General features: G+C 39.8%; 4 protein-coding genes across 8 annotated transcripts in view; 3 read left to right on the top strand and 1 right to left on the bottom strand.

Annotated features, from left to right (window-relative positions):
• The first annotated feature begins 14,039 nt into the window (after window positions 1–14,039).
• pnp5a (purine nucleoside phosphorylase 5a) lies at window positions 14,040–16,684 on the top strand. Its single transcript, XM_031304444.2, has 6 exons — window positions 14,040–14,297; window positions 15,127–15,296; window positions 15,383–15,486; window positions 15,678–15,853; window positions 16,059–16,249; window positions 16,467–16,684. The coding sequence occupies exons 1-6, from the start codon at window positions 14,275–14,277 to the stop codon at window positions 16,676–16,678; spliced, it is 876 nt and encodes a 291-aa protein (XP_031160304.1). The 5' UTR covers window positions 14,040–14,274; the 3' UTR covers window positions 16,679–16,684.
• A 1,186-nt stretch (window positions 16,685–17,870) lies between these two features.
• capn1 (calpain 1) lies at window positions 17,871–48,107 on the bottom strand. Of its 2 annotated transcripts, XM_031304245.2 has the most exons (23): window positions 47,939–48,107; window positions 44,799–44,909; window positions 44,167–44,481; window positions 42,210–42,279; window positions 38,866–38,984; window positions 31,453–31,586; window positions 30,144–30,312; window positions 28,286–28,369; window positions 27,925–28,010; window positions 26,351–26,425; window positions 25,822–25,982; window positions 25,094–25,251; window positions 23,579–23,590; window positions 23,231–23,442; window positions 22,706–22,745; window positions 22,549–22,614; window positions 22,377–22,434; window positions 22,176–22,240; window positions 20,817–20,885; window positions 20,388–20,466; window positions 20,090–20,206; window positions 19,827–19,885; window positions 17,871–19,671 (listed from the first exon to the last, which is right to left on the bottom strand). In XM_031304245.2, the coding sequence occupies exons 3-23, from the start codon at window positions 44,419–44,421 to the stop codon at window positions 19,645–19,647; spliced, it is 2,115 nt and encodes a 704-aa protein (XP_031160105.1). In that variant the 5' UTR covers window positions 44,422–44,481; window positions 44,799–44,909; window positions 47,939–48,107; the 3' UTR covers window positions 17,871–19,644. The 2 variants fall into 2 exon arrangements, with proteins under 2 accessions (XP_031160105.1, XP_031160106.1); XM_031304246.2 differs by lacking the exon at window positions 47,939–48,107 and adding an exon at window positions 46,208–46,310 and having other exon boundaries at window positions 44,167–44,909.
• Window positions 48,108–48,828: 721 nt separating this feature from the next.
• On the top strand, window positions 48,829–61,535 carry sf3b2 (splicing factor 3b, subunit 2). Of its 3 annotated transcripts, none has more exons than XM_031304433.2 (22): window positions 48,829–49,058; window positions 49,543–49,589; window positions 49,981–50,031; window positions 50,378–50,608; window positions 50,894–50,944; window positions 51,207–51,303; window positions 51,486–51,580; window positions 52,407–52,515; window positions 52,605–52,705; window positions 53,128–53,388; window positions 53,521–53,643; window positions 54,215–54,295; window positions 54,466–54,693; window positions 55,888–56,037; window positions 56,318–56,407; window positions 57,452–57,559; window positions 57,792–57,899; window positions 58,342–58,484; window positions 58,949–59,050; window positions 59,655–59,754; window positions 59,876–60,067; window positions 61,138–61,535. In XM_031304433.2, exons 1-22 carry the CDS (start codon window positions 48,929–48,931, stop codon window positions 61,207–61,209), a joined length of 2,670 nt encoding a protein of 889 aa, XP_031160293.1. In that variant the 5' UTR covers window positions 48,829–48,928; the 3' UTR covers window positions 61,210–61,535. The 3 variants fall into 3 exon arrangements, with proteins under 3 accessions (XP_031160293.1, XP_031160294.1, XP_031160295.1); XM_031304434.2 differs by having other exon boundaries at window positions 52,608–52,705; window positions 61,138–61,209; XM_031304435.2 differs by lacking the exon at window positions 50,894–50,944 and having other exon boundaries at window positions 61,138–61,209.
• A 4,915-nt stretch (window positions 61,536–66,450) lies between these two features.
• The window catches only part of LOC116053137 (phosphofurin acidic cluster sorting protein 1), a 67,639-nt gene continuing 66,335 nt past the window's right edge, over window positions 66,451–67,754 (top strand). For both annotated transcript variants that reach the window (XM_031304084.2, XM_031304083.2), the window contains exon 1: window positions 66,451–67,051. In XM_031304084.2, the coding sequence (XP_031159944.1) occupies window positions 66,897–67,051 (155 nt within the window). In that variant the 5' untranslated portion in view covers window positions 66,451–66,896. The remainder of the gene's footprint in view (window positions 67,052–67,754) is intronic.

Here is a 67,754-nt window from a genome sequence, read left to right as displayed (position 1 = left end):
GCCTGCAAGGAAGGGGACACGGCTGTGTATAGGCGAGTACACACGGACCTGCTGTGAATGGACAGCACGGGATGACCAGGACGAATTAATTCACCAAAGTAACAAGCATCATAGTGAAACACTGGCCCTGTGGCAATGTGTTACCTTCACATCTGATGGGGGGAAAAAGTCAAAATTTTTCAAGTGCTGTAGCTAAATTCTTGTACATTACTTAAGAATTTCCAGTCTATACTACTCTATAATATTGCAATATTGTACGTTTTACTCCATTTGTTTTACAGCTTAATTACTTTGCAGATTATTGTGCAAAACATTTGATCACCAAATAAAATATGATGCATTTTTATAGATTAAACGACCCAACAGTATACATACCATCACCTCCATCAATAATATCAATCCAACAGTGTGATATTTAGAAGTATTAATCTGAAAGGTGCTTCTGCTTCTGATTAATAATTTTTTGATACTTGGAATACATTTTGCTGATAATACTGCTGTTCTTTTATTACACAGTACTACTTTTAATAAGGTTAATATAGACATCTTAAAGGAGTTTCCGTGGGATTACTGTAGTGTTACGATTGGAATCACCCCAATTTTAAAAAGAACGAACTAAAATGTGTGTTTGAGTTAAATGTTTTTAAGTCACGTTGTCTCAAAATATGGAAAAGAAGGCTAGATTGACTATTTGATTACAGGCTACAGTTACGTACTTTAAGTATAGTATAATAAATACACACCAGTACAAAGTATATGGTCTTCCTCCCTATAGAGTTATTGTATGTCACTATAGGAGCTGCCTAACAGAGTTTCTTATTCTAAAGAAAGTGAAAAGGGCAACTTGTCAGCCCCCCTTTTAAAGCTTGCCTTTTAACTTTGTTTTGATGGGAGTTAAATTTACCGAATGTTGAGATGAGAGTCCCAAGGCGGGCGCAGATTCATGAATCTGAAGCACAATAAACCCGGCTCTGCGCAATATTCAACTCGGCTGGTTTCACATGCACATCAATCTGCGGGGGCCCCTCCAACCTGCCAGAGGGTGTTGTTCCTCCTCAGCACCCTCTCCTGTCCTGCAGAGTTTGGGGCTCCCCTTATCCGGACCAATGGGGCCCCGCATCCATAGGGGCCCAGATTATATGAGTGTCTTTACCTTCTGGGTGAAGATTTCATGAGGATTTGGCTCCTTATAGGTCGGGGTCATCCTTGGCTTCCTGGGTGGGGAGCTTCACCTGAAGGTGTCATGAAGCAGCTGATGAATAGAGGGATGAAAGAAAACAAATGTATCAAGATGATTGCGACTGTTACAAAAAGAGATGCTAAAGAACATTTCTTGCAGTTGGCAAATTGCTGTACAAACTGTTTGAGAAATGTACTGTGCTTATTGTGTCTATATAATGACCTGAAATAACCTACTCTGTCAAACAACATACAACCTTTGCAACTAACCGTATTCAACCTTTTGCATCTTTCTCAAGAAACATGTTACAAGAACAGCACTGACCTGCTGTATCATGGCTGTGTTGTTGCACTGTTGTCCTCATCATTGTCCTCTCTTAATTTCTCGAAACAAAGTTCAGTTTTGTTTCTGGTTCTTCAACACAAATGTTTTTTTGTGGCAGAGTTGCTTTGAAGGCAGAAATAATCTCATTGGTTGAGTAAAAATGTTGCAGGTGGAGTCAAACAGAGTCTAGAAGTGTATACGGGGGCTGTATGTTTCCCATTTGCATTACCTTTAGCAATTTCAGCTTCAGGTCTCAATTTTAATTCACCAAATACTTTGGTGTACGACTAAATGCTTGCAAAACTGATGACAATCCCATCAGCCTCAGCTGCACTTTGTGTTCAATCATCGATAACATATGTTAGCATGCTAACACATTAAATTAGGATGGTGACAATGCTAAACATCAGCATGTTAGCATTGTTATTGTGCGCATGTTAGCATGCTGACGTTGGCACAGCCTCACAAAAACGCTAGCATGGCTGAAGACACTTTTTAGGTAAATGTTACCAAAAGAAAATGTGCGCATGTAAGTGAAGGAAAGCAGGACCCTTAAAAAGTATATTAAACATAGTTGTTTCATTTTATTAACCATATATGGCATTTGTGACCTTTTTTGTTCAATTATACCAAAGAAAAGGGTTCTGTTTTGTTTCCTTGTGTCAACCAGAACTTCTGACTCGCTGGAGTTGGAGTAGGTCGATGTAGTCACCGATCATTACCATGGACAAGACTATTTCTACTCCTATTGCTTTAACAAAATTGTTACAATCAAGTTACACGCAAGTTACACACAGTAACACATTGCCAAATACGCATTACCTCCAATACAAAGGACCTCAGTGACTTTAACCCAAGTTTAACCCAATCAACCACATCATTGATCGGGCAACAACTAAACCATATTTTGTCTTCTAAAGAAGCTTCAAATATCTGATAAAATAGGCCAGCCTCATGTATTCCAAAAGAAATATGGCAACAATAAATAGTGTACAGTATAAATCAAGGCTCAATATTGCTCTGCATCATATTTAACCCACATCGCGTATGAAAGAATGTGACCTCGCAAAGCCAACACAAACCAACACATTGCTCGTCTGTTTTCAGACCGGCGAGTTTTAGGAAAACTATGTCACAGAGGTCAGCGGTCACTGAGAGGGAGTCAAGAGAGGAGGGAGAACAAGAAAAGAGAGGAGGAGGAGGAGGGGAAAGGAAAGAGAGCATGAGATATACTGTAAGAGGACACAAAGAAAAAGAGGAAGAAAGAGAAGAAGCAGACAGGAGATGTTGTGGAGCAGAGAGACATTGTAAGAGGAGGTATGGAGGAAGGAAAGAAAGTAGCACATGATGCCGTAATGTGGACCGGTCGGAAGGCTTTTTTCACCTCCATCTTCCTTTTTTCCACCCCTTTCTTTGTTCATGTGCCTCCTTGGCCCAGGATAAGGTTTGTGTTTCCATCACATGTTGCCCTCGCCCTTTGTTTCTTCTTTTATTCTGTCACTTTCACTTCACTACCCCCCCCCCCCCCCTATCTACTTTCTGGTGTAAGACGTATTCAGATCCTTTAAGTAAAAGTACTAATACCACACTGTACAAATACTCTGTTACAAGTAAAAGTTCTGCATTAAAAATGTTACTTAAGTAAAATGATGTAAGTATCATCAAAAAAATTTACTTAAAGTATTAAAAGTAAATGTACTCAATGCAGTAAAATCCTCACATTTTAGAAACTGGAAACGATCCAAACAGTTCTGTGTTCAATTGGCTAATCATTTCAGCTGTACTTATATATCATAAGTTATATTGTTGGGTAGTTTAATTTATAATAAAACATTGTATTTCATAATGTGTTGTGTGTGCAACAATCTAAATTTGTAAAGTAACTAGTAACTAAAGCAGTCAGATTAAAGTAGTGGAGTAAAAAGTACAACATTTCTCTCTAAAATGTAGTGCAGTAGAAGTAGAAAGTGACATGAAAAGAAAAGACTCAAGTAAATAAAAGTACCTCAAATTTGTACAGTACTTGAGTAAATGTACTTAGTTACATTCCACCACTGACGCCAACACCCAAAAAACCACACTAAACAGATAGAGAGAGGTAAACACGAAATGAAAAAAAGAAAGAAAGAGACAAACAAGAATATTATTGCGACCTGTAACTGTTCTTGTCATTCGGGGTTGGGCAGCCGCTGAAGAAGAAGCAGGTCTGGCGTGAGCACTTTGGCCAGCGTAGAAGAAGGGGAGTTTACCGAGCCCTCTTCAATCAATAACAGCAACCTGTGCCTTTAAAAGCTCTCTGAGAATAAAAATCAGTGAGGCAAACATGAACTTCATGCATGACTGTTTATGCATTGAGACATACTATATCCAATACATTGTGTTTTTATGCTGTTAGTGTTAAAGATGTTTCAGTGAAGACCAAAATAGTTATGTTGACAAAGGCATGGTAGACATGGTCAACATTAATCTCTGACTCCATCTGGTGGTTATCAGTCACATACAGACTCATCAGAGGCACAGTATAAGCCAAAGAATGTGCTGATGAAAAATACAGCAGATATAGGCCTATATAAGTATTTAGATTTCACAGGAATACAAGGGAAAAGGGTCGACAAAATGTAGTAGTAGTTTTGTACTTTGTAAATCATGTAACCCATATTTTACTGTGAAATTAGAATAAGAGTCAAGAGTGAATATGAAAATCGAAATTAATAAACTGTTTTCTGCGTGTTACTAAGTGAAAGGCCAATTCTCTGTATCCACTTTCATTATCATATTTTTAATCCTGAGGTTGAAGAACAGTAAACAGATATTTTGATGAGTCAAATTTGGCATATTTAGGGACTAAAAACAGACAAAACAACCTGTGAGACTGTAAAGAATTTTCAGACTCATTTTCTTTGATTGATGTTTTGACTCGAGGATAGATCTCATGTCAAATTATAGATTTTTCTTTAGATAACAAAAAACTAAATTCTTTAAGAGACTTTAAGTTGTCTATCAAATCCACAAAAAAGGTCTGAGCTAGATGCTGTCAACAGCAGCCACAAGTGGTCATTGCTGCTCTTACACAGAGCAATAATAGTCCGAGTCTCTCTCGTTGGCAATGACTTAGACAGTTTATTTTGGTTTCAGGTATGTAACAAATTGTGTTTTCTTATTTTCAGATGACTCAAATGTATTCTTGTGAGTAAAACAAGATCACTGGTGTAGGAAATGATGACAACAATTCATGAGCCTGAATTACTGACTCCTGCCTCAGACTATGCAACTTTAGTCTTTTTAATCATGGGAAGATGGTACTTCATTATAGATCAGGTGTTTTTTTTTTATTGAATTAAAAGCAGTTTCAACAGTTTGCTGTATAAAGAAAAGAAAACTTGTAGCCTTCAAACCTAATTTTGACTCATGTGACATGCACACGGGTCACAAATTAAAGGAAAACCTGAATATACAAAATAAGTAAAGAAACATAATGAATCACTACTACTCATATAGCTTAATAATAATAATTATGATTTAAAAAAAACTTTATTTATAGAGAACCTTTCACACAGGGGGTGTAGCTAAATGTGCTTTACAATAAAGTAAAGTAACAAGAGAATAAATAAAAAAGGCAAATTAAAACAAGTGGAAATACTTGTGTGATAATCCAAGCAATCAAATGAATAACAAACAACAGAGGCAGGAAATAGCAAGAACATGTACTGTATGAAGAACAAAACGCGTAAAAAAAAATAGGAATATAACAAAGGGAGATTGATAGTTAGTTAAAAGCTAAAAAAAAAAATATGTTTTCAGTTACTGTTCAATAATCAATCAATCAATCAATAATGTTCACAGAGCTTTCATGTCTTATAGCTTTGGGTATGTAGAGAAGGGCACACTGAATGGTATGTTTGTAAAAAAAATCATGCAGATCATTTGGCATGGCCTTCACAGTCACCAAATCTCAACCTAACTGAATACCAATGGGAGATTTTGGAATGTTAACATATACATGCCTCTCAGAATTTCAAACAACAAGGTCGGGTTTTCTTTTACTTTTTTATTTATCTGTAATGACATGACAGGACACCACCAAAAAGTGGAGGGAAAAATGGAGGAAAATCATGCTATTACATTTAGTCTCAATATTTTCTAATGACTGTCGACTTGTTTTAAGAATTTTCTCCAATCTAATTATCATGAAATGAATCACATCCCACAAAGCATAAAGAGATAATGACATTATGTTTGAGAAAGTAGCTCAACATATGATTTGCTGAATCCACTTCTGTTCACTTGTTTTACTCTAAAACCAAAACAGGAAACAGAAAAATTACAAGTCAAAAAAGTTGAGGTGCAAAACAAGATGTCAAGAATATCAAATTACGGTTGGTCAGGTAACACTTTTTTCAAAACCCCAGCATTCAAGCTGACTACTCGTTTCTCTTAACCTTATAAACCAGTGGCGCTAAAGAGCCTGCCGAAAAGAGTCATCTCAATCCAAAGTGAACACACATACAACTAAATACACACTCCTTCTCCATTCGTTTTAACTAATGCGCTGCAGCATGGCAGCCTGCAAATAGCTCATCTAATCTCTGCCTTCACGAGGTTGAGTCAAGTTCTCACAATGAAGAAAATCTGATCTAATCTTTCCATGTCAGCACATGATTGCTGAAGATCTAAAGGTCCTCACAAAGTAATTTTATTTAAATTTAAATTTGTGTTTATTTTTTGACTGGTATCTTATATCCTATCTCTGTGATTTCCTTTCCTTTCTTAGCTCTGATCATCATTTGCATCGCTTACCATCAGTTGCATAACTGAGAAAATGTGTTTTCACTGCTGCTTAGACCTAATGTGACAATGAAAGGATGCCATATCAGCCACAAAACAGCTGTTATTCCTGTGATACTGCTTTTTAAAGTATACCAGTTTAAAAACGAAGTAACAAAGTACAAATACTTTGTTACTGTACTCAAGTAGATTTTTCATATATTTTTACTTTACTATTTATTTTTGTGCCGACTTTTTACTTTTACTCCTTACATTTTTAACACGAATATTGGTACTTTCTACTCCTTACATTTTACAAAATTGGCTCGTTACTTTAGTTTTAAATAACTAAAATGGTTTCTAACTGGTTTTCCTAATGAAATCTTGAAAAATAGTTTCAGATGTTCCTGGTGATGTTCCATGTTAATCTTAGCGTTCCATAAAGTTTTTGACCATCTATTAAAGCAGAAGTCACTTACACAAATTCCCTCCAAAATTTGTTAAAATCTTTGTTTTTAATAATGTACATATACATTCTGGATCTCCATGATGTTGCTTCCCATCTCTGGCTCCCTCTCTCACCAACATTGCTTCATCTGATCAATGCTGGAAGCAACACAGCTGATCCAGAGCCAACTGGCAACAGAGACCTGAATAGACAAACAGGTCATGATGGCCATCTGTTACATAACTATGAGCACACAAATAACCTGATATATCACTACACAGCCACATTATTAGAGTGTCATCAGTCATTTTGGCACTCTGTGAAACCTTTTATTTTATCAATATGTTTTGACCTTATGGGAATCATGTAACAGTACACATAGCCCCAGATTAGCTAAATCATGCTTCATCTCATGAATGGTACCTACAGTTAGTAACGTCCCTGCTAAATACAAGCCGTTGTAGTTGTCCTGAAACCCAGTTTTGCTTTGGAAAGTTCCAGGTAATACTCTTCCTGATATAGTTTCTCACCCTAACCTCTACTGAATAAGGTCAGTGTGTAGCGTTTCAAGAGTCCTTGAAAATGAGACCACATGGTTCAGTTTTCACATGTTGCCACAATGTTCCACTGATGCCAACCTTTACAGCTGCATTCAAGCATGTGGAATGTGTCTGTTATATCCTGAGCTCTTATGCATTTACTGTATATGCATTGCAACTTTAAAGGTGTGAAAAAGTATATTTAGAGTCACTTACTGTGAGAACAAAATTACTTTTGGCAGGGATCTGAACCAGTGACTTGTCAGATGTTGAGATTTCCGGATTTTAGAAATAAATTGTTTACCACAAACAGTGACTTAAAACTAATTTATGTAGTTCCCTGTTACACAAATTCTGACTTTGACTAACTACTGGGGAACCGCAGCTTTGTAAGAGCATAGTTGAAAGAGCCACCTGCCATGCAGGGCAGGGAAAAACAAATACTGTTAAACCCACACTGATGTGTATGATTGTGCAAGATGATGTGCGCAAATATCCATGTAGAGATTTTGATTTACAGTAGGCTATACTTGTGAGTACCTGGCGATTAAGAGGTTGAAATCCTGAAATGACAAAGATTTTGACACTTGTGTGCAGCATAAACTTATCTACCTGTCATAAAACCTAGACAGCAGTTGTCAGGGCGTGACTAACATGTACATTTTGCATAATGCTGTTCATGTAATAGTGGGAGCATAAGAGGAATGTGTACTCTTCAAAAGGACTGTCATACACTGATGGTATTTGGCACTCAGCATAAATGTACAAGTACTTGTTACGACCTATAATGTTCATACACAGGTCAGTGTTTCAGTTTTATGTAACATGTTTTATGGCAATGACACCAGGGGAGAGGGATTTGTACTTCTATGTAAAGTCATATTTCTGTTTTATTGCTCAGGAAGTTACAGTGTCAAGGCTGCAAAGCAAAGTCTGACATGTAAGCACTGTATCTATGCCTCCATGTATAGACACATTATATACATGTATTTTATCTCTTTTTGTGTCCTATCGCCAGTGGATTAAAGTCACTGTAGAATTCAGTTAGAGACTTAATTGATACTTTAAAAAGGAAGTTATGCTTTGTATTTGCTGCAGAGCCTACTAGTGTTTTCTGTATTGGTATTTTCGGCCACATTTCACAACTTGTTTTGATGCGTTTAGTGCTGCTATAAGAAAACCTTTATACTCCATGATATGTTTTACTTTCCACGCTACTCTACTGCATGAGCTGCGAGATCCAAGCAGGTACAAAAATGTAAAAGTTGATTGGTGTCATTCCATCTCAATGACCAATCATTGCTTCACAAAGAGCTCTGTCGATGTACTAACAGCAGCCGACTGTAATCAATGCAAGGAATCCAATTAAATTGTACCGATGTAATCAGCGTGCAGTCGAAAATAACCAGAATCATGCACCAGAATCATGTGAGCAAAGTTTTTACGGATTTTGGCTGAGTTCATACTTTCACACAGGTGTGCAGCTTGGAGCTTTGATTGCAGTCCATTGCTCACAGGGTTCAGTGCTTTGATCAGCAGAATTTTAGCAGCTGTTGATTTTTCAATTTTCGTTTTAGCTCAGTTGGTTAAGAAGTTGAACAAGTATCATTTGGTACAATACTGAAGGTAAAACGGAATGTGGATTCTAGTCTAAATATTCCACATATAACTGGAGTTATTTATCTATTTCTGTAGTTAAAATCATCCTCACAATCACACATTCAGGTGCTGAATTCAGTCCATGATGCTGGAAATCAGGCGACTGGGCATGTTTGCTTGTAGGACACTGGGAGCAGAACAACCAATTCTGTATAGCTCTAGAAAAGTGTCAAGGCCATGCAAAAATATAATTTAGGTTCTTTTTTGTGTCATCTAAAAATATACTTGCACAGCCTCAAATGTACATTGTGGTTTATATAATTTTTTATCAGCACATAAAAAAGCAAACATGAAGAACAATATAATGAGCCCAGTATAAGATAAGAAAATCTGCTACAGAGTAAAAGAAAATAGATCATTGGCTTACGGAAACTGTACTTTGCTCTGTGTTGGCATGTTTCTCTCATGCTTTTCTCATGCACCCAAAAGACCAGGTAAACAGTTTAGTAATCACTACCTCTAACGTGCTAATACCTGCTAATACAATAGAGGTTAGCTCAATTCAGGACTTTTCTAGCAAAAGGTTAGAGGGAGGCATATAAAATAAAGTCAGTACAACAGCACAAAAGGACAGATTTACAATATTTACCGTATAGACACGAAAGAGAAAACCTACAAATAAGAGATCTGCATTATTTTAACTGGGAGTCTTGGCCTTTTGTCACCAAACTTGTTCGACCATCATGACAAAGGTGTAATTTATCCCACTTTACAGGTGCTATAAATCTAACCAGACATTGACGGAGATGTTAATTAACTACACTCTGTAGGCTACACAACACCCACGCAGTCCTTAGAGAACAAGCTTAGAGAACGTACAGTCCAAATAAATCGTGTGTGGGTGGGCAGGGCCTTTAATGGAGAACTTTCCACATCAAAGTCTGTTTACAGTGTACAGCTCAATTATGAAGGCAGATGAGAAGATATGTAGCGGTGCGACCTGATAGCCAAGAGGTTAGGGCGCATACTGCATGTGCGCAGATCCCCTGAGTATCAAATAAAGGCATAAAATGCCAAAAATGGGATGCAGACCATTAACTGCAACGTTCCTGGCTCAAGTCTCGCCGTGGACCTCTAATATATCTACTGTATCTCCCACCTTAAAACAAGATGTGTGCAATGGTGGTGCAGTTATTGGTTTGACCAGAAGATGTAACTGTGTATCACAACAGTGGAAGGAAATGAGTAAGTGCGGCGTGCGCAGTGAGAACATAAGTGGTTCAAGTATTGATCCTTGACTTCTGCAGCTGACGAGATAACAACTGGGGAGGAAAAAATCCTATTTTAACAACAGGAGGAGAAACAATCCAGAGTCACTCCAAGAACAATTGAGTGTGGACTGATCAATGGTGTCAACAGCTACATTAAGGTCAAGGACGAGTCAGCTGTTAAGAGTTTCAGTTTCACTGCAGCTTCTAAAAACCCATCTGGCACTTTACAAAATATTATTGCCAAAGAAAAATTAAAAGCTGTCTTGTGATGTTACAGTAGCTTGCGGTAACTTCACTTGCACACTACACAAACACAGAAGATGATTGGTGTGGAATGCATATCAAGATGCATGAAATTACAAACTGGCATGTTTCTGCAGGGTCTGCTGACATTGTATCCCATGCATGACTGAGTCTGTATTCAGCAAGGGCAATTGCATGACAAAATGTCTAGAAAAGGAGAAGAAAAGCTGACAGATGACAGGTTTCTGAGGGAGTTCAACCATGTGACTGTCCTGCTACCATCAGTGTCTACATTTTAGAATCATCCTTGTTATCAACCAACAGTTTTTGACAGTACAGTCTGGATGTAAAAACTAAGGGAACAGGTAAACAAGTACTGTAAGTGTAGGCCATCAGATGGCGACCACTCATTGGCTGAGCCAAAGGGGTGTTAGCTATGACAGAGGGGAATGGGGTAGATGTCAACGGGTCAATGACTTCCACCACGTTATCAGACAACATTAACAACTGCCCTTAAAAAGAACAGGAGACATGAAGATGTCAGAACCCAAACAGAGAGGCAGTTGACCTGGAAGGAAATCGTGACACGCACTGTCCTCTTATGTGTCAAACAACAACTCAAGGTCCAACGACGTCAGGCCATATTTTGTGGTGTAGGTTCTCCATGTTTTGAAAAACCTTTGGTAGTCTTGGGTCTGTATTTACCTGTAATCCTAAAGAAGTAAACCAAGGCAAAGGTCAATAACTGTCAATAAATGTTAACATGGGTAAGGATTACAGGTTGTCCTTCACTAGTGTTTTACTGTAGTTAATTTGCGAATATACCAGTTTAAAAAAAAAAAGATAATTTATTGGGTCAGTTCACTCCAGCATTTGAAAAAATGCGTTATAATATGAACATAACATGAAAAGTTTATTTGGATAACAGTTTTTGTCTATTTTGTTATTTTATTGTTTATTAGATTAGATTTATTAGAATTGGCTTTTGTTTCTTAACTTTTCTATAGGGAGGTGGTGATGGCGAGTGTGTGTGTGTGTGTGTGTGTGTGTGTGTGTGTGTGTGTGTGTGTGGGTGTGTGTGTGGGGGGGGGCGGTTCAGACGGGAAGGTGATGTGTTCATGTCGTGAGTTTTATGTTTTGTTTTGGAATTTTTTTTTAAATTATAATTTATATAATTCTTGTACCAATAAATACCCCCAAAAAGGGGGAGGGGTGTTGTGTAATCTGTGTCAGTGACCAGTGGGATTGGCAGCAACATTGAGTTTCTTCTTGTGTAAGTCTCCCTGCAAGCTTTTTACAACAATCTGGGGGCAGGGTCCAGGTGAGCAGCCAGACGGGAACCAGACACACACACACACACACACACACACACACACACACACACACACACACACACACACACACACACACACACACACACACACAGAGCGAGAGGCAAACTGGGAACAAGGAAGAGTGGGAAACAAAGGGAAACACATGGGAGAGACAGGTGCACGGCCATAACAGTGACTTTGTGTCCTTAAATGCATGAGTTGTAACAGCTGCGTAGCCAAGGTAGAACCAGGCCTCAGTCTGGTTCTACCTCAGCTTAGCGTACCTACTCTATGTTAACAACCGACACACAAAAACAAGTTATCTAGCCTTTCTCACAGTGACTTTTGGGTTCAGCTGCTCCGATTTAGCTGTCTTCATTTATTTGATGGATTGAAGCAAGTTGTAGACTGTCGACTGGGAGATTTTCTTTTTTACATATGTTAAGGAAGAAACACAACATGATCATCATATAACATAGTTATTATAGTAAAGTTAGTATAGTAAAATCAGCTTACATTAAAGTGCTACTTATATGTTAAGGTGATTTAAAAAAAAAAATCAACTAAAGGGCCATTCTGTAAACCTAATTGTACTTTTGATACTTTAATAACATTTAGCTGCAAACTTAGATTATTTTAATGTACCTAAAACTTTAAGTGAAGGACTTTACACTGTGGTATTGATATGTTTACTTACAATAAGTTAAGGATCTGAATACTTCTTCCACCAATGACAGAATGTACTGTGTGTTTTCTGCCATTTCACACTTGAATGTGTGTCCATCGCTGCTGAATGTCTCGTTCCGTTTCACATTTAATACAGCACATCGATTACAGTCCAGGTGACAATCCTCGTGATTGTGTGTGTGTGTGTGTGTGTGTGTGTGTGTGTGTGTGTGTGTGTGTGTGTGTGTGTGTGTGTGTGTGCGTGCGTGCATGCGTGCATGTATGCGTGTGTGCGTGCATGTGTATGTAATATCCCAAAAGTACAATGCAGTAGAGTGCAAGAGTTTATTTATTTATGACTTTCTGGGTTGTAATCTGACTCATTCCCAACACACACTCCAATAGGTCAATGAGGTACACTGGCAACAATAACAAAAACACACATCCAGATACAATCGAATGATAATACATCTTAAACACACAAAGGGGACTGTAAACACTGGGAAAGAAGTGTTGTTGGCCTCCTTCATATAACATGTATCCATCACATCCTTGTTAGTGTCTTTCAAATTCTGTCAATGCAGTTAATGTCAAAATAATATTTTCATTAAGTAGCTTCAGCTCAGCACTTTGAAAAGTCACATATCAAAGTGCTGAAAGACAAACCTCAACCAGGTTTTACATGTCGAGTAAAAACATAAGCACATGAGCTGCAAATTCTTCCTTTCAAAGGACTCACAGAGGACCATTATTTGTAAGGACAGTTTTAAAAGTATTTAAATATATATACATAATTGTTATGGGCAAAACATACTTATCAAAAGAGTACATTTCAAAATGCTACATAATTATAAGTATACTATTTTATACTTGATTATTATTGATTCATGTTGGGCAGTTTAATGTATAAAAAAATCATTGTTTAACAATGCATCATATTTTGTTGATTCAAGAAATCTGCAAAGTAACTAACTGTGAGACACATGTAGTGGAGAAGAAAGTTCAATATTTCACAGGAAAATGTAAAGGAGTAAACGTTTCGAGATTCATAAAATGGATATAGACAAGTAGAGCTGCAACTAACAATTATTTTCATTGTTGATTAATCAATTAGTTGTTGGTCTATAAAATTTCAGAAAATGGTGAAAAATGACGATCAGTGTTTTCCGAAGCACAAGATGACGTCCTCAAATGTCCACAACTCAAAGATATTCGGTTTACTGTCATAGAGGAGTGAAGAATTTAAGAAGCTGGAATTAGAGATTTTTTTTAACTTCTCTTTTAAAAAAATGTACTCAAACCGATTAATCGATTATCAAAAATAGTTGGTGATTAATTTAAAATTTGAGAAATGTGAGAAGAACAAGAATCACACGGACACGTGAGGTTCAAAACAAAACCCGAGTCATGCTGAAAATACACATCTTATCTGGGAAAATACTTGGACTGTTAATCAATAGGGGGAAGCAGGATGTGAAGTGGTTTATAGTGGCTGTTGGGAAAAAGGAGTGGAGTGAATGGGGTGGGGGTGTCGATCAGAACATACACATGTATTTCCTCTTCTAAGTCGCATGCTATTTTGAAGGTGTGTCCACCCAGCCAATGAGGGTGCAGCATCCACATGCGTCATTTTGAACAGTGGTGGAGCAAAGAGGGGCGGGGGCCTCTGTGCCTATAATAAACCCAGCGACAGCGCCTTTTCTCCACAGACAAGTGGGAAGAACTGAAGACTTTAACAAGACTCCAAACCAGAGAAACTCAACAGAAGATTTTTTTGTTAAAGCTTTCTTGTCTATTATATCTTATATTTTTAACAGCTGGCCTCTAATTCAAAGTTTTTGCTGCTTTGGAACTTGATTTTCTGCGCTAAAAAGTGCACATTTTGTCATTTTTCTTATCTGATCAGACTCTTATTTAATCCTTCGCAATGTTTCCTGAGACAAAAAATGGGTGAGTACACTTTTGAACAGACTGTACTTTCCGATTTCCTCTTCCCATGCTGCTGAACACATGGCCCCCTTCATGGGTAGCTCGGGACTGTGGGTAAAAAATATACTAGGAATGTTTGGCTTGGGGCCAAAAATATACTGTATATGTGCACATGATCTGTGGGCAGCAAAAGAAAAGCCATTCATTTATTCCTGAGGGAGTCCTACATGGTATTAAACTGCCTTTTACACTTTATGTGAACTTTATGGCACATTCTTAATGATTAGGCCATTAGTAATATCAATATTCTTCATTAAGACTGTTCTGTGGCAGTAGGTGGTAACTTTATTTCAACTTTAAAGTGTTTTTAAAGTTTTAATGAAGCACTACAGGGCTTGCTTTGCAGTTTCAGAGTGTATTTATTTATAGCACAGTATTGTGTATCCATTGATGCATGCTTGAGTAAAGGTGAAAGCAGTTTATTGTTGAAAGGAAATACTCAAATTGTCAAATTAAAGGAATCTGAGTGTAATCAACTCAGCAGACAAAACAGTGTGTGTGTCTGTGTGTGTGTGTGTGTGTGTGTGTGTGTGTGTCACCACTGAAGTGCATGAGAAGCGTGATACTGCTGTGACTGCAGGAATGTGTGTGTGAGAGTAAGAGTGTGTGTCTCTTCAAGTCATATCCTTATAAATAGCAGTTCTCAGATCAGGCCTGCTGCCCAGAAAATCCTGTAATCTGATTATAACGACCATGTCACATGCTACTTAATGTATCAGGAAGCAAAGAGAGGTTAATAAGGGCATTTTGCAGTCAACCTGACCTCCGACCCTCTTTTCTTGACATCCAGCTACACCTATGAGGACTGCAAGGCCACTGCTGATTGGCTGCTGGCCCAGACAGACGTCCGACCCAAAGTGGGCATCGTGTGCGGCTCGGGGCTCGGAGGGCTGGCTGACATGTTAAAGAACCAGGTAGCCTTCAACTACAAGGACATCCCCAACTTTCCACAGAGCACTGGTGAGTTCAACTACAAAAGTTGCTGACTGGTTTCCCATTTGCTTTTCATATTTACTGACTGGTTTGTGCCTTTTGTTCTCCTGCAGTGCACGGACATGCAGGTCGGCTGGTGTTCGGCACCTTAAAGGGGAGGCCGTGCGTTTGCATGCAGGGGCGCTTCCACTTGTACGAGGGCTACTCAATCCAGAAGGTGTGTGTGCTGCAACAAGTTTTAGAGTGCATTTGAACACTTGAACTGAGGAGCAAGTTGGCATGAAATGTGCGGCCTTTAAAGAATGCTGCTGTGCTGAAAGATCCTTTAAAGCAAAGTCCCCTCTGAATGGTTATGATGTATAACGTATATTTATGTGTATTTATTTATATTTGTGTGTGTATTTCCAGATCACGCTGCCCATACGCATCTTCAAGCTGCTCGGTGTGGAGACGGTGATGCTGACCAACGCAGCCGGAGGCCTCAATCAGGACTTCAAAGTGGGAGACATCATGATCATCAAAGACCACCTCAACATGCCGGGCTTCGCTGGCAACAATCCGCTGTCTGGTCCCAACGATGAGAGGTAGGATGGGTTTCCTGCACCGGGGCATGTTGCAAATAGTTGCAATAGTTAAATCAGCAAAGAGAAAGTATCACTATGGAAATACTGATGGTCTTTCTGGCATAACCAGGCCTGTTAAACCTGTCTGCAGACATTCACTAATATCTCTTCTGGCCTTTGCCCTAAGTAAACCTTCCACCCCTCCCTCTACTACTTCCTCTCGCAGGTTCGGTGTGCGTTTCCCCTGCATGTCCGACGCCTACGACAGAGAGCTGCAGCAGATGGCCATGGATGTGGGACAGGAGCTCGGCTACGGAGACTTCCTGAAGGAGGGCGTCTACTGCGTGCTGGGCGGACCCTCGTTCGAGACCGTTGCTGAGTCCCGTATGCTGCACAAACTGGGCGCTGATGCTGTTGGTGAGTAGTGTTGTTAATGGACTTAATTGTGATTATTAGCCACCAATAGAGAATATTTTAGTTACAGTACATGAGCAGCAATGATGTGTGAAAAATGTATCTTTAAAACTGCAGTAAGTAGCAAAGATAAACATATTTATAACTTTTATATCTTTCCTGGTATATTTTTTATTTTCGTCCCAATGTTTTGTTTTGAATGCCCTCTTTTCCTCGCCAGGCATGAGCACAGCCCCCGAGGTGATTGTGGCGCGTCACTGCGGCATGCGCGTCTTTGCCCTCTCCTTGATCACCAACCAGGTGGTGATGGAATACGACAGCGCAGAGAAGGCCAATCACGAGGAGGTCCTTCAGACGGGCAAGGAACGAGCAGAGCAGCTGGAGCGGCTGGTTTCCACCATGGTGACCAAGATCGAGCACAACAACAACTAGGCCCAAGAGACGCCATGCTAGTCAGAAGCTAGCTTTTAGCATTGTAGTATGACTGACGAAGACTAAAAGTGGTTATGGTTTATATCTCATGCTATTGTGCCAAAGAAAAACCCACTTAGTTTATTATTTAGGCGAGCAGTTAAACTGTTTGTAGTTGTAGGTCAAAAGATGATACTATAGTAGTCTTCTGAAGAATCTCACTTACATACACAAAAACAGAACAGACACATTTGTTTTCATTGTCACTGTGCCCTATCTGACATTACATTCCTCTACCGAGCGGCTTCAGACAAAAACATGTTTTTGTATCATTTAAAATGAGAAATATTTGTTGTAACTTAAAATATGTGATCAACTTGTATAAATGTCTGCAATTTAACTTAACAATGAGCAAAAATCTGCTGCAAAAATCTTAATATTATGATGTTGAAATGTGTACATTAGTGGACTTTATGTATTTGACTGTGCTTGTTTTTTTTCATATAAATGTTGTTATTAAAGATACTATTTATTACTATATTAAGTTGTGTTGTTCTTTTTGGTATGGAGTGGAGCCGTTTTTCAAATTAATTTAACTGATTTGCTCATCACAACCATAAATATTTAGCCTGGAATCCAGACGAATCTGCTCCTTTCATTTGTTCTGGCAGATACGTCTGGCCCCCATTACATTCAGACAGATTTCCAGCCAGCCAGGCCCTGGATGGACCAATCACAACCGTTTATCTCACAAACGACGGGTTTAAGATGATGACTGACAGAGCCATAAATGTGCCATGCTTACCGAATGTAGTTACCGAACGTAGCTTGCAAAACTTAGATCAAACAGCAGTGCTGATTAAATATAAATCAATATTCTGTTACTGTGTTTCCTATTTCCAGCCTTAAATATATTCAGAGACACATTTTAATATACTGTTTAGCAGTAAGTTTTTGACCATGCAGCCATTTTTTTCCTGCTTTAAAAATGGTCCAAGCACCGCCCTAACATGCATGTCGCTCAGAGCTATGTCGTTTTGCATTTCTAATTGGCTGTAGGTCTATTCAATTGCGTGCAGAGGTATTTTGGTCTGCCCCGTTGATAACGCCCTTGGTAATCGAAAATGAACTGAGAGGTTCTAGACTAATAATATCAATAATCACCTGGCTCAGACTTATAAGAATATAAATTGATAATTAATTCAGAGACTCGTAAAATCCCCATTTTTATTTTCAAAGTGTGTATAGAAGTTTTACAGAGACGCTACACAGTTAAACAAATGTATTGCATGATGACTGAGTCCAAAGGGACACCAATGTTACCATTGTAAACATTAGGTAATGTTATATAAGCATTATGCTGCAAAAACTGAAGACATGAATGCTGGAGGATCTTAAGGTTTTAGCTTTCAATTTTTGATTAAATGTTTCAAATTCAATTCTTCCATTTACAAAAAACACAAAAATAATTGGTAGAACAAACTACTTTGGCATTGGAAACACTTGCAACTCTTTGCTTGATAAGAAAATGACAATACGTAACATGTAGATCCTCCATATTAAAAAGCGTTCAAGTCTTTTTCCCCCAAAACTGACATATTATTTTGGAATACAACCCTTCAAATAAAACACTTGCTCCCCTGGTTGAACATAATTCGGTAGGCAGACAATATACAGTATATCACATTTCACACTGCATGCATACAACATACCCATCCACCTTGCATAATAGTTTACCTTCACCTAAAGTATTGACATGTACTTGTTCCCTTCGAAAGGCATGATTAAACAAGGACGATGCATCCCTTTTTAACTATGATACCCAGTTACAACCATGATATAAAATTCTTTTTTTTTTTCATATTTTGCAAAACAGTCAATAAAAAGTGCCATGCATAATAAGTAATGTTTTAAAGCTAAACCAGTATTGGTTTTAAGGGAATATAAATCAACACATTATCTATGATACAGCACACCATCATTGTCTCCACACTGCAGGGCTCAGTAAAGCTTTATGAGTGGACTCTTTGGTGCTGAGGCAAAGTTTGGCACAAGATGTAAAGAGATTAAGTAAAGAGAGTACCAGGCTGGCAATGTCGCTACAAAGGCAGAGTAGAGATACATGTTGCGCACATTCTTACGGGCTGAATGTGTGGCATTAAAAATAGGCTGGAGAAAAAGCTGGCACACTCAGCAGCTGTCCACATCGACCACATCTGGCACCGATGATTGTAATAACTGACAGCAGGTTAAAAAAATAAAGCTCTGAAGCATTTTGCCGATTGTCCTCAAGTACATTAACTCTTGGTGGACTAGCCACAGGATTTGTTTTCCCTCATCACTTACTGATAATCCACAGGCCTGGTTGTGAACATCACTGAGTAGGAGGAAGCGCGCTTGTGACAGTGCGAGACGTAAACATTAATGGTGTTTTTCCCCTCCCTTTCTTTAGGCATTTTGGGCTATTACTAATGAGTGTTTATTAGTTAATTCATCAGTTTATTCAGTTGCTTAATTGATTTATTTACTTTCTTATAAGTCAGGCGATTGGTCTTATAGGATAAGGAGGTAATTTTTAAGAAAATAGATTGCTTTTTTTTTTTCACCAAGCAAGTAACATATCACTAAAAAGAATTGCTTTCACCAACTGAAATTTAACAATAAGTTTTTTTTCTTCCCCCAGAGTAACTCTGCCCCAAGACAAGAAATGATTTTAAAGCTAAAAAGGTTGTAGCTCAGCGAACTGAACGCCAAGCTACGAGAAGTGAGCTTTCCTCTGTTGGCAAAATATGTGACAAAAAACGGATTGGCACATTATTTCTAAAGTAGACACTGTAAAGCTAAATTTACAGTTGTTTAGCATCAGAGGGCCTTGGCAGAGAGAGGAAGAACTGGTGCAGAAAAAAAGGCACTTCTGAAACAACACATACTGGGCCTGAAGCTGCAGCAGGATGCAGTGCAAGATTTATAGAGGAGTCCACTCATCTCTAGGCAAACATGGTCAGAGTAATCCACTGTAGAACACAGAGAGCATGTCAATTAGGGGATGCCAATTATAAATCATACACAGACACTTTATGCACAGAAATGGTTGATCTGACACAAGCACGAAAAGCAAAGAAATTGTTTGGGTGTATGGTTGCATTTCTGTTCCCGTGTGTGGCCATACCTGATGGAAGTTGAGGGTCATGAAACCGTCTTTATCTGTGTCCATGGTCTTAAAGGTTTCTGCAGAGACAGAAGCAAAGACAATCATGTTTATTATCTTTTCTGGTTTAATGTGCTGTGTTGTGTCATGCATGAATCTCAGCAACCCATTCTATGTTATTTATTCACAATCACGAATGGTATTGTTTGTGTTAAACTGAGGTGATAACAAGTAGGTAAACTGATTATTTAAAGACACTGAAGGTGTGCAGTAATGGGACTCACTGAACATGGTCTCCAGTCGCACCAGACAGGTGACAAAGTTGTCAAAGTCGAGAGACATGTCATCCTCGGTGTAGCGCAGGATGATCAGCTGGAACAGTTGGTTGGTCAGCTTGAAACCTGAAGGAAAGAGGATACAAACAGAAAAAAATCAAACCACCAAGTTTCACAAAACTAATCAAAAGTGTCAATAAAATAACTCATAATTCAGCAGGGAACATTCTCTAAACAAGAGTGAAAATGTCTGACTCTTGTGTTCCTCTGTCTCTTTTCTTGTAATTGAAATGAAAAGGAACCATACCTGCAGATTCAAGAGCCATCCTCATCTCATAGGAGCTCATGGTGCCCGATTTGTCCACATCAAACTGCCTGAATATGGTCTGGCACGGTAACACAAACAAAGATAATATCAAACCGAAAGAATAGACAATAGAATAAGATGAAAACTTAGTCTAGTAATTAAAAAATTAAAAAAAAGATCCTGTAAGTCATTGTAATGAGAAACTTTACCGAAATGATGACTTCACTATTATAATTCATTGTTTCGAGAATGTTTCTCATTTTAATGACTTAGAGGATCTTTTTTCGCATCATATTGGCAGTAATGGGCTTCCATAAAACGCAGCCTCTGGTCCAATGTCAAAATAAACAATAGGCTGAAGTACCGTGAATCAGAATCAATATTACTTAGCATGTTTTCCCAGCCTGACCGATCAATGTTAAATCTTACCAGGTATCGTTTAATCTTTTCCCAGAGTACATGGAACTCTGTCAGGCCCAGCTTTCCACTGCCATCCGTCTGGAGTCCAGAAGTTAAGGAACGACAGTGACTTTCATCTGATCAACAAGTACGACAACAGAATAACTTTATTAAATAATATCAGAAGCAGCCAACTTTAAAGGGGAACTCCACTGATTTTACAATTTAAAGTCTGTTTACAGGTCTTGGAGGAGTACATATATGACAAAAAAGTCAGATAAATTTCCTCAAGTGATGTTGAGTTGCATTGTGGGTAATGCAGTTGCCAGGTTTTGACCAGGAAGAACAATGCATGGAATCAAAAAGACAATATCTCTGGTTCAGCAGCGTCAATTTTGATACTTTATTTTTAACTGTCCATCTGTGAGTCTGACCAGAGGTGGAAAGTAATGAATTACAATTACTCATCTTACTCTGAGTCGTTTTTGTTTGTACTTTTACTTTTTAAAGTTTTTAAAATCTGTAATTTTACTTTTACTTAAAGCTTTAGTGCGTAACTTTTTGACATTAATGAACGTCCGTTACATTCAAGCAGTTGCCAAATGAGTTGACACAAAGCTAATTAAGACTATCAGTTCCACACAAGTCCGTCTGTATTTCTCAGTATGGCTATGTTCAGAAGATTATCTCATCAGCGACTTCCCTGTGCAGAAACTCAAGTGAAGATAATGACCTCTTCTGAAGAGTCCATCATATTTTTTTAATCCTCTGTGTCCTACTTGGCTACTAGCAACTGCATCGAGGATGGGTGGGGGTGGTGCACGGTCATGTAAGGCTTGTATCATGTAGACGCGCCGACAGTTTTGTCGTCATTACTTAGAATTCCTCATGGAGGAGACAGAAACTACGCACTATAGCGTATGTTCTGTTTGAAGTATTGTACTTTGCTACATTTCAAATCACATCTGTTACAGAGTAAAAAATAGTAAATAAAAAAGGTCTCTAATGTTGCTTTGGTAAAGTATCTGTCAACAAACTAAAATCGGAAGCTGCTTTGTGCCCTTATCAAATCACAAATGACTGTGATTTAATCAAATAAGTATCATAAGTATAAATAAGATAATAAATAGGTATAAATATAAAAAAGTATATCTCCCCCAGCTGTTAAAAAGTAACTAGGTAACTTTAGCTCATCAAAGTAATAGTACTTTTACTTAAGTAGAATATTTTTGTACTCTTTCCCACCTCTGCGTCTGACAATGCTTTAGGAGTGCTAAGCTAAATCGATGGAGTACTCTTTTAAGGAATCCAAAGAATTCTACATGCTTGTCCCATGATAATATTTATGTTCTATTAAGAATTGATATTCTAATGCCATTTCAAGGATACGTCCATGAGGCTTATCATACTGCGACAAGCTTCTTTTGTGAAGCCATCCGTTTTCAGGTCTTTATCTGTTAGCAAGAGAAAGTGAAACAGAAAGAGAGGAGAATAACACATTTAAAACTCTATATTGAACAAAAAATTAAACACATGTTCAACTAATTCCATAATGTTATGAGCAAGCTTGTAATTACAGCTGTTACTAACGTTTGCTGATGATCCTGTTCAAGATGGTTTGCAGCTCTGTGAGGCTGATCTCCATGTCCTGTTGACACAAACAGAGACGGTCAAATTATTTAAATATGTCCGTGTATATACCACCAATCATTTATTCATTCATTCATTCATTCATTCATTCATTTATTTATTTAGTGCTCACCGGCCCTGCCAGCTGTCTGAAGAGATTCTTAAAGGAGCTGTCGATCTGGCTCTCATCCAGCTGAGTCTGAAACACAAACAGAAGTGTTTTCAGTACGCATTCGGTTTCTTTCCACACGTCATTAGCGGCCAGGTGGTCAGTTGTTCAATCCTCTCACCTCTGGTGGAAGATCCGCTACAACGTCATCATCAAGCTCCCTGACGTGAAGAGAAGAAAGATTTTTCGTTGCTTGTGTGTTTCTTTATACATTACTTTTTTTAACTTGTTTATTTCTCCTTCTCTTAAGTCTTTAAAGCTATAGTGCATAACTTTTTGATATTAATGAACGCCCGTTACATTCGGGTGGGGGGGGGATGCGTGGTCACGTAAGACTTGGATCATGTAGACGCGCCGACAGTTTTGTTGTCATTACTTAGAATTCCTCATGGGGGCGGCAGAAACTACGCACTATAGCTTTAACTGCACATTTATCACGAGTAACAATGATCTTCCACAGGTATAATAGCATTGGCTTTTGGTTTCGACACTTTAGCAAGAATAGTTGTGAAAATAATCCTGTAGATGTTAAGAATAAATCGAGACAAAAAGAGTTGATAATTTTCACTCATTTTCTCCCCCAAAACATCATATCACGACCAGAGCATCTTCTCCAGATCCATCACACTCTGTCACAGCCACTCACTCGGAGTTGGCGGGTTTCTCAGAGAAAACTCTGAGGACAAAGTTGGCCTCTTTGTTCGGCTCGAAGGTGGAGGGGACGACGATGTATTCCCCGGGCGGCAGTTTCAGACGCGAGCTGACCTCCCTCAGGTTGATGAAGGTCTCTGAGCGAGCGCTGGAGGCATGGGTGAGGAAAAAGTCTCGCTTCAGGTGGACTGCTGAACTGCCTGCAAACTGAGAGGGGACAGAATTAGTCTGCTGTTCAATATATCTTTTATCTTTAGAACACTCTTGTACTTGTAAATATTGGGTTAAATCCCTTTATGTTTGTATTTCACAATGTCTGGGTAGCACTTAAAAAAACTCATACCTCCTTTGGAACCTGTAAAGGACGAAGAGAGAGAGAGAGATATGAGATTATTAACATGATGGATGTGATCAGGGACAATAAAAAGACAGGAAAGAAGCTACAAAGTTGAGATTTGTTGGACGTAAGAAATAAAAGAATTGAAACGTGACATTATAAAACAAACTTTAAATTTTTTTTATAAGAATATATGAATAACCCTTTTCCACTACATGAATGTAACTAAAGATAATGAACATGTCACAGGTGCTTCTTTGGTTTCCACTTTTCTCTGCTCAATTTGGGGGAAAAAAAGTTACTGGAATTAAATTTCAGCATTGCCCAAATGCAAGTTGTCCTGGATTGGAAAATACAGTGAAAATGCAGGGAATAATCAAGTAGCAAAGCCTCACAATGGGCCTCATTCACCAAACGTTCTTAAGAACAAATGTGTTCTTAAACCCCACTTACGCAGTTTTCACGAAGATTCTGGCATTCACCAATGTTTTCTTATTTGGGATTTGTTTTTAGGTAAGAACAGAATCTACGCACACTCAAGAGCACTCTTAAGCACAATTTAGAGCTGACATGTTTGCGCAAAACAAGTAGCTATAGCGTTTTTGTCCGTTCTAATTAAAAATTTGTAACTAATTATTTTCATTATTTTACACAGAATTATACATTTGTTTGTTTTAATAAATACACACTACTGCTCATTTGTAAAGCACTTAGAATTGTCATTGTGTATGAATAGTGCTAGGTCTATATAAATAAACTTGCCTTGTTTTGCCTTCAATTCACATCAATTATGTTAACGGGGAACCCTGCCATCCAATAATAAGTGATTGATCACGCTATTTATACGCCAAGAGTATTTTCTATGTTTTTTTGCCTCAGATTTCAGATCAAACCATTTCTTTTCTACTTCATCGGTTCTGCGCCCTTCTCCAGACACAGCGTTCACTGCATGAGTAACTGCATTCCATGCATCGGTTTTATTTGCTGCTTAGAATGCACTGCTGACGCTACTAAATATTAAATTATTAAATATTTTCGTTAACTTCTTGGAGCAGTACCTCCACTTCAGAATTACTAAAGTTTTTCTTTCTCTTGGAGTCGAGGCCTCCACCGTCTTTGCCACGTCTTTTGGCCATTTCTCTAAGTGTGCACACAACACGGCCCTGCCATCTCATGTCCTTTTATGGGAATTAACGGGGCGTTTACCTATGCTAAATAGGAGCAACGGGCACAAGCTTTAAATTTACGAAGACACTGGGATTCCTCATTCTAAGAACATAACTGCGAACAATTCTGCTGTTTAACAACACGTCATGAATCAGACGTAGACCTTTCTTAGGGACTTTCTTAAGAACGTATTTAAGAGAAAACTAAGGAAGATATTGGTGAATGATGCCCAATGTTCTTAAAAGTAATTTAAAAAAAAACAGGTTACATTATGTGAACTTCCTGCAGTGGAAAAAGCAAACTTGACTTTCAAGATTCAGTTTTACAAGCAGCGTTTGTTGGAGCGCAGCTAACCTCATACAGGGCAAACCCGATGGTCTCCATGTCTTCGCCCTCACGCCGTTTCTTCCTGCGGTCCTTCTGCATAAGGCCAACCAGGAAGCTGCAGTCTGAATGGCCGGAGTCGGGGTGCTGCAGCGTAATCTTGAACTGAGGGTTGAGCCAAAAGGTTGCTGGGAAGAAGAGTTGATAAGGTCAGATTGTTCCTCCTTTTTATAACGTTAATTCAGTATTCAGTAATACACTGTTAAAAAAAAAGTATAAGTAGTATAAAAAATAAAAAAGTGTTGTCTAGGTCACAGTAGATCTAGAAACCAATCCAATTCCATGCCATGTCTTCAGTCATAATGGGGCATTTCTAATATGTATTTTAAAGGAGGCCATTGTTTAGTTACTTAGTGTTTAAATGGGAGTCACTGGTTCACATTCCTTTAGCAAATTCATCCAAATCCTACCTCCCTCCTTCTGTACCTAATGTTTTAACATTTCTTATCCCCTATAAAAGGTGTATTCAGTGTCTCTAAAACAGAATATTACACCATCATGTTGATCCTAGTTTGGTCAGTGGCAGGAGAAACTCTGATTAATCTCCAAAACGTACAAAGAAAATGAAACTAGACTGCATTCTAGAGCAGATCCTTTACTATATATAATGCCTCCATTGCTCTCCTTTCATTACTACCTCCAGTTTTCCACCCGTTTCTTCCGCCAGTCCATCTGCTAGCTTACAGTTCATACTGTACCTGGGAAGTTCCTGCAGCCTCCAGCAGTGCTGCCCCTCCTCCACTCTCCCGAATAGACCGAGGTGCTCCATTTCTTCAGCTGGCTGTTATCCAGGGCGTCAGCCGTCAGGTTGCAGAGCTCCAGACGGGAGAACTCGCGCAGGAAGTCACTGAATGACATCCTAAGAGATGGAAATACACACACTGTACTTATTTTTCCATTACAAAGTCAAAGAGTTGAACCTTGTTACAGTACAGATGAAAGATGATGCTGACATCTTAAACATACAATATGTTGTTTGCTGTTGAGGACATCGATATATCAAACAGACGTTACAAAGGGAAACAGAGGCATACAAACAAAATAAGTGTGAAGTGTTCTTAGTGTGTTCATCATATTTACAGCTCTGTTGGTTCAAAATTAAAGTTGCAATTTAGTTTGAAAATGTGTTTTATTATTTATTGACATGTAACAGACGCAAATAGGCATCGGAAAATAAAAAGATGACATAAAATTTGCACAGGTGTCCACATGCACAAGAAAACTCACCAGAATTCCCCGTCCTCGCTGCGTATTTGTAGCCGACTTCTGACGGAGCTATCCACACTGTCCCACTCTCTGGAGCTGAGGATTTCACAAGGAAAAGAAAATGTAACTACGGTGCGCGGTCACGGAAGGCTCGTATCATGTGGAAGCGCCGACAGTTTCTTTGTCATGACTTGGAATTCCTCATGGGGGCATCAGAAACTATGCACTATAGCTTTAATGTTACTTAACATTGACTTACAGAAATCTCCAGAATAATTGAAGTTGTGTATGTGTTTTTTTTGTGTCTTAAATCAGATTTTTTTTTTTTTAACAAGGAAAGTGTGAAAATGCTCAACTGGACTGTGACATGCTGTTGAAATGTCTGGTATTTGTACTTTCATAACTATGGTGATATGATTGTATGTAATCCCTCCCATTTCTCCACTATGTCTAATTCTTCTCCCCCAATTTTGAGGACAGTTGAGCAGCTCCGCTAACCCTCGTCCTGGTTTGAATTTCTTTACAGCCTTGGCAGGAGGCATTATGTTTTCAGGTTGTCCGTTCCATTCTCATCAACACGATATCTCAGGAATGCCTTAAGGGAATTTCATCAGATTTAGCACAAACATCCACTTGGTCTCAAGGAATCCTAAACACATCAGGCAAAACATCTACAGCCAGATGTGGCTGCCTCCAAGTCAATTAACATCCTCTTAAAAGCGACCAATGAGACCAGCTCATTAAGTTTTATGGATGTCTGTAACTTGTTCCAGGCAGAGGGAGCAGCAAACTTAAACGCCTTTTTCCCCAGCTCAGTTCTAACCGTCATGGATACAACTTTTTGTTCTATCCTGTTCCTCTGGTAGTCCACCACCACAAGCTCATTGGTGTTGCTGATATTGGGCTTCAGGTGATTGTTCTATCAGTCCTCTATACTCCTCTGTAAAACAGCCTTTAAGTGAAGACGATGTGTTTCACTGAAATACATTTCAATATAGTGATAACTTCCATTTTACCAAAAATACACGTAATACCTTTTTATTAAATTCCTTCAACGTCTTCACTACATGTATTATTTGAGTCTGGATAGACATGGATATACACTGCAACTTGACTGGTTGGTGGAGGCATACAACTGCAAGGCAGTAATTCTAGTCTCTTTCTGAGATCAGAGTGGGAGGGTGGTAATGGCTTTGGGGACCAATTTCAAGGGCTATTAATACATCTTAAAACTACAGTATGAAGATATGAGGTGAAAAATGACTATGATTTTGATGATAATTTTGATGCCAAAAATGAGTTTAAAGAGCACAGAGTTTTAATCAGATTGAAAACTTTTTAATTAAATTTTAATTCCTGCACAGTATTTATCTGCCCAATTGCACACAGTACTTAAACTACTTTAACAGCTATTTTATATATATTTGTCTCTGTTTCTGTATTTACTGTTTATTCCTATTAATGTTTAATATGTTTGTTTGTGTATATGTGCACCAATAACCAAGGCAAATTCAATGTAGGGTTACTACTGTGGCAATAAACTCCTTTGATGGGTTTGTCTCATTTCCTTCTAAGAAATTTGGAAAAGATTTTACTTGTCGCTCCAGGCTCCGGTCCACTCCACTTCCCCCCAGGGGTTCCGGATACGAACCAGCTTGGTCGGACTTCCTCTGTAATTCACCTGAGGGCGAAGCAACATTCATACTTAGTCACTACTGCTTAGGTTGTGAGTGCATTTTAAGAAAGGCCCCTTTACCCAGTCATGTGTATCTACCGTCAGCAACTCTGTAAATAAGCTCCACCATTGGAATTAAATAAGGTATTTAAGTAATTTGCGTAAGTTAAAGCAGCAATACCAGACCGTACTGTATTTCTGAAATTGTTGGATCTGTTTTGGCCAATGCAAAATAAGTTTGCTGCCATTCTGGCCAAGAGATTTGCTTAGTCACTGCTCACCTCTTCCACACCAGTCACAGAGTAGGCGTGTCCCTTCACCAGCTTCTTAAACGTGACGGCCTCCATCTCACCCGAGCCGGTGATCTGAGGACGAGAGCAAAAACACAGGTCACCGACATCCAACACGATTGGTGAAGTCAAGAGGATGGTGAGAAAATATCTGCATACTGCTGCTTCACATGGGACGAGGGTAGTGACATGTACAGTCGCTGTCATAACACACTCAAAATTTACAGTGAACACTCCATTAGTGAGATGACGGTCACTGGTTGTTTGAACTACTTCAAACAGTCTCACCACCCCATGTGTGACCCGATTGAGATGAAACATGATGTCAGCTGCAAACGTAATGACATTCAAAAGCTAACAGACACAATTGGAGAAATGGCTTATATGTATATTATCATTTTTCTTTCATTTTTACAATATTAAAACAAACTGTAAATGCAAAGGTTACAGTGTTTTGGTCTTATGGATGTTCTGCTTTGTCATTTAAACCTTGTCACAACATAAATGAATGAAGTTTGTTTTTTTGTTTGTTGCCGATAACCTCAATATTTTACTATTTTATCATCTCTGGTGCAAAAAGCTCTTTAACTTTTTGTCCTTGGTATTTGTCTTCTTTCATGCTTTGAGTGGCACTGACAGTTCTTCAACTAAAACTAAGCAGCAGCACTGATTACAGAAACTGACCTTCAACAAGACAGACAAAATAGTTCAATCCCCTTTATCTGCAAACGCCCTACTTTAACAATCTAAGTGTACAGTGTGAAGCGCCTGGCGCAGGTGCCTTTAGGGAGTGTACAAATCTACTTTTGCTAGTTTAACAGCGGAAAAAAGGGTCTGTGCGCCAGGCGCATGGTTCAAAAGGGTTGTACTTAGTGTCTTAATTATTTCATGGGTGTGTTTTGGGCGTAACATGCAATAAACCAATCAGAGTGTCATCTCCTATTCCCTTTAAAAGCCAGGCGCGTTTGTCACTTTGCACATTGCTATTATGATGGCGGATTTGCTAAGAAGGAATGAGAGATTTTCAGGAGAAGAAACTGATCTGCTCGTGCGTGAAGTGAAAGCACGCAAGCAGATCATATCATAATACTATTTCACATTGTAATATTTTTGTATTTTTAATCTTGTGTATGTTTGTGTGTTGCTGCGTGTCCCTGTATGTGTGTAACAGGTATAGTGCGTGCACGCTGTGCACGGGCCTAGGCACACTTTACTAATGCTCTGTTAAAATAACAATGAAATGCTGCGTTATTGACTTTAGACCAGGTTTTTGTTGGTCAATGGCGCGATCACTTTCCGCCGCATCAAGATTGCACTTGAGCACACCTCCCTGTAAGACCACACACCCATGGCGCACAGATGGCCGCAGGTGCATTTGCAGGGTTTTTAATATTTGAAGTTTAAGATTTTAAAAAGTGGGTGGAAAGTAGTTAATTGCCATGAAGAGCACTGCGACTGAAAAAGGCTGAACAGGGTGATCTATTTTTATAGTAAACCCCAGCTGGAGGTAATGAAAACTGAGCTGATGACTTGTTTTACATTTCTTTTCAACCTATGAAAAACGGATTGTTCCTTTTACTTCAACACTGACGTTTTTTACCTGTCAATCCCAAATAAGGAAGGAATAGTTTGACATTTTGGGTAAATGCTTATTTATTTTTAAGAGAAAATTGATACTACTCTCATGTGTGTACGGTAAATACAGTGTAAACGAGCACCAGTAGCTTAGCTTTGCACAAAGACTGGAAACGGGGGAAACAGCTAGCCTGGCTCTGTCCAAAGCTAACAAAATCTGCCTCCCAGAACCTCGAAAGCAAAGCAAAGAAATCATGACTGTTGCAGTACTGACGTCTATGGAGCAGCCCAGCAACGATCCTCTGTCTATGGCCCTTCTCATGATGCCGTAGAGGTCGGACGGGGCTTTTCTCAGCTCGAATGCCTCCGTCACGCCGCCTGTAAAGTCCTCAAAGCCTTCGGACGTGCTGCCGCCTGAGAGAGCCTCATAACAGCCGTTCAACCTGGGACACGATAGGAGAGCAATGAAGATTTAAAACCATTCAAAGAGTATATAAAGAATTATATGGTAGCCTATATGAGCAGGCCTTAAATGGAGTCAAAATACCTGACTGTTGCTAGGGGGAAATGTTCAGAGTACTCTCAACACTTACACACTGTGTGATACTACCATATTTGAACATGTACCTACATTCAGAACAGAGCATATGTAACAATGCATTAATCAAACTTTTACATCCTGCTCTTTCCGTTTCCTCTCTACTCTCCAACTGGGTAGCCCACTTAACTTGGCATGCATGTAAGCACTTCCACAACAATGCTCTGCTTCACTGTTTTTTTACAGCTTACTAAATTTACAACTGAGACCACAGCTGTCCACTGGAGCAGCTGCAGTCTGAAGTTGCTCAATAGCTCCACAAGGGCTTCAAGAGTTTATCAATTGTGTTCCTAACACAGATTTTCTGCATCCAGAAATTCTCCTACAGTCTTCAATAAGCCTTAACTTGTGATCATCGGACTGGGAGTTGAGACTAGCCTGGAACTTGAGCAGACCCCTATTTATGACATGTTTATATTAGGGTGAATTTAGCATACATATGAGCTGCTAACTGTGGTATAAACAAGACAGAATGTTTACTTTATCCTCACAATAGTCTCGCTTCAGCCAGACCCTCCTCCACCCTAACACTAACCCTAACGCTGCGGAGGAGGGTCTGGCTAGTCCACACAGCATTCCGGGATGGGAGAAAAGCTCTTGTTTATTCTGTTGTTTCCTATAACTTTGTATAAAACCCTGACCAGAAAACTAATTCTGGTGAGAGAAAATCCTACAGCTTCTTGTGAACTTCTTTCTCCACTGCCCAGTAAATAAAAAAAAACTCATCTGATCCAGCCACTGAATTGAACCTGAGAGAACTTTTTCTTCCACAGCAGCAATGCTGTAATGACCACTTTAAGGCACTAAAATAATATCAAATGTAGGTACCAACTAAGTGATAAATAAAAATAATTTTAAATGTGGGCGTTCTGAAAAGGTAAAGGTGTAGCAACAACAACAACATATTGTTCAACATCATGCATTTTACGATGTGACATTATTACATCATTATACATCATACTCGGCCCATGTCTGTCAGTCTTACTTAGCGTAGGCCTTTTCCAGCAGCGCGCTCCAGAACTCGGTTCCCTCTGCCGAGTGGACAAAAACCAGCTTCCCATCCTTCACTGGCAGCCGGTCATCGATCACCACATCCACCCACTCGCCAAACTGCCAGAACTGCACGACAGACAGAAGAATACTCCAATATTAAAAAACTCTAACAGACAAGGTTTATAAAGAAACACAAACTATAAGTAAGATATAAAGTATGTGAAGAAGGTTAAATGACACAAGATATTATCAGCAGGAAGGTACCCGGCTATTCATCAAACTCCCAGAATTAAATTACAAGAGACATACTGAGTTTTAGATTTATACTAGTTTATTTAGATTTATGGTGCACATTAACTAATACATGTACAGTAGTGGAGTAAAAAGTACAATATTTCCCTCTGAACTGTAGTACTACTAACTGAAGTAGAATTATAAAATAGAAGAAAATGGAAATACTCAAGTTTAGTATAAGTACCTTGAAATAGTCCATTCATTGGAAAGATTTTCCTGTACATATAGGTTTTGTCTGGCTTATTAAGAAATGTCAGCCCTATCTTATTTCAGCTGCTGCCAAATTTATCAGGCAGCTGGCTGGATTTGACACTTCACTCAGCTCAAATTTTTATTGGTTTAATCATCAGCAGCCGATCATGTTTTACTCATGACCATTGAGAAAAGCTGTAGTTCCCAGCTTGCTTCTGTGTTTCAACCCTAAAATAATACAGACTAAATAGGCAACATTAAACTCCAGCTGATAATTTAAATATCACCAAACCAGTCCTCGAGCAAATCATGTGTTTACAAGCCAGACTAAGTGTGATTTGCTGCACCTTGTTTACCTGCTGTGGGTAAAGTCATAGACAGTATAGTATAGTAGTATAAGAATGGACCAACAGATCCCGTTGCTCTGGACGGAGACCAGTGGAGGCTATTAGAAGCACTTTTCCGGTGAGCGCTGAGCGTTACTGCGCAGCCTCCAACTGAGAGAGACGACGTAAATGTGACGTGAGCAACGTGTCTGAAAGTTATAAGTCTTCTGGTAGCTGTGCCAAGAGAAATCTCAATCATTCCGAATCTTGCAGAGACGGAGAGCGTAGGTATATGTAAGGAGATAACATAGGCACATGCTAATTATTGCTAACTAAAATGCTAGTTAACATTAGTAATTAAACTTAAAACAGCTAATGTAAGTCGAAACTGCCTGCGAGCTTCTCCTGTACTATACGGTAATTTCTCTACTGCGCGACAGTAAGTTGCGTGGTTATGACACAATCGTTAGCCTAAGTTAGCCTTTTATACATTGTCGTGTTTCTTTAGAAATAAACAATGGACAAATAGAGTCTTTAAACACTTTAGATGTAAAGTTATTCGCTGTCAAAGTGACGCCAAAATGAATGGCAGTCAATGGAATGCTAACGGTGGGTGATTGCTTGTTAGCATCAAAATGGCGCCATAGGAGCTACGGGTTGTTGACAGACGCTTACCCCCTTGGGTAAAGTAAATCACCTCTCAGTCCCAGAAAACCTATATCCACTATATCCAGTCAGATGCATAACAAATGAGAGAACCTAGGACACATTATCTGACATTTTAATTTCAAGAGGCAAAACAAGGCTTTCAATGCAGCAGGTGAACAGAGGTAAATGAGGGCCTTCACACGTGGCTGCGTGCCTGTTGGCCAGCAGGGAGCAGAAGAGATCAACACAACATATGAAAAGATGAAAGGAAAGATGGTGTGGGAGCAATTTGACTTAAAGCCAGCGGCCATTTATAAGTAGAACTGGTTCAAAAAGGCTGATGTCAAAAGTGGGAGAGTTTCTATTGTCAACTCCTGCTGTTTCTTAGCAACACAACCAAAAAACTTGCTTTAAATTTGAAAAAAACGTAAAAATTACTTGCAGGGTTCCTACAGGTTTCACCAAGTCAAATGTAAGACTTTTTAAGACCTTTTTAAAACCATTATGAATAAAATGTAAGACCTAAATTTAAGACTTTTTAAGGCCTAAAATTTTGATTTAGAAATTTTAGACTTTTTTTTAAGACTTTTTAGGACCCCACGGAAACCCTGTACTTGCCATCAGAGCTCTACCTGAGTGTTACTGAGGGTTTTGAAGATTCAAGTTTCAATATTTTTGATTCAACACTAAAACAATTGCCATTTTACCATAGTTGATTGAATCAATCAATAACTATCTGTTGATATTTTTTGTTTCGTAAATTACTGCATGAAAAATGTATTAATTCCAATCTCTAGTTACTACCAACCCAATCACACCTGAAGCAAAGCATTTGATGGTTTTTGAACAACTATGTGCGTACAAAGTCCACTGAGCCACCCTGTGCCGTTCAGACACATCTTCCTGTGTGCCCGATGTTCTCGCATCAACGTGTGAATTACATTGTGGAAATGTGACATGGCTCCCAGGCTAGACTACATCTACACTGATGCAGGCCCGGTGCACACTAAGCTGTTTTTGACAGCCAAAGACTGAGGCATTTGAAAATAGTCTCAAAGTGGATGATCTCATCTAGATGGCCTGTGACAGTGTGCAGCATAAGTCCTGTCTTTTAGCTTTTCATGTTGCTTTTCTGTCGTGTTGAGAGAATGTGTGCAAGAGCAGAAAACACAAAGAGCAAACTGAGAACTGGTTATACCAGTAGACTCATTCAGAAACCTTGAGTTGTGGTGGGTAATACAATAAACCTCATGCAAAAAAGTACTCACAGAGTAATACAGTGTTGTGAAAGAAATATTTCCTTGTCAAAGTAATTAGGTTTGTAGATCGGAGAAAGAGGAGGAAGGAAATTGCAGGATTGTCATAACAAGCAAATAAAAAGCTACAGCTGGCGGGTGTGTGCATGCATATGTGAATTTACAGATTTGCACTTCATGTCAGCATGTGTGTATACAGCTGGAAGACAGACAGATGGATGGATGAATTCTGCATGCGCCGCAGAGCTGAATCCACCTCTGGGAGGAGCTGTGTCACAACACGGCTGACTGAAGACAGCACAAAGCACACACACACACACAGGCTTGCCCCTGGCAGACACACACTTCCTCATTTTACTCTTTCGCACTGACACCGCTGGACGTTTATCTCACAGCAATGTGGGAGCAACACCCAGCCCTATTTTTGGAAATTCGTTTACCACATCTGTGTCATGACTTGCAGTTAGCCGGCCTTGAAGCGTGAGAAATCCTCGACACAATTCAACAGACAGCTCAGACTTGACTTGCTGCATGAAATGTGTGCTATAATAAGAAAACGATAAAAGATTCTGCCCCAGTTAAGTTTCATTTCTTTCCGACTGAGATGGCTGAGATTGCCTAGTTTATAATTTATTCTCACTCTCCTTTTGTTTGCCTGCCTCGCTCGTTCGCACAGACTCCCTCCTTTTGTGCCCTTCTACAATTAAGATTCCCACTGCCAGCAGCACTCATAATTACATTTTGGGATGACTCATCCAGGTCTGGGTAATTTATCCAGAGGCTTAAAGGATCGAAACTAATACAAAGGGGAATCCCTGGAAGACTTGACAGCACACAAAAGGGAACAGAGCATGGAAACTCGGACAGAGAAGAAAAATTAAAAAACTGCAAGTAATGGAAACGTTTATTGGCTGCAATACAAACACAATGAAGAGAGGCTAAAACAAAAACTCATATAGGCATAATAGAAAAAGAGGATGATGAAAGTAGGGCAACTCTTACTCTACCAAATGGAAAGCAGCCATATGTATTTACGAGCCATTTGATGCACATTAAACACATGCATGCATTTATAAGCCTTTAGAGCAAATTAAAGAATTATTTCCCCTCATTCTAGCAGTAAGAACAAGTATGTGTGTGTGTGTGTGTGGAGAACAACCATTGTTCATAAGAATGAACACAGAGTCTCTGGGAATCAGTAAAAAACATGACAAATATTTGGCTTCCCCTTGCTCCCCTTCCCTGACTTCACTGTAATTTGAGACACCATCCCCAGCAGATGTGAAAATGGGTGCTCTGTGTGTGTGTGTGTGTGTGTGTGTGTGTGTGTGTGTGTGTGTGTGTATGTTATTTATTGATCCATTGATAACAGATGAGTCAGCGCTACAGCCCTGGAAATGCTCAAATCTTTGTCTTCAGAAACACTTAATTCACACACACACACACACACACACACACACACACACACACACACACGGCAGGCCGACAGTCTGGTTGGCAAAAACCCACACTGCATCAAGAGAGGGCAGCCGACTCAGCTCAAAGTGCTCTGTGACAAAGCAGGTTGAGGTAGCGAATATTAAAATCAGTTTCAAATCTTCTCTCGCAGTTTTATGAGAACATGAGAGGAACATGAGAGGCTGCTTAGCTACACATTTTGGCAAAGAGGTTCATAGTCGCTCCTGCTTTGCAGTCGAGCTGATGGAAGCACCAGAGACATGCCTGTGTAAGATTACAGCACTCAAGTAATGAGGCACGTCAGATCACAGACACACAGACGGATACACTCGTCCACAGCCCTTCCTGACGTCATTATCGAATAGAACAGAATAGAATAGTAACAGTAAGTAAACATAGACTAAGTGATTTTCTTATTCCTAGCACTACTGCATATTGCATAATCACAGGTAATCACTCTAGGTAGGATAACAACATATTAGTTTGAGTTTACATGCCGTGATCTGCTTATCATTTCATCTTAAGTCCTTACTACTTAAACTACTACTACTATTTGTGACTGACCGAAAAAATGCCATTTTGTTTTACGGTGGCAGTAGCTCAGTCAGTAGGGAATTGGGTTGGGAACCGTAGGGTTGCTGTTTCAAGTCCTCATACGGACCAAAGTATGGTGGTGGTGGTTCACCTCCTGGGCACTGCCAAGGTGCTCAACGGACCCCCAATTGCTCGGGGCGCTTGTCCATTGACAGCTGCAGCCCCCTCACATCTCTCCATTTGTGCATTGTGTATAGGTACTGAGCATGTGTGTGTATTTCAGGCCTGTGTGTGTTGTGTGTTCTAACAACAGAGTGAAAACATTGTAATTTCCTGTGCGGGTTGATAAAGTATAAATTATTATTATCAAAGCAACCAAAATCAGTTTATAGGACACCTCATAAGCTTGTCAGGCTTCATCAGCATTTAACATGTAAGTGGGCTACGTTAGCGTTAATCTCAAAGTACAGCTACAGCAATTTTTTCATTAGTTTCAAGTACCACTTACAGTAATGAACTGAAGTGGAAAGAAAGTGTACATTTATATTTCACACTATATTAAAGAGCTGGCCATCACTAAAGGCAAAAAGAGTTATTTCTACAGAATATAATCAAAAGTGTAGCTTTCAAATACATTAACTACAAAGATGGGCTATAATATACGGCAAGTGTAATTACGTGCACATCCACAAGACCTCAGTGGGATTACTTCCTCATGCAGACCTGTGCTGCCAGTAAAAGTTGATGATTCAGGTACTTTCTATTCTCATTCATTTTCGTTCTAAAATATACTACATTCAAATTGGACTTCTCATAATTATAAAACACTGCTGCAAAGACTTCCCTACCTAATATTGGACTGAATGCATGTGTTGTTTACCTGCTCACTGACTGCAGCACAAAAGGAGTTGTGATCTGGCTAACATCCGTATCACTGCTCCAGCAGCTATTGTATGGTCTCAAATTTGCCTGCGCTTTTGCATGTGTGCATGTGTCTGGAGTATTTTGTGCGCAAAGTTCAGCTGATAAGGCCTGGCAGTCTGCCAGAGGCTCACGCCATAGAGATAGAATAAATAAAACCAAAACTTTCTATCTAAGCCACAAAGCACATTATACACATCAGTGTACAACAGTTGTTTTTTTAATAGATGTGAATGACAGATTAAAAAATATATGTGTGATAAAGAAATGGGTGTTGGGTTGTGTGCTTAAACCGTTTGACTGTGACTCAAATCCTCCAGGTTACGTCTGTTGACTTACTGAGTGTGGATCTAAGAGGTTAGTTATCTCAGATGACTCAGTGAGGAAATTATTTAATTTAATTCCTTATTCTTTCTGGGATATTCTGGAGAGATAGAGAATAAGTTAAACTATTCACTGACTCACTGGTTCAACATATTAATTACCATTGAGCAAGAAACATACACATAACTGCAGATCATAAATCATTTTTTGATTAATATGGTCTCAGTGTCATCCTGCAAATGCTTATTTTGTCAAAATAAATGGAAAAATTGGATCAAGTTTAGAATTAACTGCGATGAAGAAAAGCAAGAAATCCATACAGGAGAAATGGATTACTTAAAATCATTCCATTCAATTCAATTTTATTTATAGTATCAAATCATAACAAGAGTTATCTCAGGACACTTTATAGATAGAGTAGGTCTAGACCACGCTCTATAATTTACAAAGACTCAACAATTTCAGTAAATCATTTATCAGGTAGTAACATTATTGTCAATCAACCTATCATTTCAGTACTATTTTACATACAGTGAGAGCTGCTTAGTGACCAAAAGCATGAATGCCTGCAACTGTTTTCAAACTGCTCTGTGTTTCTTGCCAAAAACAAACAATATAAATAATGGGAAAGTAATTAACAACCGACAGCATCGACCGATCTTCCTGTGATCCAGTTTCAAAACAGAAATAACCACAGCGAGACATCAACAAAACCATTCACAGTAGCACCGTTTCTGCCTAAAAGAAAACTCTAGATGTATTTTTGCAGGTAAATAGACATTATTTTGCCTGTGATGAATCAACCAGAAGTCAAATACAACTACAGTACATACAAAAATGCAGCAAAATAAACGTTTCTACTTTGGTTTGAACCAGTGATAACTAACTTCGATCTTGATTTCACTCTAACAGTTTCCACCACAAGTGGTGCACCTTACAGGAAATTACACAACAGGAAGGGGTTGTGGCAGAAACACATCAAATTAAGTGAGCTGACACAGAAGTGCATGCCCCTGAATCAAAATGTCCAGACTTCCTCACAATTGCCGGAAAATACTTGATATGTTGTGAAAGTCTTCAGTTGAGGGTTTGATAAAAATACAGTATTTGTGTTTAGCAGCTCATGTAAAGGGTTATTCTAGTCTGCATTCAAATGGCATCTATCTCTGCTGTACTTAAAGCAGCAGACCCTGCACATACTGTATGTTGCATAAAATGCTAGTGGCAGTAATATTAAAAACTGTTTGGAAAAACACTTTTGAGATTGCTGAAATGGTCAGGAAATAAAATGTCATACCCATAGAGACATGATAACGGTTAACACATCGGGTCAGTCTGCACGTCTTGAGTTTAGCCTGTGAGGTCTTTAGACGGCCAGCTGCTAGAGAAGAGAGCGTCGGCTGTGTTCTGTCCTTAGACATGTGTAAATGCAGGGAGTGAAGCTGTTGTTACCTGGAAGTGAAAGATGCCGGCGTATTCCTGCTGGAAGCTCTGTCCGTGAGGAACCACTCTGTGGAGCAGGTTGTCGTTTAAGGTCAGCGAGGCGATGGCTGCCAGCAGCCAGCAGTCACCTGAGGACACACACACAGAGTTGTATTACACGGGATCAGCCCTGAATGCCCAAAACTAGGGATGTCCCGATCAGGTTTTTTTGCCCTCGAGTCCGAGTCCGAGTCATTTGATTTTGAGTATCTACCGATACCGAGTCCCGATCCGATACTTCTATAATATATAAAAAAAGAACAAAGAAGAGCGAAAAAACAGATCCAGGATGTTCCTTATTTTTTATTTAATTCACCTTATTTTAACATTCAACAACTCTGTTAACAAACAGAGCATTTCTGTTACATATCTCACAGTTTGCTATGGCAATGTTGTGTTGTCATCAACATTATAATACCTCCAGACCGCAGACATACTCGCGCGAGCTTTCCGCTTCAAGCTGCTTCCGTGTTCTACTTTGCCGGCATTTAACCAATAGCATCTCTGCAACAAAGTGATGTCATGCCGCACGTGTTAATGTTTCTGTGTGGAGTCAAAAGGGTCTAACTCTGTGCCACCGCATAACTATAGATGTGTTAAAAAATATCCGAGTCCTGATCGGGAGGTAATGTCCGATTCCGATCCGAGTCTGAAACCACGTGATCGGGCCCGATTTCCGATCACGTGATCGGATCTGGACATCCCTACCAAAAACTACTATAATAGATTTGAATGTTAACAAGAATGACAGCAGGTTGTTTAGGTGTTGGACTCCCTCTACATCCATTCCCATATTAACAGAGAGCTAGAGAAAATCCTAACTATTTTCCATAAAGGTCTAATTCATTCATGCAGCTGCCTGAGACAGAATGTACTTGGAAGCTCAGTGAAAAAGAAACTCATAAAACTAGAATTCCTTTTAAAAGGAGGTTGGAAAAGGAGGACAGGCTCAGCGGAAGACCATCAAAGACCTTGCAACTGCTGCCGAAAGAAGCAGTCACTGGCTGTGGCTGAAGCGGAAGGAGACTGTATGGGCTGCCAAGTGACCTCATCGAGCCTCCAGTGCAACACACACCCAGGTCTGATCAGCCTGCGGTGGGCCAGCCTCGGGTCAGGGTGTATTATATAGTATATTGTGATAAAAGGTCGAAACACCCAATGAGGCCGGGGGGCACAACTGATGATGTGTCGTATTGGAGGCACCAGGCGGTCATCCCCCAATCCAACCCCACCCAAGAGGACATCTCCAACAACAGCACTTGTGCTGAATTTTCAAGGGATTCTAACATCTAGTCCTAGTAAGCATACTTAACATCTCAGTAAAGACAACAATCTGAAATATGTTTGAACAAGTTTTGCCTTCTAAGAAATGGGAGAGCCACTTCTTCCACTGGACTGGCTGAGAGCTCAGTGAGAAAGAAACTCATACAACTAGAACTCTTTTAACATCTCAGTAAAGACAACAATATGAAACATGTTTGAGAACGTTTTGCCTTCTAGGAAATGGGAGAGGCACTTGTTCCACTGGACTGGCTGAGAGACTGACTGAAACTACCACAGCTCCACAGTAAGTCACCGATGTTGTTTGAAGGAATCACACTGTGGGTTTGAGCCACAATTTTTGTTATGTGTTGCAAACGTTTCTTGATTAGAGGACAGGAACACCCTGACTGTAGTTTTTACCATCTTTCTTTTACACATACAGGCTTGTGGCATATGATTTGAGATACTACAGTGATCTTTCTTGTGTTATCTGGGAGTAGTTTAACATGTAGATTGGTCTATTATCATATCTTGAATGTTAATGCCAAGTCATGGCTCTTCTTAAAACGTTCTAGTTCATTTTAGCTAGTGTTGCATCTATTCATGCTGGTTATTGATACACAGTACTTCTACTGTATACCAAAAGTAATTTTAAAAAGAACGGGAGGTTTAAATTTTATGTTAACATATTTATATTCTTATTGTATAATCCATAAACAGCCCCTGATAGCATCTGGTGGGTCGTATAACACATCAACGTATCTTCATACAGCGGTTTGTATGATATCTGTTGAAAATGAATGTACAATTTTTTGTTTGTTATCCTACAAATGTCCAGCCACACGAGCAATCAGTGCGCTGGCATAAGCAGTACACAACGTATATAGGCAACAAAACTACTTTAGTTTAGAAAAAGATCGTGGTTTGGGTTAAAATAAGTATGTTAATTAAGTACGTAAATGACATACGTGGCGTAAACAAGTTACTTAACAAAAGTAAGTTCAAATAAGTCAAAGTTTACTTCTGGTTTCATGCGGGACATGAACAGTGGTCTCCTGGGTGAAGATCCTGTATTATTTGGACCCATCCATCCACCCCGACCTCCTACCTACGCAGACGTTGCCGCTCTTTATACTACATCGCCTGACTTTCTCCTTAGAAGCAGCCCTGCACGTCCTGACTCACGGTTATGTTGGTTATACAGGAATCATAGTGCATTACTTTTCGTAGGTTTAAGTACAAACAGTGAATGAGAACAGCCTAAACAGATAACCCCGTAGCATTCAGATAAAGACTTCTTAGTCATGGTGCATTTTGGCTGTAAAACAAAGTGAAGCATCATGTTTTCTGACTCATCATTTTTGGGTTTATTGTTTTGCAATTCAGCTGCTCCTCTGAGAGTGAGAGGGAGTTTGGGTATAGAATTGCATTTTTAAGGATAAAAGGGGAAAGTTACTTATTGCACTGCCAGAGCTACCGCAACAGAGGGAGGGTGGCCTTGTTTACAGATGTGAGGCAGAGAAACAAAGCATGAATTATAGATGCAGCTCTGTGTCGAGCAAGAAACTTCTCAGGCAATAAACTGTTACTGCTTCTGCTGAATTGACTGTGAACCTTCCTCTGTTTCTCTCAGCCTGTCCATCTCTATCCATCCCTCCTATCCACATTCAGTTTGCTCTGCTGATTTTTTTAATCTGGCATTTGACTTAAGAAAGAGTTCAGTCTTTATTTACAGCTAAAGACTGACACATTATGGATGATTCTCATTATGTATGCATGCAATGGGAGCAGGTTAATGGTAGGAATAATCTTTCGTAGAAATATTCAGAGGGGGGAGAGGGAAGCTTTACGTAATAATGTCCTACATCCAGATGGTTAAATTGCAACCTGGCAAGCCTCCAGTCAATCACCTGTTTCTTTTGGCTTCTGCCAGCATTTCTCACTTTGATTTTCTACCAGATTCAATTTAAGATGTGTCTCTCCTCTCCTGTAATACATTGATCTTGCAGTAGTAACAGTGAAACACATAAGAACTCTCGGGTTGGACTTACCCAAAGATCCCTGGCAGATGTCTGTGCGAGTGGCTCCACCTACGATGAACTCGGGACATCTGCAGAACTCCTGTCGAGTGTACAAACACAACAAACAAATTATTGCAATGCTTGCTTTTGTATACCCATTTTTACAAGCATGTTACATTTGCTGTCGTTCTCATGCTGACTGTGTTGACTAGCGCAAAGGGCCTAATTCATAGAAATGACATGCTGGGTTTGTACAGGTTTCAACAAGTCAAAAGAAATTTGGAAACCTTTACATTGGCAGTTAAAATATCCGTTAAGATTGTTTTCTAACACAAGAATACATTTAAACCTAACTCTAAAAAAAGACTTGGTCTGTCGCAACACATTGATCATTTTAAATACATATTGCCATGTATAATAAAGACATTTTAATTTTGTACAAACCCTACAATGTGCTTTGGATTGTTTTTGAAGGAGACTTGCAGTTTATATATTTTTTGAGACCATATTCCACTCATGCAATATGTCCTTCACAAGATGAGATAAGAATACATGAAATCATTTAAACAATAAGTATAAGTAATTATCTATAGGATACAACACATACAGTACTGTATACGATACTAAACAAGCTTTGAAGTTGTTCAAGGGTGTATTTTCTAACTTTTGACTTAGCTAGGCTAGTTTCTTGCTTTTGTTTCTAGTGTTTGCACTAAGCTAACATCCCAAAGCTATCTCCGTTCTTAACAAAACTCATATCAATCTCAGCACACAAGTATAAAGCTGAATCTATTAGTCGATTGACAGATAATTAAATGGCAACAATTCTGATAATCTATTAACCCTTTTTTTAAGCTAAAATGCTGCCCCTTTAAAAATTGCACAGGTAAAATGAAAACCAGACTATTTAAGGACCAGCAGAGATCACAAAATAAACATTTCAGGAAAGAAATGTTGCATTCTAGTGTTCACGTCTTAGCTCCCGATACAGTACTTCCTGCTCTGTAAACCCTCTTCAACCCCGCATGTTGAGCATGAGAAACTCCACATGAAGCTATAAAAAGAAATATTCCATTTATTCTCTTGCCCCCCCCCACACACACCATCAGGGAACATGGTTGAATTCACAGAAACACTTACACACACACACACACACACACACAGGCTTAAATTCTCTTTTTCAGGCTCACACAAAGCACAGATTTTTGGGGAAACACCATGAATCCTCTTATGCATGGTACATATTACAGATCCTGTGGTTCAGGCAATGCACATGCATTATAAAACATCAGACTTTTTGGGAGAAATGAGACCCCAGAAAGCATTAGAGCGGACTGACACACAACAGGACACACGTTACCACACAGTGGCTCTCACACACTCAAATGGAAGCTGCAAGAGGAGCTAACATGCTGCAGTCACGCTCATGATCACGACCCCGGGAGCTTTTAAGACCATGCTCTCTGCTTGCTGCTCTATTACGAGACTGACAGCAGCAACCTGTCATGGTATGTGCAAATCGAGCAGTGATGAGAGCAAGGGCTGCCGTGATAAAAACGAATGAAGACAGTCCCACTTAATTCTCTGATCTAATATTTAGCTACAGGGAGCACCCGGATGTATTTATAATGTAGTGAGCGCAGTGATGAGAGCCTGGGAGAGGAAGAACCACAGAGACAGGCAAGCAGGGAAGGATTGGAGGTTTGGGGATATACATGGACGGATAGAAAAAAAAAACAAAGCTTTAAAAGCACAGCCCTGTTAAGTTGATGTCAATAATTTGGGAGAAGGCTAAGATGAAACCTGTCTGATGGTCCTCCAAAATGTGATGAATTGAGTGATTTTGGAGTGAAATGTTAATCATTTGATAATGAACTTCTTTATTAACAAAACTGTTATTTGCGTGACTCCATTTGTGTAAGTCCCAAAAGCCAGAATTAATAATAACATCCAAGCTGAGGCACATTTTCAGCAAAATAAGTCTCACCGTAGGCCTCATCCAGCGCACTCCGGAGGTCTTGGCGGAATTGGGGCCGAGCTCCTTGAATCCCAGAGAAGATGCGGCACAAGGGAACAAAGTATCCTCAAACAGCTTCCGACTCTGGAGGCAGTAGGCTTTCAGACTCTCGTAGTCCTGACCCAGAAACTTCACAGCCTTGTGATTCTGTCCCAGACCTTCATCACGATCCCACTGGCTCCTCAGCTTGGCAGCCATGCCTGTCGCATAAATGGGCTCCTCCATCCTGAGTTTGTGGAGTTAACTGTGGGGTCACGCGTCAGTGTAATGGTTGTACGTGTGGAACTACAATAACATGTAAAGATGTGTCAATAAGTAGTGAGGCAACTATGACCTGCTGTGGCTACAGTTTTGATATAAAGCACTGTAGCGGTTATGATGTAAATTTGATATAAGGTGGTAATGGCTTCAAGGCTCAATTATAAATCAGAATGAAACATCAGTGGCCATTAAGAAGCTATAAAATATTGACCAGGCTGCTGCTTGGTTGCGGTACTTGTGGTTCTACCGTAGCTGGATACTTTGAATGCAGTAACAATCACAAGTGTAGGGGCTCAAAATGCAGAAGCTTTACAGACTCTGGAGAGAGATGTCCTCCTCACAGCGAAGGCAGACGTCCCAGTGAGCACCAATAACAGTTTGTTGTTGTTTTTATCCAGATGCCAACAGGGGGGCAGGCCTCAGTCCTTCCTTGTCCAACCAGCAGCTAAACTCTAAAAGAAAAGAAGTTAAAAATGAGATACTGAACTGAGACTGTATGCAGAGATGCAAATAGCTCTGTGTGCAAAACAGACAAAAGCAGCAGCTACTGTATGTACACCCTCTATACATGTATTCAAAGTTTAAAGACAAATGAGCCTTGCCTATTTATTTTCAGTCAACCATAAACACACATGCTCGCTCTGCATAGCAAAGGGATTAGTCACAACAGGCACGCCCTGCTACTTTATGGCTATGAATGTGTACACAGTTTCGATCAGTAACATATCAAAGTCATGTTTAATCATATGAGGTGTAAAGTAGTTTGTAGTGTGTGTGTGTGTGTGTGTGTGTGTGTGTGTGTGTGTGTTTATTGTACACAGGGCTAACACAGAGTGTGGTTATGTGTGATTCTTGATGCACAATGAAGGCAGCACGAGGCCCAGAACAAGGAAAAGCTCTCTCCAACTTTTTAATTAAGCAGAGACGGGGAGGAGGAAGTGTAAACTGTCATTAGTGCCAGCAAAGCTCCTGACAGAACAGGAGCTTCCGAAACAGTTCATTTCAGTTTGTCAGTCTTTGTCATCCTTGCTTTGCATCTTCCTGTCTTTTTATTTCTTTCTAACACAAATAAACAGATGGTTTGTTCTCAACATCTCTCCCTTTTTTATTTCTTTGAGCACCGACTTTTTTTACTACCTCAACTCTTCACTATCCAAAACACTCTTCCTGTTTTAAGACTCAGCTGTCGGTCACAACCATAGACTGTATATCAAATTAATTAATATATACAATCAATGGTCACAACAGAGGCTGAAAAGAGTTTGGCTCTTATTGGCTCAGAGCACCTCAGTTAGTTCCCACTGCTCTCTGTGAACCACACCCATTGAAAACATCCCAGTTCACTAACATTAGCTGAAAAATATCCCTGCTAACAGAGCCAAAGAACACAACATGTAGCTACAACAACAGGTTTACAGGTCCAATTTTTACAGACTGTGAAGAATTGTTATCCACAACTGCTGCTGCTAGCAAGGGTAGTACTACAACTACTACCAACGTTACCACTAGCAATAGTACTGCAATTATTATTATTGCTATCCTTACAAGACTAACATTACTAGAGCTACAGCTAGATAGTAGTGCTAGCAGCTGTACGTTAGCTAGCTAGCAATAACGTTACTAGAACTACCATTGCTAGTGCTATCCTACTTCCATATCTAAAACTATTTATTTCTAATTTTCTAGCATTTTTACTAGTGCTATTACTAAAACCACAAGATACACTTTTGCTATTACTAATAGCACTGACCGAAATGTTTCCTAGCATCAATGAAGGTTGCCAGTTCAGCCGTTTTTCCCGCGAAATTGGGCTACTTTTGAAGTGTTGATGCAGGTTGATTTTTTTGTTGGCTGGTCAGGTAGAGGCCAGACCTACTATGCATGCAAATTACATGAATAATATACATCAATAAATATCCATATTTTATTGTTAAATGGAATAATTTATTCATACCCAAATCCTGCTACACACACACACACACACACACACACACACACACACACACACACACACACACACACACACACACACGCGTAATTTACAGGGGGGATGGGTTACAACCCCCCCCACACACACACACGCACACACACACACACACACACACACACACACACAATTATTTCATAATAATTTCCTCCAGACATTTGCACCATGAATTCATGCAGAATGGGCACACATTGTTGCAGAATGCAGAAAATTAAGTGTTTGATATGCTCAAAATGTTTCATACAAAAGGTTTCATACATATTGTGTTAGTATTTGCTGTTATTATACAATTTAAGAAAGGGTATGGCTAACTTAATTCAAAATATGGGACACTCAGGGGTCACTTGAGGAGCGCCGGACTGGGGGGAAAAAGGGGGACTAAGTATGCAGGGCCCTATTGTGAGAAGGAGGCCTAGATACTAGAATAAATAGTGGATGCGGGGAGGGGCCCATACAGGATGCCTGTGTACAGGGTCCAGAATTTTGTGCTACACCCCTGACAGGCACACAAGGATTTTAAAACCAATACAAACGTCAGTACCTATGTGTCACTACTGCTTTTCTGCTGATGTGTGTCTGGGTCTAATGTGCCAGTGGTTTCCTCCTCACGACACAGCGAGGAAAACACACTGCTTAAATACATGCTACTTGTAACTATGCCTGTGCTCTGTGGGTGTGTGAGGTCCAGTGTTTGAGGTGTGAGTAAGCATTCTGACCTCTGGTGTATTTCTGCATGCAGGGTTCTATTCCAAACACTGTGAAATGAAATATCCAAAGTGTTTGCTTTAAAGCCATACATAAAATAGACCTGAGAAACTAGACCCGTACAGTGTCCAATCGGGAGAATACATTTGCTGACTCTTGAAGTGATCTTTATCAAAGCAGGACGTAAAAAAAAATGGCTTCACACACGTAAAAACAAGCAGTGTATGTAGATTACACTTATTATTCTATGAGTGGTTTAATTATAGTGAATAGCAGGCATTTTAAGTGTATTTATAGGGTATATCCTCGTGCTTGGCTCACACAGATAATATAGGCTAGTCCTGATAGTAGGTGCGGTCCCTGAGTGGAGTGTTCCGCTGCCATACTGCAACTTTTTTCAAGTTGATCAAGCAACTGGGCGACCCTTTACGTTTCACTTCACTGTCATCAACTGGGCGACCCTTTACGTTTCACTTCACTGTCATCAAAAATGGTATCCGTACAATGAGCAGAAAAAACGGCAAGCGATAACAAAAGATTTCGGGCAACTAATCCCGCAGCATTGGCAGATTTCATGGTTTTATGGTGTCGCGAAAGTTGTAAGCGACTGCGATCGGAGTTTGCTTTACACGATTTTGGTTCCAGTTTTCACAACACGACCCATAAACTTGAAGCTCATATGAAAAAAAAAGTTCAGACTAGGATGTCAACAGCATTTTATTTTCCTGCAGCGCGACACAAACTAGACATACAGTAAAATCAGTGTTGATGAAGGAATTTCATATTTACCTTGCAGCCGGATGTTTCCGTTAAAATGCAGTTATACATTCAATATGCAACTTGGCTTTCCTTCCATGTTTAGTGTAGGTTCAACCCCTAAACAGCGCGTATTATTTAGGAACGCCCTGCTGCCTCTGTTCTGATCTGTGGGATCTGATATGCGCCCTTTACTGCGTCTGCGCAATGCCCGCTAGTCACAAACCACTGAACACACAACTGAAAAGGGAGGGTTTTATACACTCTCTGCTTTCACACCATGTTTTGATCAGAACATACAGGGCCTCATAAAGCAGTTCAGTCTTGTATGTTTGAATTCATATGCACTTTATAGGGACTCATTTGGACATTGGATACAGTTTTAACAACACGTAGCCTATCCATAACGTTGTGCGTTATGGAAGTTCATGTGTCCGTATGAAAGCTCTTTTCGGAATGTAACTAATGTAGGCCTACTTAAGTACTGCATATTAAAACCTTTCTTACATGTTAAACTACTTTTGATTTGGGCTACTAACTTCAGTGGAGAATATTGTCCTTTTTTCTCCACAACATGTATTCATATGCTACAATGCAATAACATAAGACAGGTGCCATTCTGCTCAAAACTGGGTAGCCTATTCATACTTTTAAAACTTTTATTTTATTTTAAAGATAAAATACATCTCTCTTTTTGAATGGACTTTTACTCAGATTTGTTTTTATATGATGTTGATTTTTGCAAGAAAGATCAATGTAAAAGTTTACTGAGCGTCAATGCTGTGTTTAAACATGATTTATTTTTTAAACAAAATTTTCATATTGATTATAGGAATGTCAAGGTGTCAACACGGACATCTAGAGGCAATAATTAGTAAACGCGACGTTCCTCCTTTCGGACTTCATGTCCCAGCAGGGAGTGCGACAGAGGGCTTCCCGTGCTGCTTTGCAGTAGTCCCGTTCTGCGCAGCTCGCGTGTTCTCTCCGCAACAGCCGCCGTTGTTTCATTGAGAGAATTTGAACATGGCGTCCGACGGACCACCGGGCACCGAATCCCTCCCGTCCGATTTAGGCAGTGCGATTGCGGCATTGAACACATGGAGCCATCCGGAGCTTCAGTCCAAGCTGGCGGAGCTGGGAGCGCCCACGATGGGTAGGGAAAGACGAAGAGCGTACTGGAAGAAGGACTGTGTTTAGCTAGTCAGTTGCTAACGCTAGCCACACTACAAACGCAAGACTTCCGTCACAGTGTGCTAAAGCTAGGCCTGTGCTGTGTTTACATTATTTGAAATGTACATCCAGTATCTAATTATGCAGGAAATGTACCTATATAATGTGTTGAAAGCAGTACTAACAACATTTATCTGGTCACGTGGATAAGTTGCCTATTGATTTAGCGGTTAGCTTGCAGGCTAATTTCTATGAAGATGAAGGGTCATGTAACGTTACGCGCTTGTCAGAGTTTACGTTAGCTAGCTAACTTCTGTTAGTCAGTTACGTGTTGAAAATGGCTTAACTAGTGTGGAAACAGCTTACATTCAAAGAAGAGTCAGTGCAATGTTATATCATGATTGTTGTTAACAGTAAAAACTACATTAACGTTGCTTCCTTGAATTACATTTTTCGTCATTCTTCAGGTCCCAGAGAGGAGCTGATGGACAGACTGAAGGGCTACATGATTCAGGTACATGTAACTACAACGTCTGTGCCTTTAGTTATAATCATGTAGCAGAAATTCCGAAACATTGATGCTGAGTGTTTGTACTTGACATGTTGACAAGGAAAAGCACATTCTATTCCTGCACTTTTTTCAGCAGCTCTCCTACTTAACTACCACACAGCTAGCTATATGTGGGTCTGCTTCATGTATAGCATTGTTGAGCACCTTGCAGCTACACATGACTAGACAGGGATAAAGTAGTACCTCGCTCATGCATGCTTCAAACACAGATGTGAAGAGAGGCTAGTGTCGACTCTACCATTTATTGCGATTAACTAAACGCTGCACAATCACTGTCCCAGACACTGCTGCTCAAAAAGTCCCTTCACTCTTCTGTGCGTATTTCCCTCTACAGACTGGGATACTCCTCAGCAAACCTAATGATGACAAACCAATGGGCTCCCAGGTAAAAGTCACATATCAAATTGAAAACACAGCTGAAAAATGTATGAAGCATTTTATATGCATATATTATTATGCACCATTTTCTGGTACTTGACAAAATAGTAATTAAAGATGTACAATGGTCATATGTGGTTACATAACCATGCAGTTGCTGTCAAACAAAATATAGAGGAGCAGCTTCATTTCTCTCTCACTACATGATGAAACCGTTTGCTGTACAGTACATGTTAGTGTCATATGAAGGGTACATTAAATTCATGTTTTATAAATGGAAAATGAATAGCAAGATTGAAGCTTCAATCACAGCCTCACATTATCCTCACAGTCTCCTGTTTCCTACTCTCCAGATGCCAGGCATCCCCCCCATGCCCCCGATGCCCATGCCACCCATGCCTCCTGGCATAGGCATGCTCCAGGCTATGAGCATGATGCCCGGAGGGCCCCCTCCACCCGGCATCCACATGGGCATGGAGCCCCCAGGTTTGCCCCCTCCCGGCCTATCTCAGGAGGATCAGCTGAAGATGGCCCAGCACAGAGCAGCCATAGTGTTACAGCAGGAGGAGAGAGCCAAGCAGCAGGTGAAGTTTACTGACTATGTAATCCACTTGTTGCTTTCAGCATTCCCTTTCAAACGCAAACAACACTGAGATGCAATCAGTCTGTGAGCTGGTAACATCCTCAAATCAAGGAACACAAATGATAGAAAACAACCCCAAATCTCTGCTTTGGATAGTAGCACCTTACAAAAACCACATACACAACTGCCACACAGAGTTTCAGTCACTATAGAGCAGACAGAAATACTGTAAAGTGACTTTTTGTTTGACTGTTGCTCAGTCATTCGTTGATTCTGTGTATCACAGGGTGATTCCCGTGTCATGGATCAGCAGGATCTCCTGGAGCAGCAGAAAAGGGTGAGGCGATAAAGATAGTCCACCTCGTCAGATCGGGCTTGACTTCAGATTTAGAGATTTGAGAAATGAAACAAACACTCTTTGGAAAGAGTTTTTGTACATTTCCAAATTTATAACAATTAAAAAAAAAAATCACCTTGCAACAGTTAGGGCACATCCTTTTCTCTTTCCTCTCTTTTTTTTGTTTGCACACACCTTGATTCAACTCCTTTTTGGTTAACCTTGTGTTTTAAGTCCCATCTCCTTCCTTCCTGTGTATCAGGCTGCAGTGCTGCTGGAACAGGAGCGTCATCAGGAGATGGTTAAGATGCAGCAGGGTCCAGGGCCCAGAGGCATGCCTCCTGTCAACACAGTGAGAGGTATGCTAGTGATGTGGTGATTAAAGTAAAAAAGAGAATTATATTTCTAGAAAAAGATTAGGGTGCATGATCATCTGTACCCTGAGGCAGGACTTGAGGACTCCAGTGAGCCTAACTTTTTATACCACATGTTTGGTGTAAATGATCACATCATAAATAATGTTTTTTTTTTTTTTTTGCAGGTATGGATCCTCGTGGGCCGCTGCCTCCTGGTGTCAGTATGATGCCGACTCAGAAACAGAGAGTGCCACCTCCACCAGGAGAAGATAACAGAGATGTAAACCGATTTTCTCCCCCCCTTATGTGTTTTTTGTGTTTTAATTTCGTAGGCAAATGCAGCTTGTGTACCTTACTTCAGTTTAGTTGTGATTTCGGTTAGGTTTTTTTCTGTTGCCCAATCACACAGACTCCATATTTAAAACTTGATTTTTAACTGGTTTTGCTCTTGATCGCTGGTCTTGTATGCCTGCACATGTATACATATATTAATGTCCCAATTTAAGCTAAAAGATGGACTGTGCAGTAGCTTTAAAATCAATACACATTTCTAGTTCTCTTATTGATTGCCGGCGGGGGACTGCCTGTGCTCTATTCTTAAGTGTGATTAATGGTTGTGCGGAGGCTCCACGCAGAGCTTTCGCCATAGCCTACTGTACGTAAGTGGCCTGAAGTTTATACTTGTGCTTTGGTGTGTGCATCGATCTCTTTAAGAGAATAGCAGGGCAGGCATGTGTGCGCATGGGGAGTGTGTGGTAGAGCGAGTGAGAGAGTGCCTGGGATTATCTAGAGAAACAAAGTGTCTCCCCTGGGCTTTCTGACCAAGGTGGGAAATCTGTAGCAGGAAAAGTTAACCCTCTCCTTGATTTCATGTTGTTTATGGAGAAGGAGAACCAGGAAATGAGTATGGGGAAATGCAACGTTACCAAGCCACGTCAGAGTGACGTGCGTTGCTGCAACACAAGTTAAATTTTTCGAGAGGTGCGCGTCAGGCTACGGCGTAGGATCCGTATCTCCACGTACCTACGTACGTAGCCACGGCGTAGATTTAACACAGAAGCATAAATCACGCTTTAGTCACAAGTGTTTGTTTGCTTCCATTCCAGATCTGGCAGGGTGAGGAGGTAAGCGTCACTGGGCCCAAGATCCCTCAAGCTCTGGAGAAGATCCTCCAGCTGAAGGAGATCAGACAGGAGCAGCTAACCGACCCCGCAGGTCAGTACAGCTGGTACTCTTATGTTTTGCTGGAATATTTGGGATGTGGTAGCATTCAGGTTCATAATCTGATTTGCCCGTTTCCGTTTAAGAAGAAGATGACGAGGGAGCAGAGATGGACATGAACAGCTCCTCTGCACCAGTCATGTCTGAGACGGAGGACGATGACAGTCAGATATCTAAAAAAGATGTAAGTCTTTTCTCACACCTTTCTAGGCCGCTGTACTTGTGATGTATCAGTTGTTTGGTGTTGTTACTATAGCCCTCTACTAATTGTATTATGGTAATTCTGTGGCAAATTCACTGATTCAGCACCTGAGAAATTCAGCATTAATCATCTTGGATATTTAAATCCTATCTCATACATAAATTAATGAGGGCGAATGTGTTGTTTTTGTGAAAACAGAACCTGAACTGACTGCACCTTTTCACACCGCTGCCACAGTCCTCTTTGTGTTTTCATATTTGCCAGTCATCACAATAAAATAGTCCCTCTGTTTGTACTGCCTGTGTTTATATAAGTGCATAACATGTCTTATCACATGTTTTAATGAATACCTAAAAGTTGTTTAAACGCTAATGTTAGAATTTACAAACCAACCTTTCCTTCAGAAAAACCGCAGACGCAGAAACCGCAAGAAGAAGAGCAAGAAGAAGCGCGCACTGGAGAAGAAGGAGCAGGCGGAGGAGCAGCAGAAGGAGGGCAGCGACAAAGACAAGGACAAAGAGAAGGAGAAAGACAAAGAAAAAGAGAAGGACAAAGAAAAAGAGAAGGACAAGGAGCCTGAGGTGGAGATCGAGTATATCACAGAGGAGCCGGAGATCTACGACCCCAACTACATCTTCTTCAAGAGGATCTTTGAGGCGTTTAAGGTGGCTACAGAGCACTGTTGACTATATTTGTTTACTATACGGCAAAAGGCTGTGGTTTTTGATGCATTCGCGTGTCTTAAGGCATTTGCTTCTGTTTTGCTGTAATGCAACCATTTCTCTTATTTCTCCTAGCTGACTGATGATGTGAAGAAGGAGAAGGAGAAGGAGCCCGAGAAGGCAGAGAAGCAGGAGGCGGCCGTGCTGCGGAAAAAGGGCTTCGAGGATGAGAAGAAAGACAGCGATGACAGCGATGAGGTTTGAATCCTTCCTTCTGTTAGCCAGGGTTTCCACGGGCTCTTAAAAAGTCTCAAATTTCAAAATCTAAATATTAGGCCTTAAGAGTCTTAAATTCGCTGACGTATCGTGTTCTAGGTCGGGTCTTAATTTTCCTACGTCCATGCAACGCTACGTGAAATGTTTTTTTTTTTTTATTATTATTCCGTGGTCTTGTAGTTCTTTCTTTCGCTAGTCCAAATATAATTTCGCTCTATTATGACTACAAATGAGACCACCGTGCATCTTACATTGCAGTCCATCAGCTTTCGTGTTATTGGCTCAAGTCTCTTTAGGATTGTACCACAGACATAAAACGGATTTTATTCATCGGCTATGGGGAAGTACAAGTTTAGCGATACTTGGCTTAAAGAAAACTGAACTCAGGGCTAAGTTGATGTTGTGATAAAGGTCTTAAATTTCATTCATAATGGTCTTAAAAAGTCTTAAATCTGACTTGGTGAAACCTGCAGAAACCCTGGTTAGGAAAATTGAACAAAACAAAATCCTCTTGGTTTACATGCAAAACATTTATAATATTTTCCATGTACAGGACATGAGACCAGATGTACCTAAACTCTCAAAGAAGAAGCTGAGGAGGATGAACAGGCTCACAGTGGCCGAACTTAAACAGGTAAATTAAGGCTAACGGTCATGATTACTAATCATGATTACACCTGTCTTCTAGAATAACTGGGATTGTTATATTTTTTTTTTTCCCAGCCTGCTGTCGCGGTCCAAAAAGAGTTTCATACTATCGATAACCTTTCATCTCATTTTGGCCTCCTGTCTTCTTTGTTCCAGCTGGTTGCTCGTCCAGATGTAGTGGAGATGCATGATGTGACGGCCCAGGAGCCCAAGCTGCTGGTCCACCTAAAGGCCACTAGGAACACAGTGCCGGTGCCCCGCCACTGGTGCTTCAAACGAAAGTATCTGCAGGGCAAGAGAGGTATAGAGAAGCCTCCGTTTGAGCTGCCTGACTTCATCAAGAAGACGGGCATCCAGGAGATGAGGGAGGCCCTGCAGGAGAAGGTGCGATACCAGAGTGTCATTCATTTTCCAGCTGCTCCTTTCAACTTTTCTACTTTTAAGAAGGACACCCTGTGAAATTCAAATGCAGTTTCTTCATTTGTGTTAATTAGAAAACATCAACAAGATAAACAAGATAAAAGGTTGTGTGAACTATGTGAATTAAGCCCAGTTCAGACCAAAGATTTGCAAAGAGATGAAACCATTTTAGAACGTCGCAGGGGAAAGTTTCAGCGGTCGGAACCGGCCCGTCTCAGCTCGACTCAAGCCAGCTGATGGTTCCGCTGCGACTCAGCTGGTCAAGTCACAGAGGCCGGTTTTAGAACGTAAGGGACGTCTCCTGTTTCAACAGCCAATAGAGAAGTCAGCTGGTAAAGTCAGCTATAAACTATAGAAAAAAAATTGCAAACAGCTGGTCGAAATGGCAGAGTTTTAAACGGAGTCTCAACGACCGCTCCGAAAGCACGGTAACGTTTTATGGTCAAGCCAGATAGAGAGTGACTGAAGAGAGAGCGCCCAGCGGTGTTAGAACAAAGCCATGAATCAGAGAAATAAATTGCACTTTTGCCGATTCATCACTAGAAATGCAACTGTAACAAGCATCTCAATACCACTAACGTTATCCTCATTCATATTTAGACGAAACAAATGATATATCCAGCTACAAAAAGCCTAAACGTTGACGTTAGAACGGTAGTACAGAGAGGTGTTGTTATGGAGATGATGCACCGTCTCGACTCGTTGCTTTGGCGTGAACTGGCAGGTTTCAGAGCGCTGCAGACCGGCTCGTTGCAAGAAGTTGCGAGTTTCAATTCGTCTTGTCGCGAATCTTTGGTCTAAACTGGGCTTTAGGAGAAGTTGAGAATGAATCCCATTTTCTTTTGTATTGTCCTTATTATGATGAGTTAAGAACACCCATCTTACATGAAATGTTCTAGTGTACTGATGATGACCAAATGGAGTAGTTGTTTAGATTTAATATATATAAGTTGGCGACTTTTGTTTCTAAAGCCTGGCAAAAAAGACAAGAAGGTTTTATTGGTTTAATTTATGTTGCTATTTTGATATCTGGTCCCTTGCTATAAGTAATGGGGTCTTGTCAGCCAGTTTGGTCTGGGCATACTTTTTGTGTGCGCATGACACAATAATAAAATGATTCCTTCATTCATTCATTCATTCATAATCTTCCTTTTTCAGGAGGACGCCAAAACCATGAAAACCAAAATGAGGGAGAAGGTTCGTCCCAAGATGGGGAAGATCGACATTGACTACCAGAAGCTCCACGACGCCTTCTTCAAATGGCAGATCAAACCCAAACTCACTATCCACGGAGACCTTTACTACGAGGTACTAGACCCATGAGAATTTGATTTGATTTCTCTTACCTTTACATCCGGTGGGGATAAACAAGTTTTTTTTATTATTGTTCCATGGAAACCATCCTTCCTGGAAGTGAGTAGTCAGAGCTGCGAGCTCCCACCGAATGACCTGCTGTGTGTGTGTGTGTGTGTGTGTGTGTGTGTGTGTGTGTGTGTGTGTGTGTGTGTGTGTGTGTGTGTGTGTGTGTGTGTGTGTGTGTGTGTGTGTGTGTGTGTGTGTGTGTGTGTGTGTGTTTGTGTCTCTGCAGGGAAAAGAGTTTGAAACTCGTCTGAAAGAGAAGAAGCCGGGGGATCTGTCTGACGAGCTGCGCATCGCTCTGGGCATGCCTGTCGGACCTGTAAGATAAACACATAAACATTACATTATAATTCCTTTGTAAATTTAAAATATTCCTTGTAAAAATAGCACCTTAAAACCACAACTGCCATAGGAAAATGTTAAGTTAGCAAGGCACTGAAATGAAGTGCAGTCTCAAATAATACACAAATATGACCATATTCAGTATATGTTGAGTAGGTTCCAGTTGTGCCAAAAATATGCAAAATGCGCTGGGCAATATATCTCCATGTCTGCTGCAGTTGCAGTCTTATCCAGATGTTCTGTCACTTTCCCAATCATCCTGATGTGTCGCTCTCCTTGCTACTGCCTTTGGATGTAGGAGTATACAGGCTGTGAAAAGGAATCTCCTGTAAAATGAGACGTGACCAGACTTGTTTATTCAGAGACACAGTACCGAGGAGAGGAACACGGCAGCTGAGATAATGACAGTTATAAAAACATACCTGGGAAGCTTTTCTTTTAGTGCTGGGCGATATGGAGAAAATCAAATATCTCCATATTTTTTGACCAAATACCTCGATATCGATACCACAACGATATTGTAGTGTTGACTATTGGTGCTTTCACAAAATATTTACACAATGAGATTTTTGATAAATAATCATCAGTAATGTGGATGTAATGACTAAGTGGGTAAAGTCAAATAATAGAACAGTGACAACAGTCTGGTAAGTTCAGAAAATGACATCACTTGTACTGTAATGCAGCCTTTAAAACCAGGAAAAGACAACACTTATGCCATATTACAATATCCAAAATCTAAGACGATATCTAGTCTCATATCACAATATCAATACAATATCGATATATTGCCCAGCTCTATTTTCTTTGTGTATTAGAGCTTGATAAATTAATGTTGAACATATTGTTTTAGCTCAAATAAACCCTCCGAGAACCAGCCCGGTGTTCCACAAAGGATCCAAATAGAATAGTTTTGGCTTTGCCACTGTTTCAAGGTGCACTCTCTGCTGTTTTCAAACTATCTATTGAGGAAGTAGTGCGGGTCAGTGAGCTTACGTTGCCGGTGTCTCTTCCTCCCCAGAACGCCCACAAGGTGCCTCCTCCCTGGTTGATAGCCATGCAGAGGTACGGCCCCCCTCCCTCCTACCCCAATCTCAAGATCCCCGGACTCAACTCCCCCATTCCAGAGGTAGGACAACTACTCCTAGTCTTTCACCGTTTTTATATTCATATCATTATAATGCGATTTTATATTATTGTGCGTAAAAATGTTTTCCAGCGTGCAAACTTAAATGGATTTTTACACGAGTAGACTGTTATTTTACAACAACAAAGATTATGTGATATACTATTAATGTGTCAGTTGGTCATATTGGCTTGTTCTTGTCGTCTCCTTCATCCTCTTGTTCTCTGCCCGTTAGAACTGTACGTTTGGTTATCACGCCGGAGGCTGGGGGAAGCCGCCAGTAGACGAAATGGGCAAACCACTTTACGGTGATGTGTTTGGGACAAATGCTGCAGACTTCCAGGTCAGGACCACACACACACACACACACACACACACACAGAGACAGAGACACACATACACACACACATATACACACACACACAAAATTGTGGGGGGTCTTGTAGCTTCTTTGCAGAAGCTGTAAATCTAATGTAATATGATAGATGTGCTTCCTTTTCCTGGAACGGTTTGGAAATGTATACTGTATACCATTCGTTGGTTGTGTATCGTCTTTTAAGCTAAAATAAATGAACAAACAAATATAATATCACAGGCAAAAATATTCAACAAGATCAAAATATTAAACAGAAAATTTTAAGGTTTAAATTTGTCGGAATCCAGATTTGAAGAAAAAAAATGTTTCCAAAGATCTGCATTTTTAACTTAATGAGGTTTGTATACACCAAGATTAATTTCCAGACCTATGGACGAATATGTCTAATATATGTTGAATATGTGATCAGGCCAAAGCGGAGGAGGAAGAGGTGGATCACGCACCGTGGGGAGAACTGGAGCCTTCAGATGAGGAGTCGTCAGAGGAAGAAGAGGAGGAGGAGAGCGACGAGGAGAAACCAGACGAAACTGGATTCTTCACACCAGCAGACAGGTACTTGATGGTCAACACTTAAATCAAGATATCCCAAAAATATCATTCTGGAAGAGTCTCATTCCAAGAGCAATGAGCTGCAAGGTTAAATGCCAGCTTTCCATTACATTCTTATCAATGCACACACAGACTAATGCCATTACCATAATTGACCAATGTAGTTATAAGATCAACTGGCCGGTGAACTATCAGACTAAAGGACCAGGTCTGATCTTTTGAAGACTGCTGTGTGCATATCCTTGTCCACCTCTGTCATTTGCTTGCTTTTTGTTATTGTTGTTGTTGTTGTTGTTGTTGTTGTTGTGTATACCTAGATGAGTGAGGCCTTTTCTGCCTATATGTTTCAGATCACTGTCAAAGCTACAAGTCCTAAATGTTTGTACACGCACACTAAGATGCAATCATGGAGAGGGACACGCATGGATAAACTCATCATGTACTGTATCTCATTTTGTGTGTTTCAGTGGGCTGATCACCCCTGGAGGCTTCTCATCGGTACCCGCCGGCATGGAGACCCCCGAGCTGATTGAGCTGAGGAAGAAGAAAATCGAGGAGGCCATGGATGGGTGAGTGTCGCTCTGTATTGTCACGGCAACGCTGCTGTTTTAATTTCCCATTTACTCCCAACAGTAGAGCTCTTTCTGTTTTGATGCGCCGCAGGCTATAAACAGACGGAGCATTTGAATTTTTTCATTTCCAGTTAATGGGTTTTATTAGCTTAGAATATGAAAAATAAAGACATTTATGCAACATTTACATAAACATCTCTATATAAATGGTGCTCATCTAAACTGAACTTTAACTATAACTACTTTTTACTGCCCAACATTGTAAAAAAAAAAAAAAAATAGTCTTTTCTTCCTACTGTCAATCTTCATAAAGTGTTAATGGATCAAATGTTATTTGTTGTTTGCTCATCTAATACAACATATCTTGTTGTTTTATGAAATACTATTTATATTATTGTTCTGAGGTATTTCGTATGGTATGAATCATTGTCCTCTAAAGGTCTGTATAAGCTAACGGCTAATCAGCTGGAAGTGACCACCAGCCACATCAGTCTGTAACCAACAATCATTTAGAGATATTGTCCAGTTCTTAAACCTTGTTGTTTAAAATAGAAAAGAATGAATGACCAATATGCGCTAAAACACTCTGTTGTGTCGATAGAAACGAGACACCACAGCTATTCACAGTGCTCCCAGAGAGACGAACTGGCCCCATAGGAGCAGCCATGATGGCCTCAACACACATCTACGACGTGTCGGGGGTAAGACGAGTCTGTTATGTCCAAATTAAGTCAAATTATGCGATGATCCGTCTGTAGCCATTCCTTAAAACACTTTCTCTGTCTTTTTCTTCCTCTTGTTTTGCCTCTCTGCTGTCTTCAGGCTATGGCAGGCCGTAAGGCAGGCGGTGGGCAGGAGTCCCAGGGCGTAGAGGTGGCCCTGGCTCCAGAGGAGCTGGAGCTGGACCCCATGGCCATGACACAGAAGTACGAGGAGCACGTCAGAGAACAGCAGGCCCAGGTGGAGAAAGAGGACTTCAGCGACATGGTGGCTGAGCATGCTGCCAAACAGAAGGTACAGAGACAAGTTAAAGCCCTTTTTCATAAAGAAATGTGCTTTTTTCTGTTTTTGATTGCTGTTAGATATAACACTCCAGTAATACAATTTATAATTCTTGAAAGTGTTTACATTTGCTTTTCTGAAGTCTGATTTGCGAACAGAAAAGGTTATGTTTCTAGGTAGCTGCAGCAGAAGGTTTCATAGATAAATATAAAAGAACCATACAGTATATGTAGTTAGTACAGAAGTTAGAATATAGTCAATACAAATCCAATGATAAAAGCTTCTGAAGTTGTGGTACCACTGTCAATACCTATGGAAAAGTTGGTTCTTAAGTCTCAGCAAGTGTGATTGTTATAGGTAATATTAGTTAAAATATATTTTTTGAAATATGTTAGGTCCATATGTGTTTGTGTTATGTCATGAATGTGAAAATGAACTGCTACCTCCTCTGTCAGCTCTAGCCACTGAAAAGAAATAAGTGGAGAAATCAGGCCAGTTACAAAAGCTGGTCAGTCTGACGTGGTGTTGCCTGAGCTCATTACTATTCATGAGCTCGCCCAGTTGCGCTGGGTAAAGGACGTGGATAGCCAGGCTCTCATTGGCTAGCTGTTAACCAATCAGAGTCAAGCAACTTAACTCGTTGAATATTAATGAGAACTGGCACAAATCGAGCTGAGTCTTCCTGCAGGCTTTCTATACCACGCTAGAATGGCTTGAAACAAGGTAACCAAGGCAGTTTTTCCGCAAAAAATGTTACAGAATCCATGGTAGAACTTCAGATATTACCACAAAGTAATGAAATACGTGTGGCAGGGCACCTTTACAAAGAAAACATGCTCCTTTCCTCAATAACAAATGACCAGCTGTATCATTAGAAATGGAACAGTTGGTCATATTTAAGCCCCACAGGATAAACTGATCACCGCTTATGTAGGGAGGAAAAACAGGAATCCACAAGGAAAGTGGGAGGCTATTATTGCAGTGCAGGGTTTACAGTCAATTCAGTTTTCCCTTTGTGGTGACATTTGAATATTAATCAGCTCTGTTTTTTCCCCCGTCTCTGCTTGCTTGTCACTATACAGCAAAAAAAGAGGAAGGCCCAGCCGCAGGACACACGAGGCGGTGCCAAGAAATACAAAGAGTTCAAGTTCTAAAGCACAAACACCATGACGGAGTGCTGCGAGAGAATGAGCCGCCACAACAGGAAATAAAAGAGGAAAAGCTGTACTCAGATTTTAACTTTGGAGGATACAGACTGCAACAATCATCTGTTAGACCAGTAACCGTAAACACAGTTTTGTTCCTTTTTTAAAACTATAAATAGATGATGCTTTTGTGACGTAATCCATGTCACATGAAAATGGTGACTTGATTTCTCTGTTTGACCCTATGTTTTACGTCATGGTTATTTTGTCTTTGTAACCATGTTTTTTTCTGTTTTTTGTAAATAAATGAATGATGACAAGAGTTCATAACTGCACTGCCCCTGGTTTCCATTTAAATATAATTCCATTTTATCATTTGAGGACTTACTGTAAGTGTTCACTTACATTAGATAATTGTGCTGCAGGTAAAGTGCAAGGTAATTGTCTGATCCAGTCACAAGCAAAGAGACTGCAGGCTGAAAGGAGCTCTCACTTTGCATCTTTATTTACTAGTACAGTAAGGACATGGCCTAAGCTACCATTTTGGACACTGAAATATGCTCTCTGTAAGACATTTGTGGGGTGGGTTAATTACATGAGTTCACGTTGTTAATTACACATGTTGGAGGTTTTAAGGCTGATTCTGATCAGCGCTGTAGTCAAGACCACTTAGGTTTCATCCAAACAAGCTCGAGAACCAATAAAAGGAGGCCAGTTGGATTTGGTTAATACCAAAACTGTAGAGAACTTGATTACTACAGTCCTAGTTCTGGTCAGTGGTAAAAGAAGTATTTAGATATTTTACTTAAGTAAAAAGTAGTAATGCCACACTTTAATTATAATCTGTTAATACAATGTATTTAATACTTACAGAAAATACAACCGTTAAACTGATAAATATGTTTTTCTTTTTTGTTGGGGTTTGGTTGATGGCTAGTCCTTAAATTCTTAAAGGAATAGTTTGAAATTTTTGGAAATGCTCTTATTTACTTTTTTTAATTAATATAAATTTAGAATTAAACCACTGATGTCTGTATGTAGCTACAGCCCATTTAGCTTAGCATTGCTAACTGCCCAGAGCCAAGAAACCGGTTATTATCGAGATGTGATGTATTATTGGTAATACATATACTGCAATTACAATCTCGACATTGTAGTAAGGTCAGAACAAGTCATTTTTAATTTTCATAAAGAGATACAAGGGCTAAGTCATGTTAAGCAGCTCGGTTGCTACGGTAATGCTGATGTCATTATCACTCAAGCCAAGATGTCGGGGGAGCACGAGCACAACATGCATGAGGGACTTTGTCTTTTAAGTAATGACCTATGGTAATGACTCATTAATTCCCACAAAATGCAACAAGCTGCAGTCTATGTTTCTACCACTGGAGGGCAGCAGAGGACCCTGGACGTCTGGGAGCACAGCGACCTGAATAGCTACAGCAGCCGCATGATGACATTAGTAGGCCTACACACACACACACACACACACATACACACACACAGGGATCAACAGCCTGTGCAAAATGAAAGGCTTTTACTGTCTTAAAAATACAACAGTGACCATACTGCCAACAATATAGAGCCATATAAAATAGAGTCAAATAATCTATTACTATACTATTGCAAAAAAAAAACCTGCTTAATATTTTGTAAATGTATGAAAATAGCCATAGTCCATATAGTATAATTGTGTTTCATAAGACAAAGTAAAAACTATTGATTTTGATATTGGCTTTGGAGCCCGTGCAGTGTGACTTGATGACCTGGCAGCTTTGGGGCACTGTGTAAAAAGTAACCCAAGATTATCCCGGGAATATGTTTTAATCTGATTGATTCTAATCTCTTTATCAATGGCAGAGACTGGTAGTGGCAAAAACATGTTAAAAAGAGCAGGGGAGGGCGTTTAAGTCATTCAGCTGATTATTCAGAGCGAGGGACAGAGATAGGCGGACAGGCGGAGAGTCTGCATGGTTTTAATTCCAGCTCATCAGTGAACCATCTGATTTCACTGATTATCACACCTTCAATCTAAGAGGAAGAGCTAGCTAGTGTCATCAGCCTTTGTTTTGCCAAACTCTCTTCTCCGGTCTGTACGTGGTCGTGCTTAACTAGAATCTAAAAGAAGTGAGCAGGAAGAGGTTTCATTGTCGTCCTGAAGAGTTTGAACCTGCAATCTACAAGGTATTAAACAGTTTTACCATCTCTAATACACAGCTGCAAACCATTAAAAACACAGAATTACTGGCAAATGCAAATAGGGAGCCCTACTGGAATTAAATTGTCCTAACGAGACTGTTTATCACATACACCTACACTGATTTATTATATGTTTAAGCAACTATTAAAATAAAGTAATGCTCCCTTTAAAAGAGCTCTTGTAGAAAAAAGGTTGCATATTATAAAAAGTGAGATTCCCATGTCTTTTTTTTTTATTGTTAAGCAGGTCTAGGGGCTGTGTAAGTACTGTGAAAGTGTCAAAGGGGGGACAGGCTAAAACAGTGCGTTTCAGACAGAGGGTGCTTAGATGTGGCTTCCGTGCTGTCAAACTCCTAAATATTTAGCGTTGTCTCACAGTACTACCAACATTGTACTTGTTAAATGCCTAAAGTTAAACTTGTTATTCAAGTACTTTGAAAACACTAACAGAATGGACCAAAAACATTTTTTTGTAGTGGCCTATTTTTTTTGCACCAACAATCAAGCAGTGCAGTGATAGTTCATGTAGCAATGCTAGAAGGAAAAATCCATGTAACTGACATCTTAATGGATTTGATATAACTAAATATGTATGACAAACGTTGAAGAGGGAACATTACGTCCTGCTACGCCCTGCTGTGCCCTGCTACGTCCTGTAACGCCCTGCAGTGCCATGAACTACTACAACTACTATTTCTAGTCACTGTTCCATTATCTTTATTGTGACTATAATTGCCACTGTTCATCACACCCCCAACCAGCACCGTCAGACACCGCCTACCAAGAGCCTGGGTCTGTCCGAGGATTCTTCCTAAAAGGGAGTTTTTCCTCACCACTGTCGCACTAAATGCTTGCTCTTGGGGGAATTACTGGAATTGTTGGGTCTTTGTATATTATAGAGTGTGGTCTAGACCTACTCTATCTGTATAGATGTCTAGTGTCTAGAGATAACTCTTGTTATGATTTGATACTATAAATAAAATTGAATTGAAATTGAATTGAAATTCTGTTAAAGCACAACCCAATTACCTGTTGACTTTCTGTTAGGTATAAGTGGTTGCTGACATGCTCTCCAACCAGCAACAATTCATCAACGGTCATTTTATTATCATTTATTCAGCTAAGATATATATACTGTATATAAGATAGCTGTACCTTTTCATTTGGTTCCAGTTAAGAGTGTAAAGCCATCTACAAACATTTTAAGCATGTAATGTTTTGTAAGCTGCAATCATAGCTGTAATTATCTGCCAATAGAGAAACAAATGTCAATCTGATGGCAGCCAGCCATGCTGTGACGTTGGTGGAGTGATTAGGTCACCTTCTGATTCAAATTCAGATTCAGAGATTGTAATCATAGCCTTGCCTTTGTCACTTGAGGGTGCAAACACTGCACCTGTTTTATGCTGCAGCCAAACTGTGGGAGAACTACTACATTTGTACCTCATAATCAGCCCTGTAAATATAAGAAAAATCTTTTCTGGACACAAAAAGATGGGTTTTCACTCTGCATGTCTGGTTGTCATATGACACTTCAGGGAAATCGTCAAAAAGCTCATAATATGATTTGATAGCGAGCTGAATTCTCAGACTGTAACTGGTTTTGCACCTTTGTCTATTTGCCTGCTCACAATGGCTGAAAGGTGTGTGTGTGTGTGTGTGTGTGTGTGTGTGTGTGTGTGTGTGCGCGCGCGCGATTGTGCCATATGGACCGAAAATAAATTGTCAAATGTACCCACACTGATCCTCAGTGAAACATCAGAATACCTATTGTTTTCCCCTATGAGAGTAATGCTGTGTAATATACATACAATACTCACTCAAAGTGTAATTCTGCAGGTGGTGTGAGGTTAAAGCAGAATAATGGGTCAATATTGGCACTGGAGTTTACCTATGGTTTTATATATGTTTTCAATTATGGTTAAATTGATTGAGGCTTCTAGCTGGCCAGAACGTCTGTTGCACCTGCAGGAACATTTATTCTGTTACTTTTTAAGTTGAAAATACTGAGTGCTGACACATTATACTGACTTATGCCTCATTTATATCATCATGTTTAGTCAAAGATATTTTGATTACTGTATATACTAGTTGTAGATATGTAAAAAGCAGCATATACAGGAACATATCACAATGTCCAAAATATAAATGCAGTAAATTATTCTTAAATCACAGTTTGGTAAGTTTTTGATTGTTTTAATATATTTCAGAATACATTCTGTACAAATGTGAGATGTTAAGCTATTTTTTTTTACATTGGGGATCAACTGGCTAATTCATAGGGGTCAAAGTTCACAAGGCAGCTTGCTTGCTTTCTCTCTGTTCTTTTTTTCTCAAATTCAAATTTTCTTTATTAGCATGATCGTAGTTACATTTAGTACAAAGGATATACTCTACTTTGCATATACTGCAAACAAGGTTTACACAGTAAGTATAATAAATCAGAGTGTAAGAAAATAAGAATACACCATATAACGTTACTGCTACTATACAGTACACCATACACTACTATGATACATTACTGTGCAGCATAGTGTATTATAATGAAAATTATACTATTGAAATAATACATAAATATAATATACGTATACTCATAGAATAAGAATACTGTATATTAAATGATTAAAAAAAGTACTTTTATAAGGTGTTTATTTTTATGAATACTTATAATAATAGTAATAATGAATACAAGAATAAATACAATAAAAACGATTTTAAAAATAGTCAAAAACATAAATGGTGAAAACAAGTAATAAAAAAACATAATACGTTAATTTCTTAACATATATTATATATATGTTATATATATTTAAATAAAAAATAACTGATTTAATAAAATAAAATAAAAATTAAATTCACTGAACCGTAGCTAGCTTACAGTGCAACCTCTAAAAAAAAAAGATAGAATCGTATGCAAAAAACAAACATGAAGTACAGTAAATGCAAGAATAGATGACACAACCAGTAACCACAGCACGCTATTGGCCAGCCTCTCTCTCTCTCTCTCTCTCTCTCTCTCTCTCTCTCTCTCTCTCTCTCTCTCTCTCTCTCTCGTGCTTCACGTCCTCTAACTGAAGAGGCGTAGCTCTTTGCTTTCTGCTCGTTGTGCGACTACGGCGAGAGAAATTTCCGCTTCCTGCACCGATAAACACCCCCAACCAAAACGAAGTTGGGGTAGGGAGAGAACAGACAGGCATTCGCGGGGATTTGCCGCCTGCCTACGGGTTTAAACCCCCTGACGACTGCAATGGTTTCACTATCAGGCGGCGACTAGCACAAAACGTTATCAACTTTGCGTTTACAGTGTACGTTACACGGGAGCGTTTCACGCATTTGCACTGCAGGAGCCTGAAAAAATAAGGCAAAGGAAGGAGGAGGACCACAAAAAAGGACAACACACACACACACACACACACACACACACACACACAGAAGCCAGGCTACTACGGGTATTCCTCCTCGCAGCTCCGACTGAAAGCCCGTTTTCAGCCTCCAGGATGTCGGAGCGAGGAGGGCTCCCGCGGACTGGGGGCGTCCCTTCGCCGCACATGCAGCCCTCCAAGCCGGTCTGCATCACCTCCAACCGGCCGGTCCACATGAACCTGTACGCTACCTGGGAGGTGGACCGCTCCTCACCCAGCTGTGTGCCAAGGTATGTGAAAGGGGGGCCACCGGCGAAAAAGCCAAGCATGACATATAATTTTTGTGGGTGGTTGTGAATGGGAAATGATCCAGTATGTGTGTTTACACTGGGGGATTTCAAATAGACAAACAGTGGGTGCCTATTTGAAAGGATTATCACCTCATGTGATTGTTGCTGTTATTATAGGAAGATCACAGGAAAAGCTATCATAACCCTTTCTTTGCTGTAATTGAGATATTTGCATGCCTTTTTCTCTGATTGGATAATTGTTAGCCCTTTTAGGACCCTTGGAGACTCAGTTTATCAATCAGTTCACCCAAATTAGCCACTAGCCAGTAGCTTTTACAACCCTAATGTTACATATGACACACACAGGCATGCCTCCTGGTTATCATTCCTACTAATAGAGTGTTTGTGTTGGGGCAGCTGCAGCCCTTCCCCAGCCGATAGCCTCAGCTGTAGCCCACCGGATCAATGCAGACACGAAGATTGATGAAGCATTGGGTTGCAGCCTGTCACTGCAACTATAGAAGGCTATTTTGTTTCCATATACTGCTGTAACATCAGGCACTGTGATATATCGGTTTGTGAAAGAATAGGAATGCATTACAGATGCAGAAATTAATAATTTTTGATCAGATCTTTTACTTGACATGTTAATCATTACAGGCTATGAAAGTTGTTGTGTATGTTCAAGTGGACAATGCAGCAA

The sequence above is a fragment of the Sander lucioperca genome, chromosome 17, assembly GCF_008315115.2.
Source record: "Sander lucioperca isolate FBNREF2018 chromosome 17, SLUC_FBN_1.2, whole genome shotgun sequence".
NCBI classification, from domain to species: domain Eukaryota; kingdom Metazoa; phylum Chordata; class Actinopteri; order Perciformes; family Percidae; genus Sander; species Sander lucioperca.
This window is presented reverse-complemented; position numbering and strand designations above follow the sequence as displayed.

What these genes read in the sequence shown, in the direction of transcription:
- pnp5a (XM_031304444.2), top strand. Translation starts at nt 14,275, where the DNA reads ATGTTTCCTGAGACAAAAAATGG. An exon ending in TTTCCTGAGACAAAAAATGG is followed by an intron (nt 14,298 to 15,126) that starts GTGAGTACACTT and finishes CTTGACATCCAG; the next exon opens with CTACACCTATGAGGACTGCA. An exon ending in AGGGCTACTCAATCCAGAAG is followed by an intron (nt 15,487 to 15,677) that starts GTGTGTGTGCTG and finishes GTGTATTTCCAG; the next exon opens with ATCACGCTGCCCATACGCAT.
- capn1 (XM_031304245.2), bottom strand. Translation starts at nt 44,421, where the DNA reads ATGGAGGAGCCCATTTATGCGACAGGCATGGCTGCCAAGCTGAGGAGC. An exon ending in TGCGCTGGATGAGGCCTACG is followed by an intron (nt 42,280 to 44,166) that starts GTGAGACTTATT and finishes TACACTCGACAG; the next exon opens with GAGTTCTGCAGATGTCCCGA. An exon ending in ACCGGAGCCTGGAGCGACAA is followed by an intron (nt 26,426 to 27,924) that starts GTAAAATCTTTT and finishes TGAAATCCTCAG; the next exon opens with CTCCAGAGAGTGGGACAGTG.
- sf3b2 (XM_031304433.2), top strand. Translation starts at nt 48,929, where the DNA reads ATGGCGTCCGACGGACCACCGGGCACCGAATCCCTCCCGTCCGATTTA. An exon ending in TCCTGGAGCAGCAGAAAAGG is followed by an intron (nt 50,945 to 51,206) that starts GTGAGGCGATAA and finishes CCTGTGTATCAG; the next exon opens with GCTGCAGTGCTGCTGGAACA. An exon ending in CAGTGGCCGAACTTAAACAG is followed by an intron (nt 54,296 to 54,465) that starts GTAAATTAAGGC and finishes TCTTTGTTCCAG; the next exon opens with CTGGTTGCTCGTCCAGATGT.